General features: G+C 34.9%; 1 protein-coding gene and 1 long non-coding RNA gene across 2 annotated transcripts; both read left to right on the top strand.

Annotated features, from left to right (window-relative positions):
- The first annotated feature begins 13,116 nt into the window (after positions 1-13,116).
- Positions 13,117-59,324, top strand: LOC149563621 (uncharacterized). The gene is made up of 6 exons (XM_089826794.1): positions 13,117-13,283; positions 13,366-13,457; positions 58,494-58,559; positions 58,634-58,723; positions 58,821-58,886; positions 58,973-59,324. Exons 1-5 carry the CDS (start codon positions 13,268-13,270, stop codon positions 58,866-58,868), a joined length of 312 nt encoding a protein of 103 aa, XP_089682920.1. The 5' UTR covers positions 13,117-13,267; the 3' UTR covers positions 58,869-58,886; positions 58,973-59,324.
- Positions 42,753-43,522, top strand: LOC149563622 (uncharacterized). The gene is made up of 3 exons (XR_016364103.1): positions 42,753-42,808; positions 43,086-43,168; positions 43,243-43,522. It is a non-coding gene; the product is annotated as an uncharacterized LOC149563622 (long non-coding RNA).
- Positions 59,325-72,089: the final 12,765 nt, after the last annotated feature.

Below are 72,089 nucleotides of genomic sequence, written 5' to 3'. Positions count from 1 at the left end.
CAATAAGGGGGGTATTTTTCTTTAAGAGGTATGTAAAACTCTAACAAGATGTTTGGCAAAAGGCACATCCAAAGGGTTGCATGATTGAAGGATATGTGTTGAATGAAACATTTTTCTTCTCGTGTTATTTTTTGGTAATGATCTTGAGATGGGCCATGATTTTGAGATGAAGAACAAGCATTAGATATTATTGATGGAGAGAAACCACAATCTTATGATATTCAAATAGAAATAAGAAAGTAAATTCATGATCAATGTGGTTGTTTTCTCACAATAATTAATTTTCTTTCAGAATAACAACATAATTGTTGGGGTTTAAAATTAAAATGTTGACATGTAATGAGTGTAGATAAAAGTACTACACTCAGCAAGTTCATTTGTACCACGTGGACTTAATGAATAAACTAATAGGTTTGTATGATAAAAATAGAGGTGATATAAGCAAGGAGATACTTAAAGAGATTAAACCCAAGGAATACTCCACTTCCAACTAATTTTCTTGGGAATGGGAAACATTTTGTTTGTATGCTAATTTTTATTTTTAATATTATTGATAATGTAGTGTATTATCATTGATGTGGTCTCTCAATAAGGTTCAATATCAACACATGTTGTTTAATAATGCAATATGTGATACACATGTCTTGATTTATATATTAACTATTACAATGCTTCAACATTTTTTTTCTTTATATGCTTCAACATTTTAGATTATTTATAGATATTTACATCCTTATTATTTGGGGTCATGTTAGTAAGAAGTGACTAATATTAACTAATGATATAGAAATGATGATGCAATGATAACATGTATTAGGGATCTTTGGACATGTTGCATTTCTTTGTGCCTTTCAATATTCACCCTAAGAGCTTGGGGAATCATTCTTGTTGCAATGATATCATGTTTAAGTAGTGTGGGGGTTTTACAAATACAATTTAAGGTTTATGGACTATTTCGGTGTGTTTAGTGGGTTTTTTTTTGGGATCTTTCTACTATAAGGGAGTGATAAGTTTTTTTGAGCTAAAGGATTTTGTTATTGGATTGAGCGGTTTTTGTTTAAAGGTTTATTGTTTTTCTCTTATTTTTATCTTTGAGAGGTAGGCTTTGAGTTTCTCCTTGAGTATGGTTTTCTTTGAACATTTATTGAATACACACTTGTCTTATGTCTTGCATTAAAAAGACATCAAACATTTGGATACAATAATGAATGTTGAAGGTTCTTTGTTGAATAAAAGTACTCATGTTTAGAAGGTGAATGGATGTTTTGAGCGAAGCTTATATGGCTTGGTCTTGGTTGTTTAAACATATTATTTTATGAAAATTCTAAACAACAGAAAATGAAATCTAAACAATGTAAGATTTTATTATAATATGTGTAGCCCAATGTTTTGGCTATAGAATATGTGTAGTCCAATGTGTTAGCTATACATGCTCTTTTATGACTTGTGATGTTAGAAAATATATGACTACTAAAGAAATAGTCAATACATTCCCTACAAAGGAATGTGTAGTAAATGAGACAATTTGTTGGTGTTATGAGATTTTTCTTAATATAATGGGTTCTTTAAGCGATGAGGCATATTTAGTTGGTTGTGGTAATTAAAGATAGTTTTGATGTGATTTTCTAATTGTAACTTAAAATTATATTTTTTCTATTTATAAAGAAGATAGAATTTATAAGGATTATTTTGCAATTTTAGTTAAATTAAATGGTTTTTAAAAATGGATGATGGTAAGAGATTCATTTGAATTTGAATTTTGAGTAAGGAGTGACAATGTTTAAGAATATCTTAGGAATTTTTTGATTTACAAGGTTCATTTTTTTCAATCACAATTTAAATGAACCAATTCAATAGCTATGAAACAAAACTTAAGAACCAAAAATAAGTATTAATGTAATTGAGATGATAATCTAACTAGGGTTCTCTATAACGCTTTCATATGAGTGCTCTTGGATCTCATTCTCTTGTGATAATAATGAACTAGGCATATTTTTCAATTCACCACCTTACAGTGTAATTTTAAATAATTCACACTTCAATTAATTCATGACTAGTAAGAAAGGGAAACATGGTCCCAATTGAAAATTAAATTTAAGTGAATTAAAAAAAGAGAGGTTTTTGGATGTGGAACCATATTCAAACCCAAGGGTAACTAAAAAATATATAGTGATGAAAATCCTTAGAATGGAACAACACATCACAAAGAGTAGATGAAGAAATATAATATTCATGAGCTTGAAGTTAGAGGTGAGGAATCAAGTAGCATGTGGCAATATACACAATTAAATGAAACACTCATTTTGATGAAATAGAATGTTTCCATGATTTGAGAAGTGATGAATGATTCTTATTTTGTAGGAGAAAAAGGTAGTAAAACCCTCTAAAATGACCAAGGAAGGAATGAAAAAGTGGACGAGAAAGAAATGTAGGAGACACCTAATGAAGACACATTTTTTTAATAGATATTTTTCTTCCTAATGATGTGGTTGATTACATTGTTGAATGCCAACATAGACATATAGTTTTATTATTTTAAGAGGAATAACACCTTGATTTTATTTTTATAGATGTGCTAAAATAAATTGGGAAAATAAGGGTCGGGAAATCAAAGCCTTGAGAGGTCTAGGAAAAGGGTAAGTTTCATGCAAATTTTAATCAACTCGCCATGACAAGCTATACTCAAATTTGGAAAGTGGTTTATTTGTGGCTCAATTTTCTATTTGTAAGTGTAGACACTAGATTTTCATCTTGAGTTTCCTTCATGATCTAGGTATCCTTTATGGACATAGTTATCAATTTTAAACCTAGATTTCAAATCCTTCTTAAAAGGGACATTCTTATAGTCTGGAAGAGTTTTATTATGCATAACTATATATTAATAAGAAACTATGTGGAAATATTAAATTAGTTGGTCCAAGGTTTGAGTTCTACAAACCATTTGTTAATTATAAATAAGCCTAATTCTTGTTTTTCTGCTAATAAGATACCAATTTAATAAGGGATTGTCCTATAAAATCCCACTCTTTTATATTTATCTTCAACATAAATAGTTCACCACTCCTAAGTGCTATTGGGTGAAAAAAAATTTCTTGTCCTATTTTATTTTCCTATTTTGAGTAATTGATTTTTTTTCTTCTAAAAATGGATGCATATTTTGGGTTACTTTTTCATAATATAGTTAAAAGTAAAATAAAATAAATATAAATATAAAGCTTTTCATAATCTACATTTTTTATTTTCTTGACTTTCTATTAGTGATGCTATGATTCAAATCTTTAATTGACTTGTCACTTATTTACATTTATTGAGGTTCATATCAATAAACATTTTTCATTCATGTATGTGATTCAATTTTGACTGTTTATATATAGTAGGATAATTTTGAAACCAAATTTATTCAACATATCTATATCTAGCTTTAAAAGTATTTTATTGGACTATAAATAAAATGTTAAATTTTGCATCTTAATTTGTTTGTATACTAAACTTGTTGATTGAGTTTCACTATGGTTCCATATTGAAACTCGTGAGCATGTATTTATATTGGAATAATATTTTATATTTTTAGGCTTGCATACCCTATTCTTGCATCTGGAAATCTGTAGGGTCTATCTCAAACTCTCCAAAATAGGTCTTGTTTAAAATGTAAGAGGAGTAACTGAGAGGGGTGGGGTGAATTAGTTACCAAAAAAATAAATCCCTTAGATGTTAATACAAAACAAAACCATTACACTGTTGAAAGTGAAATACTGTTGTAAGTCAATTAACATTGAAATCACTTGATTAACACTAAGAATTATTGTTACTTGGCAATCACTAAAAAAAATACTTCTTAAGATGTATAATGTTATTAACCACAATTAACTTAGTTGAAAAAATAGAAAGAAAATAACATGAACACATATGATACCAGGATTTAACTTGGAAACTCAATTTGGGAAAAACCACCAATTGCAAATAGTTATTGTTTTTCACTCTTTTGAAGTGAGCCCTATTAGAAGCCAACCCTGTAAAAGGTTACAAAACACACAGTTAGGTGTGACCCTATTAAAGGATTTAATCACCTTGTTAGGAGTGACCTTGTTAGAGGTCTTTAGACACTTCAATCTAGAAATGCCACCTTATTAGAGGATTTGGCAAATAGATGTTAAGCTAACTCTATTAAGAGATTTGATACACTACTACAATTATTAGAGAGTAACAATGATAGGACTTGATGGCTGATGTAATTGAATTGTCGATTTTAGATCTCTATTCTGACTTGAATACTTTATCCTCCTTGATTAGATAAAACTTTGCAGCTTAGTCAACTCAGGATACTCTGTTATCCTTCCAATTCACTTCCTTGATTTATCTTTTCAATCCCATGCTTCTCTTCTTTCAATCCCACAACTTGACCTTACAGTTCTATCATTTACCTTATCAAGTTGACTTGAATACATTTTCAAATATTCAATCTTCATCCCTTAAGTTGGCTAGACTTAACAAATAAATTCATCAAACTAAATATGTTGACTCAAGAAATTCCTTCGTTAGCTGACCCAGCTCGATCAGCACTAACTTAGAAAAATAATTTCTTTGGACTTCCTTTGGTAACTCAGTGAGCTTAGTTAACATTGGCTCCTTACCAACTTCTCTTTGGTGCCCAAGTGAACTCGGTAGACATTGTCTTCCTACGAACTATGGTGCCCATGTGAGCTAGATAGATATTGTCTTTGAACTTGATTATCTTTGGAATGCTCTATAGACACTAGAAACTATCTTCATTGCCCGAATGAGCTCGACAAACATTGACTGGTAAAGACTTGACATTTTGTGTAACATCAATTGTTTTCAACAATCTCCCTCTTTGGCATTGATGGTAGCACAATATGTCATAATACAATGAAATTTTAGAGAAAAATAAAAGTAAGGATAATATCCTTAGTTTCATTCTGATTCTCATCTATGAGAACTCCCTCTATTAGTGTGAGCTCCCTTTCACATCAATCTCTCCCTCTTTGATATCTCTGACATATTTAAAAAATATCTCTGAGATAATGCACTCTCTCTATTAGACATAAAAATTTCTCTGATGTATGACAAAACTCTCCTTCTTTTACATCTCATGCCAAAGATAGAATTCGATGAACTTCCATGTACCTGATGTATTGATTCATATGCAATATTCCCTTTACAATGATCCATCAACTTGAATAATCTTCAACATGCTTGGTTGATGCATCACTAAAATCTGATTAGTGAGCTTCAGATAGGGGAATGACCCCTAGCTTACCTCTTAGATACAAAAATGCATCCTTAGGTAATGGCTTGGTGAATATGTATGCAATCTATTCTTTTGTATTCACATATTCCAATCTTACTTCCTTGTCTTGCACCAATTTTTTTAAGAAATGATAATTAGAATGTGTTTGGTCTTGGTATGCATCACTCGATTCTTGGATCTATTAGTTACACTAGTGTTATCACATAAAATAACAATTGGATCCTTAATCTTTTCCTCAATATTTGACAACAGTCATTTGAACCAAACAATATTTGAACAATTGGTTGCTGCAACAACATATTATGCTTTTGTTGTTGATTGAGAGATACAATTCTACTTCTTGCTTGTCCAAGATCCTAGCTTCTTTCCAAGAAAGAATGCTCCACCACTAGTTCTCTTTCTATCACCGATGCTTCTTGCCCAATCAACATCATTGAATGCTTTCAATTCAAAGTTACTTACTTTTTTATACCACAAACTATAGTCTTCGGTACTCTTTAGATACCTCATGATTCTTTTTATTTCCATCATGTGATTTTCTTTTGGATTAGCAGAGAATCTTGCCACCATTCCAACTACTAATGCTATATTAGGTATTGTATGCACCACATACTGAAGTTTTCCAATCATTGATTTGTATGTAGTCTAATCTACCTCTTTTGAATCATCATGTTTGACAAGCTTATGTCCAGTAGACATAGGTGTTCCAATTGGTCTAGAATCTCCTTGATGTAATTTGATTGAGTAATATAGATACCATCCTTCTATTGAATTTGCAAGGCAAAAAATAATTTGATCTCTCCAAACATTGACATCTCAAATTCTTTACTTATTTCCTCAGAAAAATGTTTGCACAAATCATCATTTCTAGTAAACAATGTATCATCCACAAAGATTTCTACCAGCACAAACTTCTTATCTGGTCCTTCTTTGATGTATAAGTTGTTGTTGTCATTATTTCTTTGAAAACCAATCTATATGAGATGCTTGTGCAATCTTTCATACTAGGCTTTGGGGGCTTGTTTGATACCATTCAAAGCTTTTTTTAATCTGCAAACCATGTCCCTTTTTCTAGGATCAACGAAACCTTCTAGTTTCTCAATGTAGACTTCCTCTTCTAAGATTGCATTCAAGAATGTTGATGTCACATCCATTTGACACACTTTGAATCCTTTGTGTGCTATATACTCAAGGAGTGTTTTAACACCTTCTAGTCTAGCAACATGAGAAAAAGTTTCTCCATAGTCAATACCTTCCTCTTGAGCATAGCCCTTGCAAACTAGCCTTCCACTTCTCCATTCTCATTCAACTTATTTCTGAATACCCATTGTGTGCCAATTACATTCTTATCCTTAGGTCTAGGAACAAGAATCCAAGTCTTATTCCTTTCTATTTGGTCAATTTCTTCATTCATTGCTTCAATCCAAATTTTATTCTCTAGTGCATCTTTGATAGATCTAGCTTCATGTTCAGTAAGCAAACATGTACATTTTAATTTGTTCCTTGTCATTGTACCAACTGACTAATCTCCAATGATTTTCTTGGGTTCATGATGCCTTCTGACATATCCACCAAGTTTGGGCTCCTTCTTTGTAAATTAACTAGGTTCACCATGATCTTCTAAGTCCGACTGATTGTGACTTGGGTCCATCAAATTGTGACTCAGTTTCCACTTGCTAAAGTTCAGGTCCTTCTAATGACTTGGGTACTTCTGATGACTCAAGTTGTACTAGCTACAACTTAGGTTGAACTGAAGATTTTGGGGACTTGGGTGGTGAAGGCTGTTGACTCCCAATTTCATTAGATAAAGTGTAAGGCTCATAGTAAACAAAGTTTCTATAGTTTTTAGGTTCTTTACTGCTTTGTTCTTTGCTCTTTTTTGCAAAATCATCAATCTTCACATGTGCACTTTTTATAACTTTATGAGTAGATATATTCAGACATTTATATGTTTTACTCTTATTGGAATATCCCAGAAATATGCCTTCATCACTTTTCACATCAAATTTTCCTTTTCTTATCTCCCACATAATATAAAATTTACTACCAAATGCATTGAAGTAACATACATTAGGTTTATAGCCATACCATAGTTCAAAAGGTGTTTGATTTGAATCCTTCATCAACTGAACTTGATTCAACATATGTCCTTCTAGTATTCGATAGAAACATTCTTCTCTATCATCAGGGTCCTTGCACAATCCATGATTGATCTATTCCTTCTTTCAAAAATGTCATTCTGATGAGGTGTGCCAGGTGTAGACAGTTGTCTTTTGATCCCTCTTTCATTGCAAAATTAATTGAATTCATTAGAAATGAATTCTCCTCCTTTGTTTGATATTAAACATTTCAGATTCTTTCCTATTTCTTTCTCCACTCTAGCCATATAGCATTTGAACTTTTGAAAAGCTTTTAATTTATCCTTTAAGTACATAACATTTATCATTCTAGAATAACCATCAACAAATAAAATAAAGTACTTATCTCCTCTATAGATTTCTATGCCAATAGGTCCACAAAGGTCTGTATGAACCAACTCTAACACTTCTTCAGAATGATAGTTTTTTCTTTTAAAACTTGTCTTTTCCATCTTACCAATTTGATAATTCTTGCACATGCCCATGTCAGGTTTCTTGAGGCTTGGAATACCTCCCACTCTTCTATTTTTGCTTATGTTAACCAGATTATCAAAGTTCACATGACACAACCTTTTATGTCATAACCATCTTTCTACTACTTGAGCTAGGAAACATGAACTTTCATTTAGGTATAGGTAGAATATGGTACTTTTTGTTTGCTTGCCAATCGCAACTAGATTTCCTGTCCCATCCAGCAGATTGGCCTTTCCATTCACAAATTCTACCTTGAATCATATGTTATTCAATTGAGCCACACTAAGTAGATTAAGCTTCAGTCCTTCAACCCAATAATAATTATCACATTTGAGATCATTGGTTAGTACAATACAACCTTTACCTTTCACATAACATGGTTCATCATTTCCAAATCTAACACTTCCACCATCATAGTGTACCAAGTTCTCAAATTTAGATTTGTCACTAGTCATATGGTGAGAACAACCACTATCACTAATCCATGTATCATTCTTACTAATATGTGAGATAAGTGCCATCTTATCATTCTCATCATCTGATTCATCCTTAACAACAATGTAGACCATTTCATCATCTTCTTCATTACTATTAGAATCTTGAGCAATGTAACATGATTTATTACCTTTGTCTTTGTAGTCCTTGTAAATTTTGAAGTCTTTCTTTCCCTTGTACTTGTCATGCTTCTTTTCTTCTTTGCCTTCTCTATTTGGACACCTTGTAGTAATGTGACCAACTTCTTCACAAGAAAAGAATTTCAAAGCAATTTTGCTTTTGTACTTTCCTTTGCCCTCGAGAAATCTTCTTGCAAGTAATGCTTCAATGACTTTAAGATCATCATAAAAACCTTCTTCATCTTCACTATCAGATTGCCTTTTAGCTTTTGTAGTTTCTTCTTTAGTGATAACTTGGCTTGAAATGAAGACTCAAAGTTTCTAGAGTTGGGAACATAGTTATCATAGTTATCTAACTCAAATGTTGTCAACCTTCCCACTAGTGCATCCAATGATATATCATTCTTAGGATCACATCTCATTTCTTGAATTGTTGAAACTCTAATTGCATATATAGAAAGAAGTGTTCTGAGAACCTTGCTTACCACTATTTCATCATCTATCTTTCCTCCTGAGGCTCTGATTGCACACACACAAGCTTCAATTCTATTATTGTATTTTGCAATGTTCTCATCCTCTCTCATCCTCATTTGATCAAATTGGCCTCTAAGACTTCTTGCCTTAGCTCTCCTTACATTGTCATCACTTCCATAGATAGCTTTCAACTTGATCCACATCTCATAAGCAGTACCAAAGTCTTTGACTTCATTGAATTCAACATAGTTGAGAGTTGAAGCAATATCAATCATCATAATGTTATGATTCTTCTTTTATGTAATTTCTTCAACAATCATATTTCTAGTAGGTGTTGCACACTTGGTGTCTAGGTACTCTAGGCCTAAGTCTCCAATGGTTGCCAAATGCAATCTCACGAGTTCCTGCTATGCCTTGAAGTTATCTTTGTTAAGCTTAGGGATCTCCCTTCCATAAGACATCTTAATCTTTAGCTTAGGTCCTTGAAACCTTCTCTACAAGTACCAAACACTCTGATACCAATTGTTGGAAATGTAAGAGGAGTAATTGAGAGGGGAGGGGTGAATCAATTACCACAAAAACAAATCCCAAATCCCTTAGATGTCAATACAAAACAAACCCAATACACTACTAATGAACATATTTTTATATTGGAATAATATTTTATATTTTTAGGCTTGCATGCCCTATTCTTGCATCTAGAAATCTATAGGGTCTCTCTTGAACTCTCCAAAATAAGTCTTGTTGGAAATGTAAGAGGAGTAACTAAGAGGGGAGGGGTGAATCAATTACCATAAAAACAAATCCCAGATCCCTTAGATGTCAATACAAAATAAAACCAATACACTGTTGAAAGTAAAATATTGTTGTAACTTAGTTAGCATTGAAATCACTTGATTAATGCTAAGAATTACTATTACTCAACAATCACTGAAATAAATGCTTCTTAAGATGTTTAATGTTATTAAACATAATTAACTTAGTTGCAGAAACATATAGCAAATAACATGAACACATATGACACAAGGATTTAAAGTGCAAAGCCACTTTGGTAAAGACCACCAATTGCCAAAGTTACTATTTTTCATTCTTCTGAAGTGAGCCCTGTTAGGAGCCAACCCTATTAAAGGTTACAAAACACATTGTTAGGTGTGACCTTGTTAAAGGATTTAATAACCCTGTTAGGAGTAGCCTTGTTAAAGGTCTTTAGACACTTTAATCTAGAAATGCCACCTTGTTAAAAGATTTGGCAAATAGTTGTTAAGCTAACTCTGTTAAAAGATTTGATACACTGCTAGAATTATTAGAGAGAAAATGATATGACCTAATTGTTGATGCAACTGAATTACTAATTTCAGATCTCTAATTTGGTTTGAATACTTGATCCTTCTTGATCAAATAAAACTTTGCAACTCGGTCAACTCAGGATACTCTATTATTCTTCTAATTTGCTTCCTTGATTTATCTTTTCAATCCCATGCTTCTCTTCTTTCAATCCCACAACTTGACCCTATACTTATATCATTTACCTTGTCAAGGCAGCTTGAATACACTTTCAAATATTCAATATTCCCATCCCTTAAGTCAGCTAGACTTAACAAATACATTCATCAAACTAAATATGCTGACTCAAGAAAATCCTTCATTATTCAACCCAACTTAGTCAACACTAACTCAGAAAAAGACTTTCTTTAGACTTCCTTTGGTAATCGAGTGAGCTTGGTTAACACTGATTCTATGCCAACAAATCGATGGACACTATCTTCCTGCAAACTTCCTTTGGTGCCCGAATGAGCTCGACAGATACTGTCTTCAAACTTGATTATCTCTAGAACACTCGAAAGACACTAGAAACTATTGCCCGAGTGAGCTCGACAGACATTGACTGGTAAAGACTTGACATTTTGTGTAACATTAAAGACAATATACAATTGAACAATTGTTTTCAACAATAGGTCTCTCTATTCATATTGGAAACAAATTTTATACGAAAACAACTTACAACAATGATGACAGTTAGATTTAATGAAATTTAACATTGACCAGTAGGGGTGTCACCCAAGTAAGTGATATATACTATTGCAATAATATATCTACAACAAACCAAAGTGTTTTATTTATTTATTTCTAAATATGCTTATATTTTGCATCATTAGTTGCATCTTATTGCTATTATATTCATAGTGTTGAGGCTCATAAAAACTCAACTAGCTAATTCTTTTTTGAATTGAGTATAAAGTATATCAAAAAACTTGACTAGAAGTTGGTAATTACAAAAAATATAGAATACATATGCATTAAAAAAAAGCTAAAAAATGATTCTATATTTTCTTTCATGGCTTAGTTGAGACATTTGACCTTTAGGACTCATACATTTGAGGTTTGCAAAGTCTTAAATGTTAGAGTTGGTCGACTCTATGGATCTATGCTCATAACTATCACATGATACATTGTGAGATTTGTTATGTCCAAATGCAATAGTCTCCGATCTAACTACAACCATCAACTATTCTCTCTAATACTAACTACTATATGCAACCTCAACAAACATGAATTGATGTATTGCACATATTGTTGAATGTATCTAGCTAAAACTTGCATACAAGAAAATCAAAGCAAAATAAGAAGTGTGGAATCAACATAACATATATTCCTTTCTATGTACTTTGACATGATTTGCCACGTAAAAAGATAATAGCTGCATTGCACCATGTCCCTCCCTATAGTTGTTTCATATAGATTAGATTTGATGATTGTATTTAGATTAGTTAGTGTAACATTGGAACACAATGAACCTTTGCAACTTGTATGTTGTGATATTTATGAATAATATTCATATATTCAAATAAACTCTAACATCTAAAACACATAAATTTCAGTAGTATGATAAACATTACAAAATACCATGAAATTAGAATTCTTGTTTCAATTTCATTAAAGTGGTAGAAAATACACTTATTATCTAAGATATATTATCAAGGACAACATTAAATTTTATTCTTCATATCTTCTTTTTAGATTTTATTGATGTTAGAAATGTCATTCAATGAAACAAATTTGTTTTAAAGAAGAATACAATTATAGCGATGTAAAAAATATTGTCATTTTACTCAGTTCATTGTTAGAGAGGAAATTTATTCAAAAGATAAAATGGAAAATATTTTTGTTTGTTTCATAATGAGTAATTTCTTTCTTAAATATTATATTATTAACTACATATGATTAAATGACATTATAAATACCATTAAAATAAGATACACAATGGTTATAGTTCTTGCCAGTAGTTAGGGAGGAAACAAAAATGGTAGAAATATATGTAATAGATGAAGATTGAAAAGAAGAGAGAGGAGAATGAGAGAAATAAATTTAAAAAAAAATTGAGATAAAAATAGGAAGTGATTTATAGAGACACATAAGGATTTATAAATTAAAAACAGGAAGTTTAAAAAAAGTATATAACTGTTTGTATCATTTAAGAAATATTTGAAGAATGAATACAACTTTTGAGTTATTTTCTATAGTTTTATAATGTAATGACTTTTAGTTTTCTCTAATATGATTTTATTTCTACATAACCAATGTTAAAATAATTTTAAAATTCATACATTTTAAAAATTTGATGACATTTATGTTTAGTTTGTACAAAGCAATCCTTTTACCACTTCAATATAAAATATGTACAAATATATAGATATATGCCTAGTCAATAAGAAAAATAATATTTAATATATGTCTAGTACATTTTATAATTTTTTTGTAATTTATGTTTATTAGAAAAATAATTTTCCTCCTTGAATTTTTTCCTTAAGAACTAGTTTTTAAGTTTTAAAAATATGAAAATATTACAAGCTATATAGTATAGTTAATGTCTTGAAAATTTCTCAATTTCTATTGGTTAAATTAATTAAATTTTAGTATTAAATGAATACATAAGTTATCCCTCTCACAAGAAATAAAAATGTATGCCATATAATATATACAAAATCTGTATAAAAGAAGATAAAACAATTATTTGTACATTGGCTATACCTACCCTTCATCAATATAATTGTTTTTAAAAACAATTTTAAACATTAAGAATGTCGCTCAAAATTTTAATTCACTAAAATAATAAAACAAATTGAATAGATCCCATTAATATTCGGGCAACTGATAACCCCTATTATTTTATCAGTTTAATTTTAGTTCCTCACGACTTAGGGTTAGGTTTTGTAAGAAGTTAGGGTTTATATTGCCGTCTATTGTTAGGATTCTAGTGTACGTTTTTCTGCCGACATTTTCTTATCGCAGCTGAATTAATGGTAACATTATCAGGTAAGCAAATGATCTAATGGGTTGTTTATATTTGATTAATAGTAGTATAATATTTGCTATACTTTGCTGTTTGAATTTGTAGGGTCCGCTAATCTGTATCACAAAATACGGTGGAAAATTGTTCTCAGATTTTCTGATCAGAATGGACGGAACTGGAAAGAATCTGCAAGAAAGGTAACCAAATCTGTGCAAAATGTTGATTAAAGAAAATCTATCATGTAGATCTGGTGGAAATCAGACTTGCTTTATTATTTTTAAAACTAGTGAAGTGGAGCTACAGCTTTTGCATTTTTTTTCTCAGTTTTAATTTGTTTGCCTCCGCTCTTTTAGTTATGAGAATTTCTCAATTTGAAATCAGCACCGTAGAACTTTACATATTTTTCCTAAATTTAAGTAATATATTTATAATTTTCGAAAAGTTATACCTCCTCAAAGTCAAAGTTAACAAATTTGATTCTTAATAACGGAGAACCAGAGAATGCTTTCAAAAGTATAATAAATCTGCACTAAATATATCTAGATTTGGTATCTTCGTATTTCACCTGGTATCGAATGCTGGCAAATGCTTTTTTAGTGCGTTAGATAAGATATTTGCTATTTGGGCAAACGGTAACTGGAATTTGATCCATTTCTTCGTAAAAGAACTATAATTTTTTAATGCTGGTTCACAGCAATGGGCAAATTGTGTTGAATTTTTTTTTTCCAATAGAGAGAGAAATAGATCAGTGAGTTTGATCCTAAACTATGTAATGGAATGTGAAATCTAGACGATATGTTATTGAGAAAACCAATCCGATATGCTGTTAATAAACCCAAGCGGACTGCCCTGGTACGGAGATAAAGCAAGGGTTTCGAAAAGTAGAAGCCAACGAAACTCTGCCCAAGTAAAACGGCAAAGAGAACCGAGGGATCTCAAAGTTAAACTAGCATAGATAAGCAAATAAAATACCTTCCTTAGACAATCGAATGCTATAAATATAGTACATTTGGAATTTTTTGGAATTTATTTAGGCATTTTTTTAAAGGTTATAATATTTTTTTTAAACAAACTTCATTATGAATGCTTTTTGAAAAATGATTTTGTTAGTCTGAGGAGTATTGACAACTGCACCAACAGTTGGAGAGATTGAATTTGATCACAATTAAATCACAACCTTCCTATGCATTGAGAGGGGCAACTCCCTCACTTGATTGAGATATTTGTATTTCTGTGTACTCTTGAAAGTACAAAAAAGAGACAAAACAAAATTAAAGAAAATGGTTAAGATAAACCCCAACAACAAATATAAGAATAATAGTTGAGACTTATAATTGATGACAAAATGAGAATATCAAAACCTTGACATACAAAAATATAGGACATTCTCTAACATTCACATCAAGCTACTAAGAGGTGAATGCATCTCATCAAATCAATCACATAGAATTAAAAAACTAGAAAAGAATACAAATTTAACGTATGAGAAGTAAGCAATAATAATCACGACTAAATGCATTCATCATTATTCTTCTAAAAATATACAAGTTGAAAGGCATTTTTGTACATGGTGTAGATCCAAAAGGAATTCTCCAACGATTCCCCTTTGTCAATAAGTTGATCCCCCTTTTGACATTGCAAAAGACCTTGCATTTATAAGCTCTCTTATTAACTACTTAGAATAACTTCCTAACCACCTTAACTACTTGGATAACTACCCAGAGTAACCACTTAGGATAAGTACCCAATTAATCATGGGTTTGTTTGTTTCGTGAAATTAGCGAAATTGGGTTTTAATTCAAAACCTAGTTTTGTCAAAATCAGGTTTTGAATTTCAAAATTTGATTTTGAGAAAACAAATTTTCCTATTTGGTTAACTTGGAAGATGAGTGGGAAGATACATCTTCCATGTTTGGTTCCACTATTTCGTGAAGGAAGGAGTTGATAACTTCTTCAAGAAGCGCATTGAGGAATACAAGTACACCGTATTTAGAGTCAATACGTCGTTCGATTTGCCTTTGTTTCCTGATCCCCATGTCATAATCCTTCTCGACGTCAAGATTTTCCCCATGCTCTTCGATGTCAGTGAAGTGAAGAAGAAGAATGTCTTCATTGACATTTACATGCCTAACACTAACTTCACCAACGACTACTATGTTCTCTCCTATTTGGACCCCTTAGAAGAAAATCATGCCAAGCTTAAGAATTTTTGCTTCCATGTACTCAAAACCAATGCAAACAAGTGGCTTCTTGAGTTCGATTGTGCCACGGGAGACATGTGGGCTAAGCTTGACCAACAATTTGCCAGGTCTAGCAATGTTGAATTTAACAGTGAGAATCTACAAATGTGTTTTAGTTTTTTGTGTAGGTCGGTGTTGAATAGAGGGAATGAATTGGCTCTCAATTAATTAAATAAAAGAATTAAATTTGGAGATAAAAGTTATAAGAATTAATTTAGAATGTGATAATATTAATTTAATTTAATGATAATATATTTAGAGTTCATTTTTAAATAAATGCTAAATATTATTATTATTTAAGTTGATAAATATTTATCAAATTTAACGTTTGAAAAAAAATTTAAAAATGGAAAAAGATATTTAATTATTAAAAGATTCTAGATTGCATGATGCGTGCATGAGTTGAAAATAAAAGAAATTAATTAAAAAGATAAAATAAGTGAAAATAATAATGTTATTTCAATTTCATAAAGTGTGCATGGGATTAAAAGTAATAAATTAATTAAAAATAGAAGTCAAGGGGAAAATTAAATAAAATTATTTAATAATTCATTTAACGTGCATGAAAAGATAAAGCAAAGATTAATAAAAAATTAATTGAGAGTTTGAGTCTTGTCAGCAAGGAGTCTTCTCGGGTGAACGCACAATTAGTGCCCTGATTTGAGGAGAAAACTCCTTATCACAACTTTGGGGTTCATTTTTGAGGGACTGCGAATTTTGAGAGATGAATCTTTGGAGAAGAATCTTGGGGGACAGATTTGGACACAAATTTTTGGAAGTAAAATTGGAAGCAAAGTTTGGAAGGAAAGTTCTAGGAAAGTTTCAGATAGAGATTTTTGGATAGAAGTGAATTCTCTCATGATTTTCAGGTGGTTGCGCATTAGCATGAGGCTCAGGTAGGGTCTTTTGTTTTGACCACTAAATGAATTACGTAAGTCAATATGTTCTGTCTACTTCGTGCTTGTAAGAAAACAGTGTTCTCAATCCTTGGTGCATAAATGTTGCCACCGTTTGTTCTGGATCTTTTGCTATTCAATTTCATCGATAAATCTAGATTGAAAAACTATTTTAGGAAACCTTGTTCTACAACTAAAGGAATTTAGAATTAAATTGGGATTTGGGTTTTGAATTAAAATGGAATTGAGAAATTTTAATTTGGAAAGGGTTTGATTTTGGAAATTAAAATCCTAGACTGAAAATTTGAATGGTTCAACTTATTCTTCCTATCAGATTAAAATTGCAATCATCTTTAAAAAAATATATCTATATATTTAAATTGTTAATATGCTTATGTAGGGGGAAATTGTTTAAAAACAATTTTTATAAAAATTAAAATACATTTATTGGAATAGATGTAAAATTTTTTTAATTTTTTTTTTTAAAATATAATATTATGGGCGGGGGTGGGGTCACCACACCCCCATCGCCCACCTATGTTAGTGCTATGGCTGCTATGGCACATCGCGGGCCTACCATTGGCAGATCGCGACTACGAAAGTAGAGCGTGACTGCCTTTGACAGCTTGTGGGCCTGCTTAAGCAGACTGCTATGTATATAATGGATGTGCTGTATTATATTTTAATTATATTAAAATTGTTATATTTAAATAATGTTAAATTTTAATAATTAAAATTAAATTTGTTATTATTAATTATTAATAATTAATTATTATTATTGATTTATATTAAAGTTTAATTATTAAATGAATTAATGCAATATAGTTTTTATTAATTATTAGTTAATTTAATTAAATTTTATTTAATTATAATTTACTAATAATGAGATGTAATTAATGAAGTTGTAAAATTAATTATTGTTGTTTAAAATAAATAGTATCGATTTTAATAAGGTCGTAATCACTTTATTTAAAATTGATAATGGTTACTTTTATAACGTAGATACTTAAATGATTACCCTCAAATCATTATTTTAGGAGATTGACTTTTATCATGAGGGTAACTTTATATATATTTGAGTCGAATAAATGAATGGGATATTTCGAGGAATAAACTGAGAACCTTATACACTTAAAATGATCATTGAATTGCAAACTGAGACCTTATATTCAACTTAACCATGTGATTTAAAAACAAGCCAAAACATGTATTTGCATCTTGTTTCTTATGATGTCTATGTTTGGGGTTTCGGGTTGATCTAGCTTTGACCAATTTAGGTTGTTACCAGAGGCTCGAGGGTTGTGTGATTGTGATATTATGATGATTTTTTCTCGATCTTTCTAAACCCAACCATGGTAATGCAATGGCATGCTCTATGATATGTGTGGATTATTGGTTGTTATTGTTTTCTAGTCTTCTTGTGTGAAGCTGAGGTGTATGTATATGAGATACCCGACTTAACCATTTTTGAGTCATCGATAAGTTATATTTGATTTGCCTTCTAGTCGCTTTAAGAGGACTGAGATATTTTGGATGATTTGTTCTTGATAATGTCATGTTGTGACAAGTTTGACTTGACCATTTTGGAGTCTTTGATCAATATTATTTTGGGATGTTTTATGGTTGCTTGTTGAGAACCAATGGATATTGTGGGATACTTTTCGGTTGCTTGTTGGAGAATTGATGGATATTATGATTTATCATTTGGTGCTATTTAGTTTCTCATAGAGAACTGATGTGATTATTGTGGATTATACTTATGATGCTTTCCAGTCACTTGTATAGGATTGAGGTGATTTTTTATATCACCCAGTAATTTAGAGTACCACTCAAGTACTAGCCCATTGAGAGAATGAGGGAATAATATCATAAGATAAGTTTTCTCATCGTTGAGCTTAGTATGACAGGCACAAAATTCTCTAATATGGTCAAGTGGGTTTCCTTTTCCTCTATATTTCTCAAATCTTGGCACCTCAAAATTTCTTGGAAATGGAGGCATATATAGACTTTTGTCAAAAGGATTAAGACATAAATACCTTTCTATGTATAGAACTTGTTTCTTTTAAACTCATAATGCCTCAACATTTTAGCCAATTATTTGAACTAGTGTAGCAAATCCTCATTAAGGCATTGAGCACTAGTTCTTTCTTCAAGTCTTTGGTGTCTTTGATTCGATCTCTTACTATGGTGAGAGCTACATCTACTTGGTTCTAACATATTTGTATCTGAAGACTGGGGTGAAGTATCACTTGGAGGTGGAGGTATATTGGCACCTTGAAGGTGGAAAGGTCCTTCTTGTAGTTTTTGTGCCATCTTGTGATTTTTGTTCCATTGGTTGTGGTTGTTGTTGAGGTACCTTTGTTTGTTGAACGTATGACCATGTATGAGACTGTTGTTTCAGAGGTATTTGTTGAGCTTGTTGTGGTACATGTTGTTACAACAATTGTTGGTGATGGGCAATTTATTGTTCCAATTAATGTTGAGATTCCAACTGCTGTTTCAATTTCTCTTGTTTCTTTGTAAAGATAGCTTGTTGTTATTGGAATTTTTGTTGATACATTATGTGTATGTCAAGTGGATTTAGACTAGGTTGTGTCTTAGGAATGTTGGGTCCTTGTACCACTTGATGTTATTGTGTTTGATTTGGCTATTGGTACATTCTATGTATGTTAAGTGGCTTTTGATTAGGTTGTATGTTAGGAACATTGGGTCTTTGCTCCACTTGATGTTGTTGTTGTTGTCTAGGATGTTGACTATGTCCCTTAGACGTGAGCATTGTATTAGGATTCTTGATTTGATGTGTTTGGGGATTTGATCCTTCTCCTTGGGACTTCATGTTTATGTGACAATGAGCCACATTCCTTTATGGGATTAGTGGAATGTCAATAAGAATCTTTATTTATGGTTCGATAGGTTCTTTTGGAATAAGTGTTGATGTTTCACGTGGTGTACTCAAAGAGGGTGCTATAGCAATTGATGTTGCAGTAGTTGGTAGATGTAAGAGTAAGGGTGCAATTTATTGATTTTCTTCCATAGGAGGTATGTTTGGCATCGTTGTAGTGCAAGGACCCTTAAGCATTTCTTGTTGTTACATCATTTGATTAAGATCAATCCTTAATGTCTCTTTAGGGTACTTTGAAAGAGACTTGTTTCCATTAATTAAAGGGGGGTTTCATCAAATAGGGGATTGATATTGATGTGTTCAAAGGTACCTTGGAGAATCTCAAAGGTTAATTATTGGTGAGGTGTCTTAGGTTTTACCTTTGTAGTTGAAAATTCCAAAGGTTGTTTCCCCTTATCCAAGTCTAAGCTAATCATAGGTTACATACATTTTTAGACGTATGAATGTCTTTCTTTTTCGAATTAGGTCCTTCCAAGTTGGGTTAAACTTCACTATTTATTGGAACACCAAGAGTTTGAAGTTCTTTTGAAAGGTTTTGTTTTAGCATGCTCTAGCCTTTTCTTAATCAGGAATATCATACTGTGTCAGAATTAACATTTAAGTGCAAGGTAACTTTTTGAATTTTTGAAGGATTATGGGTACTTGTGTTTAGCTTGCTAAATTAAAATGAATGGGTATGTTCATCCTTGGATGTAGTAGGTACACTTCCACATCCAAATGGTAATTTTACGAATATAGGTTAGAAATTGGGACTCCATTTGGTGCACAGGAGCACTTCCAATACCTACTGTTGCAAGCACATAAGGAGAATTAAACACAAAGGGTTAGGATATGATTTTGATCTAGTATACAATGCTAGAAATAATATCCAAATTGTAAGGCAAGGAGACATTAGGTGTCTTATAAACCTGATTATCTACCTTAGTCATTTTTAAGGATAATTTCTAGGTAGAATGAGGATAGGATGGTCTAGAAGGTTAAATAATGATTTTTTATTGATTAAAACCTCCTTAGAATCCTAGGTAGGTTCTAGGATTAAAGTTAGTAAAGTTAAGAGACATTTGACAAACTTTTACAAAATTTGTCAAAGTTGTCAATGTTGCAGAATGCAAATTTTGTGCAAAAATCAAATTTTGTGCAAAAATGTAACTTTTGAATCCCAACATTCATAACCACCTATATTGATTGGAACTCTTTAATAATGGCATAAATAAGGTTGAGAAACATTTCTAAACATAGAAGAGAAGAATCTATTGTAATCATTGTTTCAAATCAATAAAATTCTATTATTTTCCTATTAAAATTGCTTGAGAAACTACTAGTATGAAATTATACAAATTCATATGCAAGTATAAAGGATTGGAAAAGTTGAAGAATGTTCTTATGAAGGATTTTAAAGTGGTCTGATGCTTTTAAGACATATTGGTTAAGAGAAATCAATTTTTGATTATTTGTAGGTTGCAGTGAGGCCCAAACTAGGGTTTCAAGAGAAAAATTCTCTTTCCTAAAGATTCCACCATCGGAAAAAGTTAAGTATCATTGGAAAGAAGGGGGAGAGGATGTAAATTAATATTATGTGGGTCTCAGAATAGGAAGTAGAAGCTGTTGGGAGAAAACACTAAATCCTTTGGAAAGGCATCTAAATGTGATTGTCTAGATTTGGGTTTTTGAGGCAAAACTTAGCTCAGGGGTAAAATAGAACCATAGGAACTTGGTCTTAGATGTTTTGATATGTCACTCAAGTATTCCAATAGTATTGGTTGGAATATTTTTTGAATTTCTTCTACTTGTTTTGGGAAAGAGACCTAATTAACCCATTAGGCCCAGTAGAGTTTTGTAAACAACTTGAGTTGGGAGATTGATCAAGATGTCATAACTTGGCAGGGGTTGTTGATTTAAAGATTGGAGTGTTTAAAGGTGTTTAAGACTTTCTATTGTGGAATTCCAAGAAGGTTTCCTTCACAAATCCTTAGTCTCTCTTTGTAGCCCTATTTGGAGTTTTAGGTGAGTAAGTTGATTTTCAAATTACATGGTTGATTTTTGAAGTACATATTAGAATTTCCAAAGTACATTTTGAGGGGATTTTTGTATAAAAACATTTTGAAACTACATCTATGGTTGGAAGAAGCCCTTTTTCATCCCTAAAAACCTTGGCCTAAAGTTTGTCTTGTTAGGCCTCAAGGAGGTGTCTTTTGAATTTGATATAGTCTAAGGAGAGTGGATATTTGGAATCACATAGTGGAGTTTGGTCTTGTATGGTTGTGAAACATTTGTGCAACTATAAGGGACACACCTTGGGTATATGGGAGGGGACTCTATGCCACGTGGTATCAGAGAAACTTAATAGATCTTTGGAGAAAGATAAGTTGCAACCGTATCAGATGGTGGAGAAGAAAAATAAAATGAACTTCCTCATAGAATGTCAAATGCTGAACTACTGAGGGTGGTGAAAGAGAATGATGCTAAGAGGAAGAAAATGAAGAGAGATGGAAAAAATTAAAAGAAGAAGTCAAGAAAGGATTATGTAGTAACTCTGAGAATGAGAAGGAGGGGACTAATGAAGAAACCCCTTGGTAGGAGGAAGAAGAAGAAATCCCTACAAAATAGAGGTTGTTCCTTAAGACTTTGAAATATATGGAGAGAAAGACCATGGATATTAAACTTGATCTTCCTATCTATAGTGGGAAGATGGATCTAGAAGAAGTGATAGATTGGATTGATGCACTCACTAGTTTCTTTGATTTTGAGGATATACTAGAGCATCAAAAGGTCATAATAGAAAAATTCAAGTTGAAGGGGTCTGCCTTAACTTGGTGGAACTTCACTTAAGTAGAAAGGTTGAAGATGGACAAAAACTATATCAACACATGGAAGAAGATGGTGACCTTGATAAATTGAATCCTATATGCCTAAGGACTATGAGATTCTACTTCACAAAAAGAGGTAGGGTCTAAGACAAAAGGAGATGGATGTCTCTAGTTACATTGAAGAGTTCCACAAACTTGCTATGAAGTCCAAATTGGTGGAACCAGAGTGTGTCAAACTTGCTAGATATATGCAAGGGTTGAGGATGAATATCCAAGACAAAATGAGTCTGTGTTCTCCTAACACAGTCCAAAAATGCTTTAAAATTTCATTGAATGTGGAGGAAGATCTTAAGAGGAAACAAGACCAAGGAGGGAAAGGAAAAAAATATGAGATATTTTGGCAATAGAGAAAGAGGAACAAGTAGTGGCAGAGGAAAAACTCCTAAAGACTATGGGAAGACCAGCCAGGTAATTCCTTTAGTGAGAACAATGCTAGAGGATCCCGTAGGGAAGAAGAGGAGACTCAAGGGGAAGATTTGTAGGAAGATCATTAGGACCTCCGAGATGTTACAAATGTAAGCAACCAGGGCACTTGGCATCTAAGTGTCCAGAGAAGGCAAAGAATTAGACTGATAGGAGAGTGAACCTAGTCATGGAAGAAGATAGTCAAGAAGAGGAAAACCAAGGATCTTATGTAGCACTTGAGAAGGGAGAAGCCCTTATGATGAGAAGGACACTTTTAAATGCACCAAGCACCCATGAACCACCTCAGAGGAAGAATTTATTCAGATCCTCATACAAGTGTGGGGACAAAGTTTACATGATGTTAATTGATAGTGGATCTACTAATAACTTAGTATCTAAGGAGGCAATAAAGAAGTTAAAATTGAGGAGGGTACCAAATCCAAACCCTTATAAGGTGTCTTGCATGAAAAAAGAAGAAACATACCAGATTGGAAAGTACAAGGACAACGTTCTTTGTGATATTGTACTAATGGATGCTTGTCATTTGTTATTAGGGAGACCATGGAAATATGATGTGGAGGTACACCATGATGGTAAGTTGAACACTTACACCATCAACCATAGAGGTGAAAAGGTAACTCTCTTACCCTTACTATATTCTACAAAGGAGTAGAAAGATTCAAAAAAAATATTTTTGAATGGAAAAGAATTTCTAAAAGTTGTGAAACGGGAAAAGGCTACATGTTATGCTCTAGTGATTTTTCCTAAGGATGACAAACGTAAGAAGGTTGTGAAGGAAGTGAATCCCTTGAGACATGTAGGTCCTAAAGAGGTTATGGACCTATTAAGCTAGTATAAGGACATTGTCACCAAAGAAATGCCATATGAGTTGCCCCCAATCAAAGATATAAGTCATAACATAGATATGATCCCAAAAGAAACATTGACTAAGTTAGCCCTAGAGAAAAATCAAGAGATGAAAAGATAGATACAAGATCTCCTGGGTAAAGGATTGATCTCAAAGAGCCTCAGTTCTTGTGCAATACTTTCCCTATTGGCACCCAAGAAAGAAGGCACATGGAGATTGTGCACTGATTCTAGAGCAATAAATGGAATCACTATTAGGTATAGATTCCCTATGCTTAGGATAGAAGACCTATTGGATTAGCTAGGGGGAGCAAGATACTATTCCAAGATAGACCTAAAAAGTGGTTATCACCAAATAAGGATTAGGGATGTTGATGAATGGAAGACTGCCTTTAAAACCAATGAAGGCTTGTATGAATGGAAAGTGATGCCTTTTGGCCTATCTAATACTCCAATCACATTCATGAGATTAATGAATGAGGTGCTAAAACCATTCCTTGGAAATTTTGTCATAGTCTACCTTGATGACATCCTTATTTTTAGTAGCAGTAAGGAGGAACATATAGAACATATTAACTTGGTGTTGAAGAGATGCATGAAGAAAAGTTTTTTTATAAACTTAGACAAGTGTGTTTTTATGTAGGGAGAACTTGTTTATCTAGGATTTGTGATCTTGAAAGGTGGCATAAAAATGGATCTTGAGAAGTTGGAAGCTATCTTTAGTTGGCCCTCTCCTAGGACCATGATTGAAGTCAAAAGCTTTCATAGACTTGCTACTTTCTATAGAAGGTTCATCAAAGGTTTCAGTTACTATGTGCTCCAATCCTTGAGATAATCAAGGGTGGGAAGAAGTGCAAGTTTGAGTGGAACAAGGATGTAGAGGAGGATTTACAAATGCTAAAGAAGAAGGTAATGGAGAAACCTATCCTAGTGTTCCTTGATTTAAAAAAAAATCTTAACTATTGAATTTGATATTTCTAACTTGGCCATAGGGCTATCTTGAGTCAAGAAGGGAGGCCAATTGCCTTTTTAATGAGAAACTAAATTAATACAAGATGAAATACTCCTCTTATGACTTGGAACTATATGCCACTGTCAAACCTGCCACGTAGCCCAATATCATCGAAACATTCTACCACCTTGCCAATCCTCTTTCCTTTGTTGACCTTTTGGCTGCCCTGCTTTGCGGCTTCACAAGCTATCAAGTCCTTAGTTGTTTACTCATGGGAAATCACAAAGTCTATCTTTCTATTTGATTGTTGCATTGCAGCTTGTTTTCACTTAAGCCCTTTGAACGTTGTGACCATGCAAACATTACAAAATTATCCTTCTCGCATCATCAGAATCGCTAGACAAACATCTTCTTTACCCTTGCGATGTTGCGAATGTAGTTAGGCTGACCCTGTAATCGCCTAAAAATGGTCATCTATACTATTAGCCCTTTTCTCAAGATTTTGGCTAATGTAATTAGTCATTTACCTAGGCCAAATTGCTAATAATCAATTAATTTGATTATGACCTATAGTTTGACTATGCTATTCTAAGTTCATTATTTGGTTAAAAGAAAGTGCCCCCTTTTAATTAAATAAAAGTCCCCTTTCTTCTAACCCACTCAATGTGCACACAAAGTCTTATTTCTAATTTGCAAATTAAAAGAAAAGGCTTTGTGACTTTTGTTAGTATTGTAGTGCGACAGTTTTCCTATAAAAGTATCGCATGCTAATACTTAAATTTATCACCTTGGTATAGTAAGTTTTATTGTGCGGCTTAAGCGGAAATATCACACGAAGGAAAACTATTGCACGGGTATACTGAGAAGTATCGTACGATAGTCTTCTAGCAAAAATTGTCGTCTGGCTTGAATTTGCTTGTTGTTTGGGTGATTTTGTTAGTTTTTCAGTTGATGCTTACTACTTATTGGCTTTTACAGGTCTGTGACTCTCCGATAGAGGTTTCTTTACAGTTTTTTGCTGCTATTTTGGGACTGACTCGTGGTATACTCATCATAAAAAAAGAAAAAGAAAAAATGTATAAAACAAAATTTGACTTTTGATGGTTCCATAGGATTTGGCCTTTTTAAAGCTGTTTTACGTGTATAAAAAATGACAAAAAAGTTTAATTTTTTTTTTCCCATAGTGAAGCTTTCATGTAGGATGGTAGACATCATAATTCATGCTAACATATTTACCATTTTCATAACTCAGGTTTTTTATCTACTTTCATACGCTCTAACTTGTGGTTTTGTAGGGAATGCATGTCAAAGACAAAAATAAACAAAAACCTTAGCAAAAAAGAATGCATGTCAAAGCTTCAAATGGACAAGGGTTACTAATGTTTTGTTGGAGGACTTCCTCAGGCATAAAAACCAAACTTGCTTGCTTTTTTCTTTTATTTTGTGTGCGACATCTACTAGTTGTTTCATTTTAGTAGGCACATTAAACTTGCAATTAAGGTCCTTTGGTGATAGGAGAGTATGCTTTTCACCCTTGTGGTGAACCAAGAATCTTGACTTGCCTTTGAATTTTGAAAGTGAGGGGATAATTGGATCTTCTTGGTGTGTTTGGGGGAAACAATTAGTGATAGGAGAGTATGCTCTTTACCCTTGTGGTGAACCCAAAATCTTGAGTTGCCTTTAAATTTTAAAAGCCTTTGAATTTTAAAAGCAAGGGGATAATTGGATATTCTTGTTGTGTTTGGGGGAAATGATCAAGATATGAGAGTATGTTCTTCACCCTTGTGGTGAATCAGAAATCTTGACTCGTGAAATTGGATCCAATCTATGGTATTTAGAATCCTTTAGAGGGCTTGCTATTGGGCAAACAAGAGGAACGACCCAAGTGGGGACAAGCGAACTCGGCTATTCCAACCCACTATAATCTCAAGGCTATTGAGGACACAAAACTTTAGTAGACGTAGCACTTCTCTTACATAGTGTGATTGCTTGTGGGATTGCAACCATGAGGAGATCACTAGGGAGGAATGCTTAAGGTACTCTTGTATTCACGAAGCCGATTACTCATTGCAAGGTAAGATGTCTTGTATCAGGAGCAATAGGAGTGCTATGAACAAAAATCCTTTTTAAACACCCTAGGTTAGTAGCTATCTTATTTTTCCACTCAACTTCTTGGTGCAAAGATCGATCCTAGTGGATTACCCGGAGCACCCCATTATTTTACACTCACCATTTGTGTTCTCTTAGTTGTGCTTATGGCACTTCTATGACAAAGCCAATATCTCTTGTGGGCAACCACTTGGTGTGAGGCAAAGGAGCTCTTAGCATTGGCCAAGTTGTTAAGTAATGAACCGTGACTTCTAGGTAGATATGCTTGGCAAGTGTTCTTGAATGTGTTGACCTGTGTAAACGTTCTTTCACATCAAACATCTCGTTAGCATGGTAGAAAGTTGTTTAGATATCACATGATATGCATGTTGGCAAGGTTGCTTTGTCCCTTGTTCAACTGATTGAGACATGCAAAATACCTTTGTTGTCTGCAAACCATGTTGTTAATTGACACAAAATGAAATCTCACACCATCTGATTTGAAAACTACCTTGTCAAACTGAAACATAAACTTTTGAGTCAACACTGTCTTTTTTTTCACAATTCACTGGCAAACTGTCACATCCTTTCTTGAGGAATATCATACGATACTTTTTGTCCAAAAACAAGCATCGCCTGGTTACTTTGACTAATATATCCTGCTTAGCCTGAGTTATGTCACATTGCTGAAGAAAAACTATAGTACCAAGAAAAAGTGTTGTCCTGTTACTGTGAACAATATTGTATGACATTTTATGCTATTAAATTGTCGCCTGAGTTATTGTATTGTATCGCCTGGTTGCTAAATTGGATTTCTCTTGCTCCAGACATGTTCTTAGGCTATCTAAAGTATCTATACTTGGTTTACCATGGTTCCTTGGGTCTGGAAGCTACATGTTAGAGTATGTTTTGCTAAAATGACTACCTTGATGTCTTGATTGTCTTGCTTGATTGGGAGAGTCATTCACTTGTCTTTACCTATCTATCTACTTAGATATTTGGCTTCTTGCCTAACTCTTGACTTGAGCCATTCATGTTGTAATTTTCTTGGACACATTGTTTGACAAGTTGTTCTCTCATTGCTACCCTCTATTTGACAAGTGAACACTCTGCCTCCTATAGTTTGAACATCAAGTTATCTTCTAGGTTGTTTTATGCTTGGCTTTGCATCTACAACTATGGGATCTAAATCTTGTGCTATCAAATTTCAACCAATTCTAGATGATCCTGAGTTGCTTGAGCTCTTTAGGGAATTACAATCCCTACACACTCAATACAATAAACTTGAAGAGACCCTTGACCCTACTTACACTAGTTTCACTATGGGCATGAAAAAAATATATGCCAGATTTGAAAATGGTCGAGGAACAAACAACATCATCCAATGCTATCCAAAGCTACTTGTCAAGATCAAAGCATCCCCTAATGTTCTACTTATCCATATCCATTTCAAAATTGTGGTCAAGCTTCAAGTGCTCCTATTAAAAATGTTGCTCCTATCAAATTTCCTCATGATTCTATTGATGGCTTTGACCATGTTCCTCACTCTAAAGATATTGATATCCCTTTCCACTATCCATTTGCATCTCTTAAGTCTATCCTTATTCCTTATCCATCTAAGCTAACGCCTTTAAAACTTCCTTCCATATTAGGACCTTATGTTCCTTCATCTCTATTTTCCACTTCTAGCTCATCGCCCATTGCTCCTATCTTACCATTTCCCACCTCTCCTCTTACACCTCAAGGTCAACGAAGGCACACATACTTAACTCTTCACATTTACCTTTCCATCTAAACCAGTCATATTGGCCCTATTCATCCACAAATCCCAAGTCTTTTGGAAGTGAGAATAAACATAAGAATCCATTAAAAATTAAGATCACTATGTCCCATCTGAACAACATGTGAATGCTAAGAAGAAAAATGTGCAAAAGAGACCACAAAGATCCACTACGCAAATAGCTAAAACAAAGCAAATATGGGTTCCTAAATTCATTATTGAATATACGCATTCTAAAGCATCCAAAGGAAATGAAAAATTTAAAGCTATATGGATTGTCAAGTCTCTTTTGAAAGACTTGAATATTGAAAATACTTCAAAGTTGACATTCAAGCTTCCGAAGGCCTCCACTCCATCTTCCAAACATCTTCATAAACAGATTCCAAATTAAGCCTTCTACTCCATCTTCTTCCAAAATTTCTTTGCTACCTCATACATCTAAACCTCAAGCTATTTCCTCCATGAATTCTACATCATTCCAACACACTTCAAGGTGTGTGTTGATGTTGATCTTGCCCAATATATCAGCTACCCTTATGAAATCATCTAAAGCTTACACTTACTTTCTATGCATATATTCTTATCTTGCATATACTCTTCCTACTACCATCTCTCTTCCTTCACCCTATCAGCATCTTTGAGCATACTTATTCATGGTCTTCGCTTATCATCACATATTCTTCCTATAGGAGCACTATTTAAATTGAGAAAGCTTGAGCTCTTTCTAAAAATTCAAAAAAAATAAAAGAAAAGGAAAAAAAAGGAAAAAAGAAAAGAGAATGTGCCTTGGTGAAAACCATTTCTTGTGGCACTTTGGTGGCAAAAGTAAAGAGAAATAAATTCGTCCTATGGTGAAAACCACTTCTTGTGGCACTTAGAATAAGTACCATAATGAAACTTAGTAAATAGGCATCATGTGTGATTCTTCCATCATCCATCTATCCCCTTTTCTCCCTCTTTGCTCTTGACAATGTTGAGCTATCCTTGTGTATTGGCTATCTTATCTATGAGATTCTCTATTGTGCTTGTTCATTCATTCATAGCTTTTATATCTAGCTTCATTATTATTTCTCTATCCCATCGCTATCCTATCTATTTGACCCCTTGGTCTTGATCACAACAAAGCAAAACATGGTTCTTATAGGTCTCTTGACATGTCTACTCTCTTGGATTACATGCTTTCATGCTATTGGCTTCTATCACTTATCCTATATGCTATCACACTTATTGGCTTCCACCGCTTATCTTACATGCTATCTCCTTTCATGGATTTCTTGGCTTATCCAAAAACTACTTCATATGGCTATCTTTCTCTAGCTTGGGTACTCTTGAAGAGTCTTTCCTTGAGGATCGCTTTCACTTACTTCATATTCCTCCCTTATCCATCTTTTCTTATCTACCAGCTTACTGCTCCATCATGTCCTACATCTTGCTAGATTTTGGAACAAAATATTGTGATCTTGGTTGAGAACTAGTGATTTCAAAATTATTCTAAAAAATCCAAAAAATTGATATATGAAGCTGAAAAAGTCATAAAAATCATAAAAATCCTAAAAAAATGATCATTTTAGTGAAAACCTAGCAATAGGCACTTTGATGTATCACCAAAATAATCAAATTTTTTTCAAAAATACAAAAAAATTGAAAAACAATCGTGAAAAAATCTACTAATCGGGGAAAACTTGGAAACAGGTGCTACTTTAGACCCTTGCACCTATGTCTATCAGTCTCAATCATTCACTTTGCAACACATTTCCTTTTCCTAGCTTGGAATTGTTTCTTGCCCTCGTCTTGGGGGCACAACTGCTTCGCCTATTTGAGGTTTCCTTGTACATTAGGGTTTCCTTGGAAACTCACAAAACAATTTTTCTCAACACTTAACCTAATTGGACATCAAGTGTTTCTCAACACTTTTCAGATGGTTTAGCTACAGTCTTCGATGTCACGATATTTCTCACCATCAGAATCAAGTCTTGAAGAAATGGCCAAGTGACTTACACACATGCACTTAAACACTTAAATGATTGAGCTATGATGATCTTTATCTTCATTGTGTGTTTTCCATGACGATTTTCTTTACCAAGTGTTCCCTCCTTAATAGTCTTTCGAGGATGTCAGACTAGAAGATTGGGGGCATGGGGCATGTTTTCTTGATTTCTACTTGTGGGTGTCTTTGTTTTTCAAACTGGGACATTCTATCATTTCCTTTTGGTCACTCGTTGGTTCTAATCATCTATCTATCATCATAGACTTTGTTATATATCGATTTGCTCATATCTCGCTTGTTTTTGCATCCCCTTACCTCATTTCAATTTCGATCCTGAGGGGGTAGAAATAAGCTATAATCGCTTGCTATAGCTATCTATTTCTTAGGAGCATATGTTTGATCTTTCATTTTATCTCGATCTATCTACATTGCTTGGTGTTAACATTCTTCTTGAGTGTTGACATTGTCTCTTCCCTAAGTGTTTAGTACGATCGCTATCAGACTGTACATTTAGGATTTGCTATCTCTTTCTGCATTTCGTTCTTCGGAATCAGATATCTATATCTATTGCTGCCTACTTGGCTTCTGTTTTCTTTGACATAATGTGTTCCCAAATCGATAATGCATTAGTCAAAGAGGGCCAAATTTAATCACCTAAAAATGATCATCTAGACTATTGGCCCCCTTCTTAGCATTTTGGCTAATTTAATTAATCATTTACCTAGGCCAAATTGCTAATAATCAATTAATTTGATTATAACCTATAGTTTGACTATGCTATCCTAAGTTCATTATTTGATTAAAAGAACATGTACCCTTTTAATTAAATAAAATCCCCCTTTCTACTAACCCACTCAATGTGCACACATAAAGTCTTATTTCTAATTTGAAAATTAAAAGAAAAGGCTTTGTGACTTTTGTCTTATATGGGAAGTCAACTATTTTATCGGTTGACTTGCTTATGCACATGGATCACTCCTATTCTCAAACTCCACCATTGATCTTCCATCATCTTGACTTTGATCTCTACCGTCCGTACGACTTTAAATGAAAGAGCTCTCCCCTTGTCAAAAGATCCATCCACCTTTTGAATATTGTTATGGTGCAGGTTTTCTAACAAGTTTCTTTGGAGCTTTGTAGAGAACTTCTCATACCTTGTCTCATTCTCTCATCCATCACTTACTAGCTTAAGATCATATGGCATTTCAATATAGTTGCATGTTAGTTTAGTTTTTTTGCAATAGATTAAATCACTTAGTAATTAGCTTGGATCTTGTAACACTCTCATCTTGTTTAACATAGCTGCATTTCGCATTTCATCTTAGCTTACTTCATAACTGCATTGCATCCTTGAACTCGTTGTGGACATTTGCATTCTTGCATCTCTCTTTGGAACCTCCCATTGCATGGTTTACTAGCAATAAGAGTATTTTAAGGCTTAGTTGAGAGCCTTCATATGCGAATCATACTCTCTTGCACTCTATGGATAGGGAGCTTTAAGCCGGTATTCAAGCATTTCAAACTCATGGAATCCCTTGGATAGAAAGGTTTAGTGTGAGACATGTTTCTAGTGTACAAACCCTAGGCTGATCCTCTTCACCATTTGGCAACCTCGTGACTTCTCTTAACCACGGTCTTAACCTTGCGAAAATGTGAATAGAGCATTTTGCTTCATCATAAACCTAATGACAGGTCAACATTAACTCCCAGCGAAGTTGTGACAACACAGACCTTCATTGCAGATGAAACTCTTTGCACCATCACGACTTAAAGCTTGATTGTGTCTCTGATACTTGTGACCATTTGAAGACCATTCTCTTTAACTTCTAGATGCTTTTGTAGCTTTGCAACTCAAAACTTGATTGCAACTGTTAACCTTGTGATGATGCGTTGAAAGGCATTATGCTGCTTTGCACTCTTAACTAGAGTCTAATCATTAACCCTTGCAAACTAGTGAACAAAGCATTTTCGCCACATCACAGTCTTGACCATGGTTTACTCTTACCTGCATGCGATGATGTGTAAGGCATTTTAATTCTTATTGAGTTGTTGACTTCACAACTTTGCAACTTAACTTTGAAGCTCATATGGATGGAATGATGTCAATTTGTTTGACTTGTGTTTAGTTGATGAGCCACTCCTTCGAAAACCGATTGCCTTAACTGCTAATTGGCCTTGCAATGATGCGATGAAGATCTGAGAAGAATTGGGCCCACCAAGATACATGTCTGTCTGTTGCATGCTCGCGACCTTAACTCTAATTTTGGCTTTTAACCCTGCGAACATGCACACAATAGGCTTTCGCCACCTCGCAGCTCTAACCATGGTTTAAGCTTGACTCTGTGTGACGAAGTGACCAGAGACAATTCACACCCTTGCAACCTGCACTTAAATGTTAGCACTTTGTCTTTCAAAGTTGTGCTGACTGCATCAAAGACCGCGTCACACCCTGGCCACCCTTTTGACAGTTGGGCTATAACTGCTTGTGATCATGCAAACAGTTATGAATCGTAAGATCACAACTTAAAACTTTGAAGCTCATAACATGTGAATATTAGTTTGGTGAAGAGGCATGTAAGCAAAGTTTTCACATTTCCCTACTAAGCTTGCATGGCGAAAGATGTTTGAATGGTCAAACTTGAACGTTGGTCATGGCTGTCACCTGAAAATTCAAATCTTTGGAAGGGGGCAAAAATGGCTTAACAATTTCCAAATTGAACAATGAAATAAATGAGATAGATATAGGTTTTTTTTTTTTGCCCCTCTATTTTACATCATGGAACCCAAAAACTATAAAATTCATTTCATAAGAAGCTATCAGATCCATGTATATGGGAAGAGTTTAAAAAAAAAATGCATTAATATATCTGAGCTTTGCAAATTTTATTAATTATCACTTAGCATATATATATATATATATATATATATATATATATATATATATAAAATAATATACTTTTAATTTTTTTTATCATCTTTATAATAGTATTTAATATTATTAAATAATAATACCAATTATTTAACAAATATTAAATATTAGAAAGATGATAAATAAAAATGATATAAGTTAATAGATTTTAAATATATTCTTGATAAAAAATTGGTTAAACAATTAGATTTATTTTGCATAACAAAATTGTAAAATTAATATATCACATGGCTAAGATTATAAAGCCTTTGATAATATTGGTTATTTAAATGCAAAAATTAGATCACTGAAAAAATGAGGTATAAGGAATAGTTATACTTTTTGAAAATTAGAATGACTTTCATACAAACATAGAGTTCTTTTTTCAGCTGAGATAGACCTTTTCAGTTGACGTCACTAGGAATTCTGAATGAGTCAATGAGTCAGGGGCAGTTGAAGGCAGTTGAATTTTCTCATACAATTCTTAAGCACTTGAGTGCTATTTTTGGCGAGTTATTGAGCAGTTAAAGCCAGTTTTGCATGAAGTTCACTTTGGGAGCCTCTTTTATGCATATATTGCATATTTTTGAGCAGTTTGACGTGTTATATTTCCTAGTTGGTTTTGAGATCTGACCTAGGGTTTTATGCATGCTTTTTGAGAAGAAAGAGACAAATTTCAGTAGTTGGACAGGTTCTTGAGGGCAGATTTGATGGGTTTCTTAATAGATTGGAGTAGTTTTGAACCATCTCTTTTTCATGCATATTTCTGATATCCGAGTTAGGGTTTTGAGCTATATTTATTGTACATTCACCTCATAATGAGATCTCTTCTTTCTTGCTTTGAATTTCGGCATATTGCAAAAATTTAAGTGAATGGTGGAAGCACTTTGTAGCAGATTTTTTATTTTTTTTATTTTAGCATTGATTATACAGATTCACTGGTTCCTTCTCATTGATTCTTGTGCAATATTGTGGTTCTTTGCTTTTATGTTGTGTTCATCCTTCATTCAAGATATATTCCTTGTTGCATGTTAGAATCTCGATACTTGTAATTGCAGATCTTTGTTTGTGTCCTTACTCTTTTGCAAAAAATTGGTAAAACTTAGGTTTTCCTTTCAGAGCGAAAGATTCTGGGTCCTTGCATGGGAATACTTTTGTAATTGCATGCTTGTCTAGATATTGTGGATCATTTTTATTTTGGGTAATTTGTGTTGATTCAATTAAAGTTACATACAAATCATTGGTGTATTGTCTCATTTAGGATATAGTATTCATCTTATCATTCATTTCTCATCCCTTTTCTTGCATACAATTAAGTTTTTAGGTGATCACTATTTAGGAAACGATCGGATCCGAAGATTAATCTTTTGGAGAGAGTTTTCATGTTTCAACATGATTGATAGATATTTCATCTTGCTAAAGGTGCAATCCTGATTGACAACAAGCGAGGAACATAGAGAGATCCATCTATATCCTTACACCATGCGTTTCCCTTATGACAGTAAAGGTTATGCAATTAATGAGTTAAAGCTAGCTCTCGGTCTTGGTCACTTTCAAGCTGTAGAAGATTTTTGGAAGAACTATGAAAGTGATTTTGAAGTCAGGAAACGAAATTGGATGTGGCTTACTGTAAAGCAAGTGATAGACTTCAAGGTGGATATGGACGTGACAAGTATAGATGATGATGAAGGTTCGTTGGTAGATCCCTTCTATTGAATTATTAGATCTTCCACCTATTGATTGGTTTATTCAGGAATTAAAAAGCTTAAGGAAAGAACTGCATGTCCTCAAAAGAACAGGGGAATGGGTGAGTAAAGTTAGGGTGAAAAAGGCAGATGGTAGAACGGAAGGTAAAGGTAGAAGCAATAACCAAGGCGGATCATTTCGATTCTCGAATGGCCCCGGAGGTGACCACTAATGAGAAAATGCAGCCACATACACTCCGTTGGGCTGAGTTATATCATTTTCAAGTGACACATCTGTTTACCAATACACAGGTAGGTTGTACATGCAAAATAAACTTTCAAAACTGTATATTAGCAAAACTTTCACCAATACGTAGGTAAGTTGTACATGCAAAATAAGCTTTCAGAAAAGTATCTCAGCAAAACCTTCAGATTATTGAGCTTTTGCAATGGAAAAATGATTTCTTAGCTTCCCAGAGATATAACTCATATTATTGAGCTTTTGCAATGAAAAACAATTTCTTTATTTCACAGAGATGGAAGAAAAACAAAAAATGAGCTGCGCTGAATTAAGCAATTAAAAAATTCCCCCAAATGCTAAATTTTCCCACAATCAATCTTTTTATCTTGCAACATTGGTGTACCTAAAAATCAAAAGAGAGTACGAAACAAAATAGAACATTATCCATCCTGTCCATCCTGTGAGGAAGTATTTTGGTATGTAGTGTTCACTGCGCTCATGTTCGAAGGGGGCATCACAGAAAAGGTCACACCAATTTAAATTATTATTTTGACAAAAAAAAATTTCAGTTTTTTTTCCCTAAAATTTGTATAGCTTCCTATTGAATTTTATGTTCAATATTTTAAAAATGTATATATACTTTAGAAGTAATTACAAATATATAATATTTTTCTCTTACATTTTATAATTATTACTAAAGTAAAAAAGTAACATTAAGATTTAACAAACATAAATATTTTAAATTACAGTTTTTCTAAAATATCATTTTGTTTTCTTATTTTGAAATAAGTGTCATTTTGCTTTGGAGTTTTTATAATTTTTTTTATAAAAATAATTTTTTCATATAGCATATTTATATTTTTCATATACTATTTAAATTCAATTCAGTATGTAATAATTGCTTATTAATGCAATATAAAAGTATTTTCATTCTATTTTATTTATACATGCAAAATTGACTAATATAGAACTATTTTAAATTGTGTATTTGCTTCTGGGTGTGATTGTGTATGTTTTTAAAAAAACATACACAATCACACCCAGAAGCGAATACACAATTTTATAGATTGTAGAAATCTGTTACAATTATTTTAAATTGATTATATATATATATATATATATATATATATATATATATATATATATATATATATATATATATATATATATATATATATATATATATCAATCTATTGAATTTATCTAAATCTAATTCAAGATGCTTGTTATTACCTTAGAGCGAAGATTTGAAAACATGTGTACAGTACTTGATTTCATGTTATACCGATTCTCCAATTCTCATTTGTACTATCTACAGCCATTTCCTTTCACCGTCTACAAAACCAAAAGAGCATGGATATTATAAACTAAAACTTTTCTAATTTCAAACTATTTGAGTAAGATTAATATGAAAAGAAATTATAAGCAACAATCAATTTTATCAAGTGTTCTTCCATACAATTAACATGTTTAAAATCAAGCAAATGTCTATGTCCATAAGTAAACTTGATGGAGTTGGTCATAAGTAAACTTGTTGGAGTCGGTCATAAGTAAACTTGATGGAGTTGGTCTTTGCAAATTAAAATCTCTTGATGACCTCTAACATTCCATTTCATATTCATAGTTAAATATTTAACTTGAAGCAAAGTGCTGTTAATTATTGTTAGTTGGACAACTGTTATTTCTGACCCGGAAATAGCAGCACTATTTATGGGTAGCTTGGACAGCTGTTCGTCCTTATCTATGAATAGCGGTTGTATTTATGGGTGGTTTGGACAGCTGTTTGTCCACTTGCCAAAAATTAGTAAATGGTTATTATTTACTAATTTTAGTGATTCCTTTTGGACACTTTGCAACCAATTCTATTATTGGCTGTCGAGTTGTCTTAATCTCAGCCGTTGGTTAGATTTAATCTCGGTCGTTGGTTTACCAACAGGTGTAGTATAGAAAGGGGTCTAGGGAGCATTTGAAGAGTAAGGAAGAAGCGTTTTGGAGAAGAAGTTTGCAGTGTTAGCAAACAGTCTTGCAATGTTAGCAAGGGCGCAGTGTTAGCGCAGGGATAGCAGTGAGAAATATCAGCGGGAGAAATTAGGAGGTTGTCGGAGTTTTGCCAGTGTGAGGCAAGGAATTTTGTATCTCTTGATTTGCTGAAGTTTAATATAATTTCTCATCTGTAGAATTGGTTTTCTCTTAGGGGTTTTTCCAGGGACAATTTGTCCGAAAATATTGTGTTGATTGTGTTGCGCATTTCTTTCCGTATTTTAAGTGAAGTTGCAGTTGTGTTATTTTTCGATATTAGCTGAGAATTTGTTTTCAGTAGTTTAATAATCATTTGTGATAGGAGATTAATAATCAGTGACTGCAATAGTTTGATTTTTCACATAGTATCAGAGCATTGTTAAGGGTAGAAGAGTTTTGCCCTAGGAAAGAAATTTTGATCTCTTTAGATTTATTATTGCTTTAAACCCTTGAGATGGCTTCAGCTGGTTTGAGAGATCAGGATAGATTGGATGGTGCCTCAAATTTTGGTGTCTGGAAGGCCAGAATTTCTTTATTGTTGGAAGAGAATGGTATCAAGGATTATGCTACCAGTGGTGTACCTGTACCAACGGATGCAACACAGCTTGCAGCATATAGGAAGGACGATGCCAAAGCGAGGAGGATTATCCTTGATGGTGTCAAGGATCATATTGTTCCACATATCTCGGAGCTAGATACAGCAAAGAAGATGTGGGACGCCATTCTAAATCTGTACCAGAATGCTACCACTAACAGGAAGTTGATTCTCAGAGAGAAGCTAAAGAATACCCGGATGAATCAGGGAGAAGACGTCACAAGTTACCTCACCAGGCTCAGACTTGTCAAGGATGAGTTAGCAGCTATTGGAGATAGCCCTAGTGATGATGAGCTAGTGAGAATAGCCCTAAATGGGTTTACTAAACAATGGAGTGTCTTTGTTCAAGTTGTCAGTGGACGAGATACTTTACCGAGTTGGGATCGACTATGGACTGATTTCACTCAGGAGGAGTTTAGACAAAGTCTTGTCAATGGGGCCAACAAGAGTCAGAAAAATGAGGTGGAACAAGAGAACGTTGCCCTAGCGGGTAAAGGGAAAGAAAAGAAGGGATCTAGCAAAGGATCAAATTCACAAAGTGAAAAGAAGAAGAAGGACCTTTCTAAGGTTAAGTGCTTTGGATGTCACGAGTTTGGCCACTATGTCAGTGATTGCCCAGAGAGGAAAAAGGGTAAGAAGCAGGTGGCAGCTTCAGCAAGTGCAGAAGAACTCTCCAGCAGAATGGAAGATGAGTTTGCACTAATAGCTTGTATGGTTAGCTCAACCTCACAGTGTGTTTGGTATATAGATAGTGGGGCGTCATTTCATATGACAGGAGTTAGAGAGTACTTCTCCAGTTACAAGGAGGAGGACACCAACATCCAGATTTCTATGGGAAATTTGTCCAAACTCAACCCTGTTGGGAAAGGGACTGTTCAGTTTCAGAGGGAGAATGGAAAGATAATTCCTCGTCATGATGTGTTATATGTGCCGGGCTTAGGTATGAATTTGATTTCTGTATCTGTTCTTCAGGATAGGGGGTATAATGTACTCTTTAGAGGGACACATGTGTTGATTAAGCACAAGGATTGGAAATCACCCATAACTATTGGAGTTAGGAGTGGTCGCCTTTATAGATTGCAGTTTGATACTCCTAAGGCACTTATGAGCAACAATAATCCTAGAGATCTTGGAGAGCTATGGCATAGGAGGTTGGGTCATATTCATCATGGAGCACTTAGATTGCTTCGTGAGACTGTGACAAGTGTTCCAGAGGTGAGCACAGAGCATGATGATGTATGTAAGGGATGTGTGTTGGGAAAGTTTGCGAAAGCATCTTTTCCAAGGAGTGACACCAGATCTAAGGGTGTTCTTGATCTAGTACATTCAGATGTTTGTGGACCAATGTCAACGAAATCTCTCAGAGGATATGAGTACTATGTTACTTTTATTGATGACTTCTCTAGAAAGACCTGGATATACTTCTTGAAGACTAAAGATGAGGTTTTCAGTTGATTCCAAGAGTTCAAGGCTCTTGTGGAGAACTCGACAGGAAAGAAGATAAAGGTTCTTCGGTCAGACAATGGAGGCGAGTACAAAGGAAATGTCTTCCAGGAGTTAAGCACCAGAGAAGGAATCAAGAGAGAATGGACTGTTCCTTACAATCCACAGCAGAATGGAGTTGCTGAGAGGAAGAACCGTTCTATATCGGAGGCAGCAAGAGCTATGCTACATGACCAGGACATGCCCCGTTACTTATGGGCAGAGGCGTGTAATACAACAGTCTACATTCAGAATAGAGTTCCACACAAGGTGTTAGGGAAGATGACACCAGAGGAGGCTTTCACAGGGAAGAAGCCAGATGTTAGTCACTTCAGGATATTCGGGAGTTTGGCATATTGTCATATTCCTGGAGATACACGTACAAAGTTAGATCAGACTGCAGAGAGGGGGTACTTTGTTGGGTACAGTGAGACCTCAAAGGCATACAGGGTTTTCATTCTGGGGACTAAAAGAGTTATTGTCAGACGGGATGTCAAGTTCTTGGAGGACAAGGCATTCAAGAGATCCAGAGATTTGCTAGCAGATGATCAGAGTGAGCAGCCAACAGAAGCTCCAAGACCAAGTCAAGGGCATCAAAGCTCAAGTACAGTTACCAGTACGAGTGTAGACTCAGTTAGTGAAGATTCACAGAGTATGGAGCAACAGGTGCAACAGGAAATGCATTTGGAAGATTTAGAGGTTGACATTTCATCCTCTACAGTTGGCAGCAGGAACCATATGGTTCCAGATACACAAAGGGATACTTAGGAGTTTGTGGGAGCTCCTAGGAAGAGTACTAGACAGCGAAGACAACCAGCCAAGTTCAATGACTATGTGGCATTAGTTAGTTAGTTGGTAGATAGTGAGCCTTCTAGCTATCAGGAAGCTGCAGAACATCAAGTATGGCGAGATGCTATGGTTGAGGAATATTCTTCAATAATGCAGAATGATGTGTGGGAGGTAGTACCTAGACCAACAGATAGGGCTGTAGTTGGATCACGCTGGATCTATAAGATAAAGCACGGTGCAGATGGTAGCATCGAGAAATACAAGGCTAGGTTTGCGGCAAAGGGGTTCTCTCAGAAGGAGGGAATAGACTATGAGGAGACATTTGCTCCAGTTGCCAGGTATACTTCTATACGAGCTGTAATCTCACTTGCAGCACAGATGGGATGGCAGATCCATCAAATGGATGTCAAGACAGCATTCTTCAATGGTGAGTTGAAGGAGGAGGTATACATAGAACAACCAGAAGGCTTTGTAGCACACAACAAAGAGACCCACGTGTGCAGATTGAAGAAAGCATTGTACGGACTCAAGCAGGCTCCTAGAGCGTGGTATGAGCGCATTGATACATACTTGCAGAAAATGGGCTTTGTGAAGAGTGAAGCAGATGCTAACCTCTACTACTTGATGGTTAGGGGTGAGATTCTCATTCTTGTTCTTTATGTGGACGACCTATTTCTTACAGGTTCACTAGGGCTCATAGTGGATTGCAAGAGGAACCTTGCAGAAGAGTTCGAGATGAAGGATTTAAGACTTATGCACTACTTTCTAGGCATGGAAGTGTGGCAGACAGATGGGGAGATTTTCCTTGGTCAAGGGAAATATTGCATTGAAATCTTGAAGAAATTTGGGATGGAGGATTGCAAAGCCATGTCTACACCCATGATCACGAATTGGAGGAAGGTAGATACATCTAAGGAGAAAGATGTAGATCCCACTTTATATAGATAGTTGATTGGTTCGCTTATGTATTTGGTCAACACTAGACCAGATATAGCATTTGCAGTAAACTCTCTTAGTCAGTTCATGGTTGAACCAAAGAGAATGCATTGGATAGCGGCTAAGCATGTGCTACATTACTTGTGTGGTACAGTCGAGTATGGGATCAGATATGTTCGAGGTGAAGGTATCAGGTTGATAGGCTATACTGACGCAGATTGGGCAGGAAGTACAACAGACAAAAGGAGCACTTCAGGGTGTTGTTTCAGCTTGGGATCAGGAGTTGTATCTTGGTTCAGCAGGAAGCAGAAGTCTGTGGCTCTAAGTTCAGCAGAAGCAGAATACATAGCAGCTAGCATGGCGACATGTGAAGCTATATGGCTTCGGAAGTTGTTAGTAGCCTTGTTTGGTCAGAAGGTTGAGACTACTATGATACATTGTGACAATTAGAGTTGCATCAAGTTGTATGAAAATCCAGTGTTTCATGATAGGTCTAAACATATAGATATCAGATATCACTTCATCAGAGATTGTGTACAAAGGGGAGTTGTTCGACTACAATACATACCTACAGATGAGCAGGTAGCAGACATTCTGACGAAGGCTTTGGGAAAGGCCAAATTTATCTTCTTCAGAGATAAGATGGGTGTCATGCAGAACAGCTTCCTCGCTAAGAGTGAGTGTTAATTATTGTTAGTTGGACAGCTGTTATTTCTGACCCGGAAATAGCAGCACTATTTATGGGTAGCTTGGACAGCTGTTCGTCCTTATCTATGAATAGCGGTTGTATTTATGGGTGGTTTGGACAGCTGTTTGTCCACTTGCCAAAAATTAGTAAATGGTTATTATTTACTAATTTTAGTGATTCCTTTTGGACACTTTGCAACCAATTCTATTATTGGCTGTCGAGTTGTCTTAATCTCAGCCGTTGGTTAGATTTAATCTCGGTCGTTGGTTTACCAACAGGTGTAGTATAGAAAGGGGTCTAGGGGGCATTTGGAGAGTAAGGAAGAAGCGTTTTGGAGAAGAAGTTTGCAGTGTTAGCAAACAGTCTTGCAGTGTTAGCAAGGGCGCAGTGTTAGCGCAGGGATAGCAGTGAGAAATATCAGCGGGAGAAATTAGGAGGTTGTCGGAGTTCTGCAAGTGTGAGGCAAGGAATTTTGTATCTCTTGATTTGTTGAAGTTTAATATAATTTCTCATCTGTAGAACTGGTTTTCCCTTAGGGGTTTTTCCAGGGACAATTTGTCCGAAAATATTGTGTTGATTGTGTTGCGCATTTCTTTCCGTATTTTAAGTGAAGTTGCAGTTGTGTTATTTTTCGATATTAGCTGAGAATTTGTTTTCAGCAGTTTAATAATCATTTGTGATAGGAGATTAATAATCAATGACTGCAATAGTTTGATTTTTCACAAGTGCCCCACAATAAAGAGGGAAACTTTAGCATTCTATTTCATTTTTATAGTTAAATATTTAGGTGCTTGTGCCCCTTGTGTCAATTGTTTTCGAAAAACCAAAGGGCCCTAAGGCACGATAAAGATGTATAAATTTTATATTTCATGATTAAGATTGAGTCACTTAATTTTGAGCATATTCTTCAGGTTCTTGCAGAATAATTCTGTAGCAGGACCACTTCTTGATGAATTTGGCCAGCTTAAGAAGCTCACTAAATTGGACCTCTCCAACAATCAACTCAGTGGCTCCATTCCTAGCTCGCTGGTTGAGCTGAAGAGTTTAATATACTTGTGCGTATTATAAAAAAATCATCATTTATATTATAGTACATACGTTGTGACAACTATTAATGTTTTTCATTGTATTGATGTGTTGCAAAACAGAAGACTGAACAAACAATAGCCTTTCAGGGAGAATACCAGAATCTTTTGCCAGTGTCTCTTCCTTGATGTTAATGTATGCCCTCTCTCTATATTCAACTTGTATCTGCCATTTCGATATTGTTTTTAATGTTTGGTTACCTTATTTACTCCGCTGCGTGTTTGTAGGGATATATCTAATAATAATCTGAGTGGTCCAGTGCCGAAGATTCATCCTCAAAATATCATGTGCAAGCTATATTTCTTGTTATAATATTTTTTTAGTTATTTTCACTCATTTTAATGAACTTGTTCATAAAAGAGCTCTTATACTTACGCAAGGATTTGGGGTTTGGGTGCTTAAAATGTGTCAGCACCACAGGAAATCTGTTGCTATCTGAAGTACAAAGGAAAAACTCTTCAAACTCTGTGACATTTATTGAAAATGCAGTACAGGGTGAGGTGATTTCCTCTTCTTTAACATTGTCGAATTTTAATTTATTTATGCTGAGATCAATCGTCTTTGTGCAGGTCTAGTACAAGCCGGAGTTAACAGAAAAGGATTATTGTGGAGTCTCGTCTTGACTGCTTTCTATGCATTGGATTTTTAAATTGGGCTACTCATTGTTTACTTACAATTGTCTTTCGCAAACAATGAAACATTTTGATCCTCGATAACATTTATGATAAGTTGAATTGAAAATATGCTAACCCATCAACATTTCCTTTTGAAATGCGATACAATGGGTCCAATTCGTAGATAATGTATCTAATAGTTCTCGCATAATCTATTCAATGAGGAAGTTTGGTATGCTTAGCATCAACTTGTACAGTAGAATGAAGTTTGTTTAAATTGAAAGACTACTAGTACTTGTACCTGAGAGAGGTTCAAGGGAAAAGCCGATAGCGTAATTTTAGAAAATTATCATTGTATAAAATTGCATAGTATAGTAAAGGGTTAAACGTAATTTTTCTAATGATATATAATATTATTTATCAAGTAGAAAAGTAGTATACAGTAAAATTAAAAATGGTATTTTAGAAGTAGAAGAGTAGCATACAACAAAATTAAAAATGGTTATTTGAAGCATGCATAATGTTTGATACAAATGTTTACCAAGAAATGTATGTGTGGACCTAAATAGTAGTTAATAATACAATTGTAAACTTCCATTTGAAACATGCATGATATTTGATAGAAGCAATGTTTGTAAGTAAAAGTTTGTGTGCCAAAGTTAGTGATCCTTTGATATCTATACAAACTATAAAGTTGGTAATGAGTCCATAAATGATTACACCTTAAGCTCTTTCTATGTATTGAACCAACATGCACATTGATTGTCAGGAAATTGGAGAAGGTAATATACTGTGGAACTATTTTTTATATTTGAGCTGGGGATGGTTTCTCGGAAATATTGAACCTTCTTAAATGTTACATGTTAGAGAATTTGTCACATTTTTTCTGAAAGCACATCATAGGAGTAACAAATTTAAATTGCGTACTTCTAAAAGTAAATGAACGGGCAGGGAAGTGAGCTTTAACACAAAATATTAAAAATAAATGGTGTAAAACATGCAGTCAAAAATACCTACACAGTAAAGTATTAAACAATAACTAATAAAAATGGATGCACATAAGGGCAGCATACCTTTCTTCTTCGCTCAAGGCCTGAAATGTCCATGTTTACTTCAGAAATTGCCTCTTTAAATATAATGCTCACACATATCTCCTCTCCATAAGTGTAATACATATTCCATAGTACAAACATCAGGAAGACAGTGTTAAATTCTGAAACAAATAATTTTTGAAGGTAAGGGAATATATTAAGCTGAAAGTAGAAGTTACTGGTAAAAAAAATTCAAGTATAATTAATTGAACCTGAGAATGTATACACTTTAGTAAAAGGCAATGAATAGTTTGTGATCCAGCCTGAACAACAAAATGGTGTGTCTCTATCCATAGTAAGGTTGGGCTTTTTATACTGTTGCTCTGTAGACATCCATTGTTGACATGTCATGCATCCCTTTATATTTGAATGCAGACTACAATTGTGAAGACATCTGTATGTTTAGAAATAGTCAGCTGCAATGGTGGGCTGCCACAGATTCTAACTAGAACAGTGATTTGGTGGAAGATATCCCTCTTTAGACGTATTGAACAGTTAAAACGTATTCGTTTGAGACTCTGGCTGAGCATTACTGGCAGGCAATAAATTCAATAGTCAACTGGGTCTGTGGTTGGATCCGTTGCTAAGGCTGCTATCTCTACTTATGATGGTTCTGCAGTAGATGGAATAAGCATTGGAGACGTCAAATATAGCACCTTCTCCATTCACACGTATTTTAATAGAGCTTGAATTAATTAACAACACGTGATGTGGAGGCTCCGAGGGAAAGATCGAGTGGCGGTCCATTGGCAGGGGCTTGATTGGTTATGTATAATCTCTAATGAAGAGATGAAGCTATTTCTTGAGGAAGCCATTATTTCAGTCACCAGAAACCCATTGCAATCCAATGTCCAGTGTTACCAATTTTGACACATTGTTTGACAGTCACCACAAATGCATGGCATTTGCCAAAACAAAAACTTTGCAACGCAGAAAAGAGATTAACTAAAATTGCATGATAGAAAATTTCTATTAGATGTTATTGGATGTTCTAGTCTGGACTGTTCTGATAATAAATCATTCCAGAGACTAAATTGTCTCAAAATGCCTATTCATATTGCAGCCTTCTCATAAATGCATTAAGAAAATATAGACACGGGATTTGTTAATTGAGCCCTGGAGATCTTAAGGATATATTGTACGCAACTGTATGGAGACTTTGACTTGTGTATTGTCTCAAATTGTTTAATGACAAATAAAGATGAACGGCGATATTGTTGAAAGTGAAGCACTTACACCACAAAAAATAGAAAAATAATTGTAAATTGGGACACCAGGACCTTGCAACCTCATGCACTGCCGAATGGTGCCAAAACATGGTCTCAGAGTGAACGTAGAGAAGTTCCTTCAAAGAAAATTTGGGTGGATTTTGTCATTTGTTGTAATTTCCCAAGTGAACATGATAACAAAATGTGGAAGCATATAGTAGCTAGAAGAAGTCTACAAATATATGTTGTTAAACAGATGTGAAGAATTAAGATTACGCTGAACAAACTATTGAAAGAGCCCTTGAGAATTCAAGGCAAACGCCACAATTTTCTATAAAAATAACTTCACAATCTTTAACAGCATATATGCTCAACATGTCACGTTTCAAAACCTTAATGTGGCAATATAAAGACCGATTTTGCAATCTTTAACAACCTATATTCTCAACGTGTGTCCACATGTTAAAAAACATTAAGGTTTTTTTGCAGATACAGTAGGCAGTTGTAAAGCCATCATCAGCAAACTTCACTTGCATAACCCGAAACACACTAGTTAGGGCATGAATTTTAGATGTCCTCACTTTGCCAAAAAAAATCGACAAAAAATTGATAGACATGATGAGTTGCAGTCCCATGAAATGAAAGCATTATTCAACTTGCACGTTTAGATGATGCTTTCTAGTCATTTAAAGCTATCAAATTCACCAAGGTAGTTTGCTCTGATTCATAGCCCCTGCTAACATTGTTGGGCACGTATCCTAGATGCTTGAATAGATATCCGACCAAAACACCAGATTGTAGATTCGTTTCAGTTGTTGTTACGTAACTATTTTTCATATTATCAGAAGTTTAGAAAGCAAACATATTGTTTGACAAAATTCTTCACCAAAGACTCGTCTTTTAGTCTTGTATTTTTATAAAAATGAAAATGGACTAATTGGTAAAGCCCTGGAAATTTCTCTGGCAGGTATCATTTCCAAACTGCAGTTTGAAAGTAAAACTCAAATTAGCTTAAACAAAGGTGTGCAGGAATGGAAGCTCTTGCATTGATGGTGCCATGAGGCCTGCCTTCCTTCCGATCACCCTTCTTAAGACGCATCATGATCAATCAAACTTACAAAAGGAAAAAACCATTCCTAGCTTTTTTACAACTAAAATTCCCATCAGTCTCAAATTCGCTGCTGTTCCTGCCATTTTAACAGAGATGGTATTTCGCTGATCACAAATTTTCCAGAAGCCGCAAATGATATGCAAAACGTTTGTGAGGAGAATAAGGAAGAGGCGAAGGATATTTATAGTTCCTAGACAACGCACGTTGCCAAAAAGAGGCATAAATGAAAATGTCAAATGTAACGCGGGAGAGGGGTTTGTAGCCAGGTGGACACGTTTTGAAATGGAAAAATTCAACAACATGTAACGTGTATAATGGTCTTGTGATTTGGTCAATGGAAAATTTCATACTGGACTCTAAGCCGACTGTAGAACTTGTGACTCGTTCAAACACGACTCTTCTAAAATAAACATTTCAGATGTTAGAGGGTAAGCGTGTATCATGAGTTACTATAGCTAAGATTGGGTCTGTCGAGGAGCTAAATAAGGCACAGATGGTGGAGAATTGCACATGATGTGGGAGAATCTTATTCGACGTTCGTAAGACCGAGTCATTAGCGGACTCAGTCTTAAACAACTATTTGTAAATGGTAGGGAATGCAATAAACAAATACATTCTAATTTGTTGCGTGAGATAGATGACCGTGCGTGAGACAAAAAAATGCATTTATTTTAGAGCGTTGCTCCATAGGAGAAGCCTATCGGCTAATAAAATAGATTATGTTAAAAATGATTTTGCTAACTAATCCTTTGGGATATCTTTAGTTTAATTTATTTAAGAAGTAGTTTTCTGGCAGTTTGATTATGTAACGATTAATATAATTTTTTTTAACTCCCTGAACAGTTTTTAGGTTGTATATATTCACTTGTTATAATAATAAATTTGCCGCATTTCACATTCTTTGACCCTGTTACAACATTCTTTGGCCCTGCTACAGATTTTATAGAAATGCTTTGCTTGTTTAAGTCAAAATACTATGCCAGCAATGCTCCATTCGTTCTCCTTGGCTTCAACGAATTCCATTAGTGGAAAACTATGTTTTAAAATTTGTCCAAAACTCAATGCGCAACACTCGCAGAATTACCCTAGTGCCAAACCAAGCTTGCACAACAGATTTCATCCGACTAAGACTAGGGATGGCTTTGGAAAAATTATGTCACTCTTCTGATAGTACAATATAATGTTCCTTTTGTCAAGTCATAAACAAACGACGGCATAGATTTCGTCTCTCTTATAGTACACTAGAGAGTCTGAGACTCTTTTAACTGAGAAGATGGGCCCCCTATTGAGCTAGAAATAATTTTCTATCGAGTTAATCCTCAGCATCTCAAGTTGATGGTTGGAGTCATTGAAGGACATCCATGCTAAATGACATTCGTTGCTTTATTTCAAATTCTTAATTCCCTCGCCGTCTCTTCAATTTGACCCTTACTATTATGTTGTTAATCTATTCTGCATAAAAGAAAACTTCTGTTTTTCATTAATGTAAATACAAACTTGATGTAAATATGAGTGATTAGAATTAATAAAAATATTGAATTCAACATATCTACTCTATTTTCAGTGCTATACTTTGCTTTCATTGATATGCTGTGTTCGGTTTCAATTTCTTAGACGACAGCCTTCGTTAGAAACTTAATTGCAGTACTACTCTATTTTAAGTGATGTTTTACTGGTAACTAAATACTATATTTAATTTCCTCATTTTGGTTTAAATGAGGAAAAAGTTAAAAAAAAAATTAAAAATCAAACACAACATAACATCACAGAGAGACTTGTGTTAATTGCACCATTAATGATATTTAGGTGAAACAGTGCATAGAAGGTGGAAGGCATGGTGGTTGGTCTGTGCCGGTCATATACAACTGGGTCTGTGCCAACTACATACAAGGTTGGATTAATTAATTTAATTCTTGTTGGTAAACAGATTTGTCACAGTAGAATTTGTCCAATGGAGTGTGTGGCAAACTATTCACAACAGTTGGAGAGGCCCTTGGTATGCGGCCTTCATCTGCGTTTAGAGGGGCAGCTCCCTCGTATAATATAATTTTTAAGAGATTTTTCGAATAAAGAATCTAAAACTTTAAAGATTAAGAGAAAGCCACTTAGGACGAATGCACCACACACCCTCACAACCTTCTTTGGTAAATAAGGTTGATAACAAAGGTGATCAAGAACTACGCTTGAAAGTAACCAGTATTATTGAGTTTTTTTTAGGTTAAAAATTCAACATATGCCAAAAATTGTTCATTTCAATTTTTTTGTAATTCCCAAAATGTCAAACCTTGGATTCAATTCCCAATTCATGCTATTTTGATGGAAGATTGGTATCCTCATTTTGGGTCAAAGTTAGAAGATTGCAATCTAATTCCATTTTCACAATTTTGACCCAAACGTCCATTTTGACAATATCGGGTTTTTTCAAACCCAATTCCGATTCTATTTCGTGAAACAAATGAGTTAGTATTTACCTAACTTTTACAAGCATTGAACCCATAACCTAACTTTAGTTACAATTAAGTGACATTACTCACTTTTACAAAAATAAAAGATAACTTTTCTTGAAACCTATGCCTTTGGAAAATGACTAAGGGCCCATTTGGTTGACATAATACAACAGGATTAAGAAGAGAAAATTAGAATGTCTTGTATTCTTTGTTTGGTTGTCCAAATCAGAATTGCAAATTAGAAGACATATTCCAAATTTCCCCTCAATTTGAGTAGGTCTATGCCAAAAAATATTAGGTATTGGAATGGACCATTCCTATTCCTATCCAAATTTTGCATATTGTATAACTAGTCAGGTTCACGCTCATATGCTTTACTTAGAATTGATGTTTGTTTTTTTTAACAATTTGCATTGAGTTTTTGGTGATTGTGTCTTGTTTCCGAGTGAGTTTGTGAGTGAAAAGCTTCTTATTACAGAGTGTGTGGGTTCTTCTGTAGATGTAAGTGTGATTTTAGACTCTTTTAAAATCATTGCAAACCATTTTAATGTTGCAGTTTGCTCGTGGGTTTTGAGCACAAATTATTTGTTTGCAGTTGGGACCTAAAAAGGTTCAAATCACTTGTCCTGATTTCTCTATCCTCCTTATCTCAAACTTGGAGTAGGAAAAAAGAAAGAGTATCCTTTCAACGAGGAGAAAAAGGGTTTTCATAAAATGTAGCAACAATTTAGCTTGTGATTGGGTGAAGCAACTTTAGTTGAAGTTTCAGTCTGTGAGAAGGCATCATCATCAGGTTTGTTATCGGTTACATTTGTTTACACCCTTTTTCAATTGCCCATTTGGACCCCTTGAAATTCCTTGTATATCCCTTCTTTCTGTTTGTTTCTATTGATCTAATGAAAGGGTCAGTACGTTGTTGATGTCATCTACTTTAATTTGGAGAATTCAAGTTTGTTGTGTTAATTGTTTAAGAGACCCTATTCCTTCACCTAATTTTGCGTAGGATTTTTAAAGATCGACCATGCTAGAATCCATTGCTTTCTTACAATTGTTGTTCTTGCACCTTGGATTTTGTATCGGTTATGTGATGAGATTGCTCAAAAATGGCATTATATTTCTCTAGAACATTTGTGAGTTTATCTTCTACAATCTTTGATTTCTCTACCAACACTATTGCCTGGGAGTCTATAGTGATGAGTGAATCATGGATTTGACGAGAAGACTAACAAAGTATCTGATAGTGAGCAGTTATGGCAAGAATGGTTTTGGTAGTGCCCATTTACACCACTCTCTTCAAATAATTGGAATCCATGATGATAGATCTAGAGATTCTCATGATGTTGTCTACAGTGGCTCTTGTTGTACTTATTAGATGGCTTTCTTATCCTTCTGGTTTCACTTCTTTGTCTTCTTTCCTCTTTGCCAATGATCCATCCTATTCCATAGGGTGGGAGGATCACCAGTGGGTGTGGCCATTGTGCTTTTGATGGTGTTGCTTATGATATGGTATCAGGGTTCTAGTGGAGATGATGAATCAGAACATTAGGGCTAGATTTCTCTCTTCATGTATCTTATCATAATGTATCAGCTTTGTAATGGGATTCAATCTCATTTGATTTCCAAATGAAATATAATTACATAATTTTTTTTTGAAACTTAAGTTCACTTATGTTGATAAATCAACTTGAAATGTCATATAACTTTGTACTTTTATTCAACTTTGGAAGTAATAAAGTTTCAAATATGTGGGAATGTTTATTTTTTGGTTTAGATCTAATGCCCTTCATGATCTTTTTGGACAAAATTTAATTTTTTTTTGGGATCTAATGCCAAAAGAAGATCTAGGTTCCTTCATAATCTGCCATTGATTCATAGGCTTGTGTGTTGACACGATCTTATGGTTTTGCCAATTTCTCTCATGTTTTTACTAAAGTCTCTCAACATATCAAGGATCTTCAATAATCTTGAAGGATTGTGTACTGTTGCTTATCATTAGTCCTTGAAGTCTTTTGTTCTGAGAGTTTATTGAAGGGTTGTATCAGGAGAAACTAACTAGAATATTCTAGAACATGGGATTCCATAAACAAAGCTTAATGTTAGGTTTGCTCAACAATCAACTCATCTACTTTAATATCATATTGTGTTGACATCACATTGTTCTTTCCACATTCTCGCTTTGCTTTTAGTCATGAAACAAATAGTAAATTTTCCCATCGACATGCAAAGCGTCCTTAATTTTCCATTTTATTTTATATTTAACTTATTCAAATATTCACACTTTCATTTCAACTTAATTCTTTATAATTGATCAGCTATATAAAGTATCTAATAGTGTACCCTGTACCACAAGCTCTTCATTTTGTGGAAATTCCTAAACATTTATGAATTCAATAAGTTGACACAAATTTGTAAAATTAACAGGTGAAACCAATAAAACAAACAAAATAAGCAACAACGAGGATGTTGCAGATCAAGGCATAATTCGTTAAAACACTCAATCTTCTAATCACTTGTTGCTTCAAATCTTGCAAGAAACACAGCTAAAGTTGGAAAACATGGAAAGAAGAATGAATACAATGATAGCCCAAATGGGGCAGAATCATGAGGAAACTCAATCATCACCTCCTCTTAGAGTAGAGACAAAAGTCTTCGGCATAACAAGAAAACCTCATCACCCAAACAATCAAAAAAACAAAAGATACAAGAAATAGTGGCTGATTTGTTAGTAGATATAAAAGAAAATCAAACCATCCAAGTTTTCTGGTTTTGAGTCCGGGGAGGAAGTAGAAGCTTGGTTAATTGAAATGGAGCAATATTTTGAAATTAGAAATTTCTCTGAAAATTCAAAAGCAGTTTGGGGAATATATCATTTTACTGGAGAAGCTGCAACTTGGTGGGGAAACGCCAAAGTTGAGCAAAACATAAAAACTACTGAGATCACTTGGGAGAAGCTTGTAACCATTTTTAGGAACCACTGGCTGCCCCAAACCTTTTATAATAAAAAACTTCTAGACTTTCAAAATTTGAAGCAAGTTGATATGTCAGTACATAAGTACTGGGAGACATTCACTCGACTGTTTAAGTGTGTACCACCGTATCAATAGGATACCAATTTGAAAATAAGAAAATTCATTATGGGTTTGAACAACAAAATAGGTGGAGCAGTTGATTTTCTCACTCCTCGAACCATGGAGGAAGCTCTAGAGAAGGTTGTTCGACAAAAGCACAAAATCAATAAGGATGATTCCATCCGAGACAATAAGAGAAAAGCAACCTGGAATTTAGAGGGTGCTGATTTTGGACCCCAGAAAAGAGAATTTAAGGACTTCAAGTACAACAAACCAGAGTCAAAGGGAAATGAGGTTAAGGATGTTAAAAGTAATTTCAATGCAAATAAGAATAATAAGAATAATGAGAGGAAGGGACCACTTTATGGGTGCTTCACTTGTGGAAGAGATCATTTTGCTATTAAATGCTCCAGCAAACCTAACGTCAATAGCCACAACGACCACCTCTTCCACAACAAGAAGTTTTTCAACAGAGGATTCATGCAGCCTTGGATAATAGATAAGCTGAACAACAGATAGACCCTATTGAAACTTCGAGTAAGATCTACGTAAACCTTGTCTCCATTTTAATTGATACTGGAGCTTCTGAATGTTTTATATCACCTAGATTGTTAAGTAGGTTTCCAATAAGATCTAGCTTTATGGCAAAACCATGGACAGTTGAATATGCAAACCAGTCAAGGGCTAAGGTAGAGCAGTGCTTGTTTGAAGCTCAGGTTGACTTTCCAAAATTTTTAACAGTATTGAACTTATATGTAGCACCTCTTGGGTCTTAGGACATATTATCATACGAATCAATTGGCTTAGTGAACATAAGGCCAAGGTGGATTGTCTTGCCAAAACTGTAAATTGTGTAGATGATCAAGGTAGACCAACAAGCATTACATGGGTTAAACATGAAATTAAATCAAAATAGATTTTTGCAATGCAACTTAAGAGATATGGAAGAAAGGGCTGTGAGATTTTTTCAGTCAGGATTGAGGACACGAGAGAATCGAAAACCACTACTTATGGAGATGACTATATTTATGAGGATGGGTAAATCAGAGAAAAGTTAAAGGAATCTTTCAAGGAAAAATATCCCTATTTAAAGAATTATCAAGATGTGTTTCCTGAAGAACTTCCTAGACTGCCCCCTTCCCGAGCCTTTGATTTCACCATAGATTTGACACCGGGAGCTGAACCTATATCTCGGGCACCATATAGGATGACTACCATAAAATTAATGGAGCTACAGATCCAACTACAAGACATGTTTGATAAGAAATTGATTTGACCCAGTGTCTCACCATGGGGAGCCCTAGTGTTGTTTGTTAGGAAAAAGGATGAAACCATGAGATTATGCATAGATTACAGAATGCTCAATAATGTTACCATCAAAAATCGGTACCCACTTCCTAGAATAGATGATCTCTTTGACCAAATGAAGGATACAATCGTGTTTTCAAAAATTGATTTGAGGTTAGGTTACCGTCAACTTCGTATAAAGGACAAAGATATACACAAAATTGCATTCAAAACTAGGTATGGACATTACGAGTTTACATTATTGCCATTCGGGTTAACCAATGCCCCAACAACTTTTATGAACTTAATGAACAACATATTTCAAGACTACTTGGATAAGTTTGTGTTGGTCTTTATAGATGATATTCTAATCTATTCCAAGAACGAGGAAGAACATCAAAGGCATTTAGAAATAGTTTTGCAAAGATTAAGAGAACATAAATTGTATGAAAAATTATCAAAGTGTGCCTTTTATTAAAAGGAAATTCAGTATTTAGGGCACATTATATTAGCTCAGGTCATAGTCGTAGATCCATAAAAAATAAAAGCAATTAAGGAATGACCTATACCTAGAAATGTATCAGAAGTTAGAAGCTTTATGGGATTAACAAGATTTTATAGAAAATTTGTCAGAAATTTCTCAAGGATAGCTTATCTGATCACATCGCTTTAGAGGAAAGGAAAGAAATTCATCTGGAAAGAAAAATGTCAATCAACCTTTAAGTATTTGAAAGAAAAACTAACTACAACACCCATATTAAAGGTTACCTGATTCACAAAAGCAGTTCGTAGTTATAATAGATGCATCTAGAGAAGGATTAGGAAGTGTGTTAATGCATGATGAATAGGTTATTGCTTATGAATATAGGAAACTGAAAAACTATGAACAAAATTACGCACCCCATGATTTTGAATTAACAACTATTGTGCATGCCTTGCAAATGTGGAGACATTACTTAATCAGAAAACCTGTTGAACTTAGAGTCGATCATCACGGTTTGAAATATATTTTCACCCAACCAAGTCTAAATACTAGACAAAGAAGGTGGCTAGAATTTTTAGCAGACTACGAGTTCGACATAAGTTGTATTAAAGGCAAGGAAAACAAAGTGGCAGATGCTCTAAGCAAGAGAAGGCATATCTCTGCTATGGCTGCTATAAACTTCAGGTTAAGGGACCAAATTTTACAACACTTAGAACATGATGAGTTTTATGCATAAATTATCCTAGCTCTTATCAGTGATCCGCAAGATTCCAAATATTTAGAGTTTTGTTTAGAAGAGGATGGATTACTAAGATATCACGATAGGATCTATGTACCCAACAACCCTGAACTCTGAAGATTAATTTTAGGAGAATTCTATTCAGCCCCATATTCAGGACAACCAAGAGTAACAAAAATGCTATCTAATATAAAACCTCTATATTTTTGGAAAAGGGATGAAAAGGGAGATAACAAACTTTGTCGAAGGTTGGTTAGAATGCCAGAGAGTAAAGGCAGAACATCAATACCTAGTAGGCCTTTTGCACTTTAATGAGGTACCTGAATGGAAGTGATCGATAATTTTCATGGACTTTGTACAAGGATGACCTATGACACGAATTCGACACAATACCATTTTGGTCGTAGTTGATAGATTGACAAAGGATGCTCATTTTATACCAGAGAATTTAATAGATGAAGCACTAGAGATTGCTCATAAATTCATAAAAGAAATTTTCAGATTGCATGGAATTCTAGATAAAATTATTTCAGATAGGGATGCTAGGATAACTTCTAGATTCTAGCAAACATTATTTTCAGATTTGGGCACTAAAATAAAACATTAGTTCAGTTTATCATCCTGAGACAGATGGTCAAACAAAAAAAGTGAATCAAGTATTAGAAGATCTTCTGAAGTATATTGTATGGATCAACAATACCAATGGGAAACATACTTACTCTTGGTAGAATTTGAATATAACAACTCTTATTAGTCTACCATTAAAATGACTCCCTTTGTAGCCTTGTATGACCGTAAATGTAGAACTCCTGTGAGTTGGAATCAGTTAGAAGAAAGAATCATTGTTGGACCTAAAATGCTTAAAGAAATGGAAGGATAGATAACTTAGATTCATCAAAGATTAAAGGAAGCTAATAATAGACAAAAAAGTTATGTTGATGCTAGAAGAACACCTAGAGAATTTTCAATAGGGGAAAAGCTATTATTAAGATTTAAACCTCAGAAGAGTACGATAAAGTTTGGTAAGAATGCTAAATTAGCCCCGAGGTATGCGGGACCCTTTGAGATAGTGGAAGTTGTAAATCCAGTAGCTTACATAATTGCTTTACCACCAGTCCTTGCCAGGATGCATGACGTTTTCCATGTGTCATATCTTAAAAAGTACATCACCTACCATGATATATAATTGATTGAAAATTATTACAAGTATGAGAATCAGGGGTGGTAGAGGTAGGACCACTCAGAATACTCGAGGTGCATAAGCTATGCTTACGAAATCGGGAGGTGACTCAATGCAAGGTCCAGAGGGACCAATATGTAGAGGATAATGCCACTTGGGAGGATTATCATGCAATTTCCTAAAAATACCCTCATCTTTTCTTTGGAATTGGTAAGTGAACATTTCTTTTTTTCATGTATAAATTGATTAAGTATTGTTTTAAGTTTTGTTGTTATGTTCATTGAGGATGATGAAAAATCTGAGGAGGTTATGTTACATCCCAAATTTTGTCCTAATTTTTAAGTTGATCATAATTGTTGGTTTAACGAATTATTTCTTTCATAATCATGTGAAATGAGTTATTTATATATATTATACTAGCTGTTGATGAATTATTCTTTTCATGATCATGTGAAATGAGTTAGTTATTTATATATGTTGTATTAACTATTGATGAAATAATTGGTAACCTATAACTGTTATTAGATGATTAGCAGTTGTTTGATTTGAATTAATGATTAATATATTTTATTTTGAATTACTATGGAATTAATATTTTGGTGAGAATGTTTTACATGGGTGATTGTAGGAGAAGATTGAAGAGAGGGGAAGCATTGCTAAACGGGACCATCGGAATGGGATGTTCGTCTGGTTCAGTCATTAGGATCAACAGGTATGACCTTAGACTTTTTTGGAAGGAATACTATGACTTATCCACAGGTTACATTATGAGACCCGCATGAGCTATTAAGGAAATAATATAGGAAAAACATAAAATAATCTAATTAAAATATAAAACATACCTTAAGAGATTGTTTATTAATTTTTATCATATCATTATAATAAACACTTACATACGAACACATAAATATAAAAATGAAATGGCACCAATAAATTATAATAATATAATCTAATGATGTCACCTCATCAATGGGTAAGTGCACCAAGTTGTGGTGCCAAAAACATGACAAAAGTATTTTTTTAAATTCACAAAGTGCGTACGTGCTTTGGTTTGGGCTCCACAAGCCTAAGTACACCCTATAGCACGTATGCACTTTGTGAAATCATACATTTTTATATATGGGTTGCAAACCTACGACCCATCTCATTGTTTTTTGTTTTCACATTCTTTCTCCTCAACAGTGCGCACACGGGTTGCAAAAGTTGAAGAATTTTGTCACTCGCCTCCTCAAAATGCCTCCTTGTTGCTGAAGATCAAGATCGGGATCACATAATATGTTTTTTTACTCTTGCTTTTGCATTGTTTTGTAGGTCTTTTCAGTTTTGCTTTAAAACTGTTTATTTATTTAGATTGCAATTGGTTTCTTATCAAAAAATGTGAACAATGAACTGCCAAATGCCCAGTCGGATCAACAAAATCAAAATGAAAACCCTCCACAAGATGAAAATTAAAACCCTTCACAAGAAAAACAAGAAATTTCGCAACCTCCACTGATTGGAAGACCTCCTAACACCCAAGACAACATAATAAATGAAATAAAAAGAGGGAAAAATGAATTAGAAACACTCATTGGTAGATTGAAAGCTTGTGGACGAACCAATCTGATGAGAGCACAATTGGCATCCTCCCTTGAATCCATTATGACCCATGTAGTTATTGTTAGTGGTTAGTTGGATATTTGGTGTGTTAAGAGGGATGAACAATGAAGATATTATGTAAACAAATTATCATATCAAGATTTTTAAAAAAAGAAATAGCAAAAGGTAGCATTTTTGCATTGTTTAAAAAATTTAGAGAACAAGTCACTATTAAACATACAACTAAAAAGGTTCCCTATTCATTGGTGCATATGTGATGGTATTAGGAATAACTTTTGGGATAGAGGGTGGATGATCTTTGATGCCCTTCCTTGCAATAGTTACAAGGTTCCAATGTATTTCTTAAAGAAATTGTATTGTGAATTTGTCCTTGGGGAGATCTTTAATTATTTTGATATATTAGAATCTTATGGTAGAGGTGGGGGGTCATTATTTGAGAGGCCGGGGGCATGTCGTGACTCTAATGTAGTTAGGACACTTGTTGTCAAGGCACAGGGCGAGCATGTGATTATTCCTTTAGTTGTGAAGGAACATGTAGAGACCAACACTCTAGGGACTATCAGTGCTTCGACGTAGACCCTCATTGATTACACTAGTTCATTAGTTGAGAAGGAGCCTTCTGTCACATGTGCACATCATGTGGATCCTTATGCACATTTGATAGTCATGTTGAAGACATTATGGATGATGAGCTAGTCACTGATGAGTTCCTGAGTGACATTTGACATTGACACAGGTAAATTACAATTATAATAAACTAATTTGATCACATTTCATATGTATAGTGAATGATTAATTAATTAGCATGTATTGACATTGTTTAAAATTTAGGGTAAGAATGTTGTTGACCCTAGTATAGATTCTTCGACCCCATTTTTCATCCCGTCGACAAGTTGAGAGGTATATATTGATTTAATCATTTAAATTAATACATATATTTATTAAGTAATCATATAAAGGATTGACAAATTTTTTTTATGCATGTGCATTAGTTCTCTACTGGACCATCGACATTCATAAGGGACTTTGAGCCTAGGCATGGTATGAGCTTCGTAGAGGTACATTTGTTTTCATTTGATTATATTTGTTTCATGTTTCATATTATATGTAAATTGTATTATATGACATGCAGCTGTTGACGTTTGAGATGACTTCCAGTCTTCACCAGTGCATCGATCGTGGAGTTGCTACAGCGATGGCTAGTTCAGAGCCATTGACTAAGGTATGAAACAATTTTCTTGGTTTTAGTTGTTTATAATAGTTAGTGTCAAAATTTCTAATGTTATTTATAAGTGATTATATTTATTGAATTGTTGTAGGGCCTTATTACACCCGATCGTCTACGCGCCTTTAAAGTGGATGTATAGAGTGATTATTTGATGACGGTAAAAAAATAATTAATTTTGTGTGTACATATATTTTATTTTAATGTATAATGATTATTGATTCATATCTACTTTGTTTGTATCAGCTCAAGTTAGAGAAAAACTTAAACAAGAGGACAAGTGAGCGTGTGAGGAAGACTCCTTCATCCCCATTATCTCCTTTCACACAATGACCAAAGAGCTCTAGGGATTTGTTTACTTCCCCTTGTGAGAAGAAGATATAGTTGATAGACACACATGTATAGACAATAGTTAACATATATGTTGGATTTTATGTTAGTGGACATATTCTATATATATATATGATGTTTTATATTTGATGTATGCCATATATTTGATGTATGACATTATTAGACTTATGACATTATTGGTTAATATATGATATGTTTGTTCATGTATGACATTATTGGTTATTATAATATATTATATGTTTGTTAATGTATGACATTATTGGTTATCATAATATATTATATGTTCGTTCATGTATGACATTATTGATTATCGTAATATATTATATGTTTGTTCATGTATGACATTATTGGTTATCACAATATATATCTTTGTTTCTTTTGGTTACGTTTTAAGTACATTTCATGTATGTCATTTTAATGTAAATTGCATCCAAAATGATGCCAAGTGCTCACATCAAAAGTTAGTGGATTCCCAACAAGAACACTTTTAAGGCAAACTACCTTTCTCACCTTCCTAAGTGTCTTCAAAGACTCTTTCCAACTTGCTTACAACATTGAACAAACTTTTACCCAACTTCACAAAACTACTTGATCACTTTCCCTATTCAAGACTTTGAAAGCAATAAGGAAAAAATGAACAAATTTGAAAAATGGATCATAATCAACTTCTTGCTTCAAATTAACATTTTAGACAATTTAAGGAACACCTAATAACTCTCTCACAAATTTCAGTCTGTCATCTACTCTATCATTCCAAGAGATTCTTCAACATCTTATGAGTGAAAACAATCGTTCAACATCCTATGATTGTATTTTCTTTGCAACATGTAATTTGTTGATTTTCAAACAACTCTTCACAAAGGGAAGTGATTATGTTTCAAACTCATGAAATGGGTATTAAAAGAATCAAGAAGATCCTTAACATCTTCCACTAACTCCATTCAGTGATAACATGCAGCTAAAGTGGTGTTTTATTTTGACAAAGTATGAGTTTGCTATTCCAAACAAGAAGTAATGATATTTGACAATAACTCAATGATCCTATATACAAATTTAACATTAGTAGTGATTCATTGCCATAAAAAAAAACTTAATAATCACCAACACCTTATGCCTCTAAATTTATAGAGGGTATTTTCATCATTTGACATCTATTCCAACCGATTACCAGTTGGTTTGATTGGCTACAAGAGTAATTTCAAGGTTTTTCAAAAAGTTGCTAAAATTACCAAAAAGTTGTCAGTAACATTTATTGCAAAATGCAATTTTTGCACTAACTCTTTCTAGAACTTAACCAAGTGGTTTTTGGTAACACATAAGACCTATATAAGGTGTAATGACTTTCAAAACACTTATTGAGTCAACTTATTAACAAAAACAACAAAAAAGGAAAAATTGTTAGCACTAAGACAACTTGGGTTTATAGGTGACTTCAAGTTCCTTGACTTTACAAACAAGGATTACCTTATTACCATAAAAAATAACATGTTTAAAATGAGGTGTATGATCACCCCTTTATCTTCTATCATGAGTCTCCATTATTGGATGAGATGACATATTTAGTTGCCACAATAAAAAATTGCTGCCCTATGACAATTATTGACTCTTAGGGATGATTCGGTTCGGTGTGCCTGAGAACGTTCGAGCGCTCAACTAGATGAGAGGAGCTTGGGGCTAGGGTTTACCTAGCCACTTAGAGCTAACAAAAAAAATATTTTGACCCCATGATGAATGGCGAGGGAGATTCGATAGTTGACAACTTTGTACTGGCCAACATTACAAGTTTCAACATCATTCGAGATGGGGTCGCAAAATCAAAATAGAATATGATCTCTAAAATGAAAGAGAAGTTATTATAGGTCTCCGCAACATGGTCCTATAGCACCTAGAATCACATCCATACTTCGCATGAGCTTCAAGATATGCCTTGTCAAAGATCGCTGCCTTATAGCATTTAGTGACTCTTAGGGACAATTCAATTCGGTGTGCCTGAGAATGTTCGAGCTCTTAATGGGATAGGAGGAGCTTGGGGCTAGTTTTTACCTAACCCCCCGGAGCTAACAAAATAGACATTTTGATCTCACGATGAAAGGTGAGAGAGATTTGACAGTTGATAACTTTGTACTGACCAACACTAGAAGTTTCAACATCACCCGTGATGATGTCACAAAATCAAAACAAAATAAGATCTCCAAAAGCCAAGAGATTTTATTGACAATCTCCACAACATGGTCCTATAGCACTCATAATCGCATCCATACCTCGCACGAGCTTTGAGATATGCCCCGTCAAAGATCGCTACCCTATGGCATTTAGTGACTTTTAGGGACATTTCGATTCGCCCTGCTCGAGAATGTTTGAGTGCTCAACGAGACAGGATGAGCTTGGGGCTAGGGTTTACTCAGCCACTCGAAGTTAACAGAACAAACAATTTGATCCAATGATGAATGGTGAGGGAGATTCAACAGTTAGCAACTTTGTATTGACAAACACTACTAGTTTCAACATCAACTAAGATGGGGTCACAAAATCAAAACAGAACAAGATCTCTTAAAAGTGAGACAGGCAATTTTAGGTCTTTGAAACATAGTTTTATAGCACCTAGAATCACATCCATACTTCGTATGAGTTTCAAGATATGCCCTATCAAAGATCATTGCCCTATGACATTTAGTGACTCTTAGGGACGTTTCAGTTTGGTTTTCTCGAGAACGTTCGAGCGCTCAATGGGATGAGACGAGATTTGGGCTAGGGTTTACTTGGCCACTCAGAGGTAGTAGAACAGACAGTTTGATCCCACAACGGACGGTGAGGGAGATTCGATAATTGACAACTTTGTATTGACCAACATTATAAGTTTCAGCATCACCCGAGATGAGTTTGCAAAATTAAAATGGAAGAAGATCTCCAAAAAGTAAGAGAGGTTATTGTAGGTCTTTGCAACATGGTCCTATAACACCTAGAATTGCATTCATATCTTACATAAGCGTCGAGATATGCCCTGTCAAAGGTCGTTGCCCTAAGACACTTAGTGACTCTAAGGGACAGTTCGGTTTGGCATACCTGAGAACGTTCGAGCACTCAATGAGATGGGAAGAGCTTGGGGCTAGGGTTTACTTGGCCACGTGGACCTAGCGGAACAAACAGTTCAATCCCACGATGAATGGTGAGAGATATTTCGCAGTTGACAACTTTGTATTGGCCAACACTACAAGTTTTAGCATCACCTAAGATGGGGTCGCAAAATCACAACGGAATAAGATTTCCAAAAAGTGAGAGGTTATTATAGGTTTTCACAACACGGTCCTATAGCAGCTTAAATCACATCATATTTCGCACGAGCTCCGAGATATGCCCCATCAAAGATCGTTGTCCTATGGTATTTAGTGGCCCATAGGGATGTTTCGGTTCGGTGTGCTCGAGAACGTTCGAGCGCTCAATGGGACAGGACGAGCTTTGGGCTAGTGTTTACCCAGCCACTCGAAGCTAGTAGAATAGATAGTTTGATCCCACAATGAATGGTGAGGGAGATTCGGCAGTAGGCAACTTTGTGTTGGCCAACACTACAAGTTTCAGCATCACTCGAGATGGGGTTGCAAAATCAAAATAGAATAAGATCTCTAAAAAGAGAGAGAGGTTATTGTAGGTCTTGGAAACATGGTCCTATAACACTTGTAATAGCATCCATTTCTTGCATGAACTCTGAGATATGCCTAATCAAAGATTGTTTCCCAATGGTAGTTAGTGACTCTTATGGACGATTTAGTTTGGTGTGCTCGAGAATATTCAAGCACTTAACAAGACGGGATGAGCTTTGGGCTAGGGTTTACCCAGTGACCTGAAGTTAATGAAATAGATAGTTTGATCCCACAACGAACGGTGAAGGAGATTCGACAATTAACTTTGTACTGACGAACACTACAAGTTTTAGCATCACCTGAGATGGGGTCACAAAATCAAAACAAAATAAGATCTCCAAAATATGAGAGAGGTTATTATAGGTCTCCACAACACGGTCCTATAACACCTAAAATCGCATCCATACCTCATACGAGCTTTGAGATATGCCCCATCAAAGATCACTGCCCTATGGCATTTAGTGACTCTTAGAGACATTTCAGTTCGGTGTGCCTGAGAATGTTCGATCACTCAACAAGATGAGACATACTTTGGGCTAGGGTTTACTCGGGCAACTAGTGCTAACATAATAGACAATTCAATCCCATGATGAATGGTGAGGGAGATTCGATAGTTAACAACTTTGTATTGGCCAATACTACAAGTTTCAACATCACTCGAGATGGGGTAGCAAAATCAAAACAAAATAAGATCTCCAAAAAGTGAGAGGTTATTGTAGGTGATGGGGACATGACCCAAGAACATAATGGACACAACAGGAAAGGAAAAATTGCATTAACTGTGTAAATATGCTATTACATTTAGTATAGAGAAAATAGAAAACATGCCCTAAGGGCTTACAACAGTATAAGTCTGGAGATAATTTCTCCTTTTAGTTCCTCCTCTCAAACACCACTCCGAACTGCCTTTTACCATGCCATAAATGTTCTTAAATAGACTCCGGAGGGTTAAGGATTAGGAATACATTCTAGAAAGTGTTAATTGGCATCCATCGACCAAATAGAAGGCTCTAGAAGTTGCATTAGAAGTCGGCACAAAATTAGAAGAATCCAGAAATGGTAACCGAACTTTCGGGAGGCATAACTTTTGATCCGTAGCTTCGATTGATGAACCATTTACATTTTCGAAAATCTCTCGAAGCGCTTTATAGCCCAATGGATCAGCTTTGCTCATCCCCCATTTTTTGACCCTATTCGAGGTCATTTAATGCCCCTAACCTATCTTTGAAGCATTCTTAGGAGGTCTCTAGAAACTAAAAAATTGCAATAACTTTCAAACCATGGTGTCTTTCGACTTGATTCTTTTTTTGGAATGCTCTAAATTACAATTACAATCTTCTGACCAATTTACACCTTCTAGTTCACCAAAATAATAGCTCGATTTCATACTCCTATTTTTTGGCATTTACACGTATCCCAAGGTGTTCAAATACTCTATCCTATAACACTAATAGTGGAACTGTGAGAGTTGGAACCTTTATTTGACCCAAATGGGTATCCAGAAATGAAAACACATGAAACAAAAACTAAATCTAAATCTAAGTACATTTTTTGGTTGACACAGGATTGCCCTTATACCTCTAGATGCTCCTGCATCAGACACCCAGGGTAGATTGAAAAGTGACCCTGCCACTTTATGAATGGTAGAGGAAATCCCAAATGGGAAACCTCAGCTGCTAAAATCCAAGTTGAGTCCTCTATCAGCCGTCCTTTCCACTTGACCAAATACTCTTCATACTGCCTATTTCTGGTACTCCTACCCACACGATGATCTAGAATGTCTTCTATCTCCTCCTTCTTAGAAGTAGGAATTGGACATGGCTCTAACATCGGCTCCTTATCTGCACCATCATCATGATACTCTATTAAGTCTGCAATGTTGAAAATAGGAGAAATGTGAATACCATATGGCAACTCTACCTCATATGCATTTCCTGAGTCATGTTTCTTCAGAATTTTGCAGGGGCCAAATTTCTTCATTTTTAGCTTGTTGTAAGTACCAGCTGGAAATTTTTCTTTTTGTAAGTGTACCATGACTAGATCCCCTACTTGGAATTCCTTATGTCTTTTCATTTGATCAGCCCTAGCTTATACTCTTGATTCATCTTGGTAATGTGTACATGGATCTCCTCATGTAGACACTTGATATGTTTAGCAAATTTTTCAGCTTTAGCACTTGTCCTCTCCCCTTGTTCTATCTTCCTCAACTCTGGTGCAGTCCTTGGGCTGCTTCCATATACAATTTGGAATGGTGATCTACCAGTACTCCTATTTACAGAGTTATTGTAAGAAAACTCCGCTTGTGATAGAATCAAATCCCATCCCTTAGGCTTATCCCCAACTAAACATCTCAGCAAATTGCCCAAACTTCTGTTTACCACTTCTGTTTGGCCGTCAGTCTGTGGGTGATGTGTGGAACGGAATTTCAAGTCTATTCTCAACTTCTTCCACAATGTTCTCCAAAAATACCCTACAAATTTAGTATCTCTGTTAGAAATTATACTCCTTGGAAGACCATGTAGTCTTACCACCTTTCTGAAAAACAAGTCTGCTATATGGACAACATCATGAGTTTTGTGGCATGGAATGAAATGTGCCATTTTGGAGAACCTATCAACCACCACAAATACTGAGTCATTACCCCTTTGTGTCCTTGGCAATCCAAGAACAAAATCCATACTTATGTCCTCACATGGCTTCGATGGAACAGGCAATGGCTAATATAGTCCAGTATTATGACTAAATCTCTTGGCAACTTGAAAAATCTGACAACTCTGTACAAACTTCTTCACACCCTGTGAAATTTGAGGCCAAAAATAATGTTCTCTAAGAATGGCAATGGTCTTATCTTGACCAACATGTCCTGCCATCCCTCCACTGTGTTTCTCCTTAATCAAATTTTCCCTCATGGAACTTCTTGGAATGCATAATTGACTGCCCTTGAATAACATACCATCTTGAATTAGATAGTCTAACCACTTAGTTATGTCTACAGCAATAGGCTCCTTACAAGCTTTCCACGCTTCAGAAAAATCAGGATCCTCAGGGTACAGATTCTTGAGTTCATCAAACCCAACTACTTCAACCTGCATTACTGTAAGCAACAACTGTCTCCTACTTAATGCATCTGCAACCTTGTTAGATTTTCCACTTCTATGCTTCAACACAAATGTATAGCTCTGCAAGAACTCCACCCACTTCATATGCCTCTGATTCAATTTACCTTGGCTATTTAGGTACTGTAATGCCTGATGATCAGTATACAAAAAAAATTCTTTTGGGAACAAATAATGCCTCCATTTCTTTAAGGCCTGAACTATTGCATAGAACTCTTGATCATAAACAGAATACTTCTTTTTTGCATCATTTAATTTTTCACTAAAATATGCAATAGGGTTACCTTCTTGGCTTAATACAGCCCCAATAGTGCTTCCACTAGCATCACAATCCACTTGGAACACCTTTCTAAAATCTGGAAGTGCCAACACAGGTTGTTTTGTCACCTTCTTCTTCAGCATTTCAAAACTTCTCACAGTTGCCGTAGTCCATTTGAACTCTTTTCTATCCCCTCTTATTGTGTTAGTCAGGGGTGCACATATGCCATTGAAATTCTTAATGATCTTCCTGTAAAAACTAACTAGACCATGAAATGATCTTACCTCAGTAGTAGATCTTGGAGTAGGCCATTCCAAGATGACTTTTACCTTCTCTGGATCCACTTTGAGACCTTCAGGTGATATAACAAACCCCGAATAAACTAACTCCTTTTTTGCAAAGATACACTTCTTCAGATTAATTAACAGTTTCTCTTCCCTTAACCTTTCAAGGACACTACGAATATGCAATAAATGTTCTTCCAAAGTCTTGCTGAAAATTAAAATATCATCCAAATAGATAATAACACATTTTCCTAAGAACTTCTTAAGTACCTCATTCATAAGCCACATGAAGGTGCTTGGGGCGTTCGTCAATCCAAAGGGCATGACTAACCACTCATAAAGACCCTCCTTGGTCTTGAAGGCTATTTTCCACTCATCTTCTTCTCGTATTTTTATATGATGATAACCACTCTTGAGATCTATCTTTGTGAAGTACTGAGCTCCACTCAAGCAGTCCATAAGATCATCCATTCTTGGAAAAGGACACTAATACTTGATGGTTATCCTATTTATAGCTCGAGAATCTTTACACATTCTCCACTCTCCATCCTTCTTTGGTGCCAGTACTGTAGGTACTGCACATGGACTTAGGCTCTCTCGAATCAAACCCTTTCTCAATAGCTCTTGCACCTGTTAGTTTAGCTCCTCAGTTTCTGTAGGAGTCATCTTGTGAGCAACCTTGTTAGGCAAAATAGCTCTTGGGATTAAATCTATCTGATGATTGATTTGCCTTACCGGTGGCAATCCTTCCGAAACATTATCAGAGATGATATCTTCAAACTTACCTAGTAAATTTGAAACTTCAAGTGGTATTTCACTACTACCTTCTTTATCTTTTCTAGGAATCAAAGCATAGCACATACGCTGATGTTTCATGCCATCTAAAAACTTCCTTCCATCAACAAGACAAATCCTAGCACTGCTACATACGTTTTCACCTTCCTTTTTCATGGGTTTTAGTTTGTGGCAAACTCCATCCTTTGTTAGAGAGTATGTGTTTGCATGACCATCATGTATTGCATGCCTATCAAACTGCCACGGTCTTCCCAAAAATAGATGGCAAACATCCATTGGAATAACATCACAGAGAACTTCATCATGGTAACTCCCAATTTTGAATTTCACTAAACATTGTTCACTTACCAAGACCTTATGATCATCTTTCACCCAAGCAGTCCGATAGGGCTGGGGGTGTTTCTCCCTCTTGAGCTTTAGCTTAGAGACCATCTCCTTTGATACCAAGTTATCAGTGCTACCACCATCAATGATCACATCACAACATTTATCCTCACACTTGCATTTGGTACGGAACAAACTCCTCCTTTGTCCTGGTTCACCACTTAGTAGGACCCTTTCATTTACTAAAATCTCTCCTCTTTCTACATCCTCTGAATGTGATGATTGTGCATCCTCATCCACATAAGAAACCCTAGCTTGACCCTTAGCTCTCCTATCTGTTCTTCCTTGTCCTTGAGGGCATTCAAAGACACGATGACCTTCTTCATTGCAATGGAAACAAGTACCATAGAAGCCTCCTCTTCCTTATCCACGTCCTCTACCTCTTCCTCTCTGATTTCCAAAGTCTTGATCACGAGAGTGGTTGAAACCCTCGTTCCTTTGGTTCTTGCTAGTACCCACATCTTCATTTTTCTTTTGAGTTTCATTTCGGCCTCCAGATGACCTACCACTACCCCTTCCTCCTTGATAACGCCCTCTTTGTCTCCCTTCAAACCTCTTATTTAGCTTCTCTTCAACTCGTAGGAAAAACTAGTATGCCTCTTCAACACTGGTCATTCTTATCAGACTTAATTCCTCCTAGATGCTAGGTCACAACCTGCTGATATAACGAGCAACCTTATCCTTATTTGCTTCTGCATGCCCTGCTCTAATCAGAAGTTGATAAAGCTCCTCTGTATATTCCTGGACTGATCTTCTTACTTGCTTTAACCCATGCATCTTCTTAAACAAATCAATCTCATAATCAACAAGAATGAACTGCATCTTCAATTTGTCCACCATACGATCCCACCTTGTGATCTTCTCCTTTCCTCTTTTGTTTTTTTCCAATTGAACCTCTTGCCACCAAATTTTGGCATGGCCTTTTAGTTTGGCCTTTGCAAACTTAACCCTATCTGGATCCCTGATATCCTCATACTCAAAGTACTCTTCCAGTTCATTGATCCAGTCGATCAACTCATCTGGTTTCAGATTTTTTGAAAATACACCCACACCAATTGTAGGCCTTTTCCCAAACTTAGTAATGGCCCTCAAAAGCCTTTCCTTTGCTTGATTCAGAACTTCCCTGTTAAATTCCCCTTTTGGTCCAATTTCTTCTTCTTCATTGTCATCCTCACTTTTGTTGCCTGCAGCAACATTTGTTCCTCTACGGAGCTCCTCCTGCAATGCTTGTACCTGCATTTGGAGGGCTCTAACCTCCTCAGGATTAATAGCTCCGACCCTTCCACCATGCTTTCTTCATGGAGGCATCTTCTTAACTCAAACCCACAACCACACAGTCCTGGTGCAAATTGCCTCACAATCGACGCTTTGTCTACACACTCAGGAAAACTAGCTCTGATACCACTTGATGGGGACACGACCCAAGCACAGAATGGACACAACATGAAAGGGAAAATTGTATTAATTGTGTAAATATGCTATTAAATTTAGTACAGAAAAAATAAACTTCAAAACATGCCCTAAGGGCTTACAATAGTATAAGTTTGGAGATAATTTCTCCTTTTAGTTTCTCCTCTCAAACTCCACTCTGAACTGCCTTTTACAATGCCAGAAATGTTCTTAAATAGACCTCGGAGGGTTAAGGATTAGGAATACATTTTAGAAAGTGCTAGTTGGCATCCACTGACCAAATAGAAGGCTCTAGAAGTCGCATTAGAAGTCGGCACAAAATTAGAAGAATCCAGAAACGATAATCGAACTTTTGGGAGGCATAACTTTTGAACCGTAGCTCCGATTGACGAACTATTTACATATCTAGAAAGCTCTCGAAGTGCTCTATAGCCCTATGGATGCTTCACTCATCTCCCATTTTTCGGCCTTTTTCAAGGTCATTTAATGCCCCTAACCTGTCTTTGAAGCATTCTTATGAGGTCTCTAAAAATTGAAAAATTGCAATAACTTTCAAACCGTGAGGCCTTTCAACCTGATTCTTTTTCTGGAATGCTCTAAATTAAAATTACAATCTTTTGACCAATTTAAACTTTCTAGTTCACCAAAATGATGGCTCAATTACATACTCCTATTTTTTTTTGGCATTTACACGTATCCCAAGGTGTTCAAATACTCTATCCTATAACACTAATAGTAGAACTGTGAGAGTTGGAACCTTTATTTGACCCAAATGGGTATCTAGAAATGAAAACACATGAAACAAAAACTAAGTCTAAGTACATTTTTTGGTTGACACAGGATTGCCCTTATACCTCTGGATGCTCTTGCATCAGTAGGTCTCTGCAACGTGATCCTATAGCACCTAGAATCACATCCATACCTTGCACGAGCTTCAAGATATGCCCTATCAAAGATCACTACCCTATGACACTTAGTGACACTTACGGACGATTCGGTTTGGCATGCCAGAGAACGTTTGAGCGCTCAACAAGACATGACAAGCTTGGGACTAGGGTTTACCCAGCCACTCGAAGCTAACATAACAAACAATTCGATCCCATGATGAATGGGTAAGGCAATTCGGTAGTTGGCAATATTGTACTCACTAGCACTACAAGTTTTAGCATCACCCGAGATGGGGTCGCAAAATCAAAACATAATAAGATCTTCAAAAAGTGAGAGATGCTGTTGTAGATCTCTGCAATACGATCCTATAACACCTAGAATGACATCCATACTTTACACAAGCTCTGAGATATGCCTCGTTAAAGATCATTGTCCTACGGCATTTAGTGACTCTTAGGGACGTTTCAGTTTGGGAATGTTTGAGTGCTCAATGGGATAGGACGAGTTTGGGGCCAGGGCTTACCCTGTCAAAAAAAGCTAACAAAATAGATAGTTTGATCCCACGACGAACGATGAGAGAGATATGAGCAAGATATGTATGCTTAGGCCACTTTATGCAAGATATGAGCAAGAGTTGCTAATTAGGAAAAATTACGTCTTTTTTAGTTTTTGGCCAAGATAACTTAAGGATTAGGTGTTTTTAGTTTTTTTTTATAATAGTTTGGAACCTTTTCTAGGTCCTAGAAGTGAAATTTAGTGAATTTTGCAAAAGTTGCACTTTTTGTGCAAAATTGCAAAAGTTGTAAAAGTTGCTTAAAAATGAAAATCTGATCGAAAACCTTCTAATGTTTGAAAATATGTTTTCCATGCTCATATACCCAAGCATGGATAGCTACAACTTTCCAAACTTCCATTTGTAACTTTTTTTCAAAAATTGCAAAAGTTGCTTAAGCAACTTTTTTAGCAACATTGCAACTTTTGAGCAATTTTTGCTCTTTACATATTTAGGTCAAATGAGTCCCTCTAAGACTATTCTAAGACCCTAGTTAAGATAACTAGGACCTATTAGGTAACCAAATACCTTAGTTTCCCATGAATATTGAAAGGCAATGAATAAGTAATTGGCTACTAACTACATATATTTCAACGACATTGAAAATAATATATATTATTCTTTCAAGAAAAATGAGGTACTGATTCTGAAAATAAGATTGAAATGATTCCCATCAGTGACATGGCCAAGAACTACCTTTTTAATATAATGATCAATAGTTGGCCTCACTCCCCATGCCTTCTCATTCCTATGGAGGAAAGCTTAATATACAGAGGAATTGCAGCTACATTTATTAAATAGACAAAGGAAGATATAGAAAACTTGCTTAATAGTGAGATTAATTTGAGTGAAAAGGACATGTCAGAAGAATATGGTTATTTTAGTGCCATCCAGGGTATACCAATTACTTAGGATGAAGAGAGAAAATGTGCAACTATTGGGAAAGAGTGCACATGTACACAGACACAAAATTCTCAGATAGAGAAGTAACAAGTGCTATAGAATTGTCCATAGAGTAATGTGAAGTGAAGCCTCAAATTGGCTCATTAGTAGGAAAAGAATCTGGTCACGCACTTCATTCTAGCACCACATATGTTTCAATTAGAAATGCCTATTCATTAATGGCCTTGCATTTATAGGACTTGGGAAGCCACGATACTCAAGCTGGGCATGATCCCTCAAAGTTCTCATCGAAATATATTAATGATCTTAACAGAACAATAAAAAGCTCATTGCCACCTTTAAATGGAGACTTGAGTTTAATGGAGATTGTTAGTTCCCAAACATGTCTTAGTCATGTAGATGACTAGTGCAGGAGCACCCATTCTAGACTCATCAAAGAAGACATCTAAGGATCCTAGATAGTTCACTTAGGATAGGTTGTGATGTAGCAGTGCATGGTGGAAGCTTCTAAAAGGCAAGCCACTAGGCAATTAGACAAGATTGGAATCCTTCAAATTTCCCAAAAAGAGGGTTTAGTGTTGGGACACTTATCACAAGAATTAATAATGAACTTATCACAGGTTATCACAACCCAAACAAGGTAGGGAACCTAATCACTAGGTTTGCCTAAGTTCAAAAACACTAGAACATAAGGATTCTCCAAAAGCCTAATAAGGGAACATACCCCCAAACATGAATGAAAAGAGAACACTGACCATGGAATGAAATACAAACACACCTTA

Source organism: Cupressus sempervirens, chromosome 4 (genome assembly GCF_028749045.1).
Source record: "Cupressus sempervirens isolate cs-2001-9-10 chromosome 4, ASM2874904v1, whole genome shotgun sequence".
NCBI lineage: Eukaryota > Viridiplantae > Streptophyta > Pinopsida > Cupressales > Cupressaceae > Cupressus > Cupressus sempervirens.
This window is presented reverse-complemented; position numbering and strand designations above follow the sequence as displayed.

What these genes read in the sequence shown, in the direction of transcription:
- LOC149563621 (XM_089826794.1), top strand. An exon ending in GGAAAGAATCTGCAAGAAAG is followed by an intron (nt 13,458 to 58,493) that starts GTAACCAAATCT and finishes CATGTGCATTAG; the next exon opens with TTCTCTACTGGACCATCGAC. An exon ending in GTTCAGAGCCATTGACTAAG is followed by an intron (nt 58,724 to 58,820) that starts GTATGAAACAAT and finishes GAATTGTTGTAG; the next exon opens with GGCCTTATTACACCCGATCG.